The sequence below is a fragment of the Argopecten irradians genome, chromosome 2 (genome assembly GCF_041381155.1).
Source record: "Argopecten irradians isolate NY chromosome 2, Ai_NY, whole genome shotgun sequence".
NCBI lineage: Eukaryota > Metazoa > Mollusca > Bivalvia > Pectinida > Pectinidae > Argopecten > Argopecten irradians.
In genome coordinates, this window is record NC_091135.1 from 29,766,640 (window position 1) to 29,838,728 (window position 72,089).

General features: G+C 34.7%; 3 protein-coding genes across 3 annotated transcripts; 2 read left to right on the forward strand and 1 right to left on the reverse strand.

The window, feature by feature from the left end:
* The first annotated feature begins 919 nt into the window (after positions 1-919).
* LOC138315086 (uncharacterized) lies at positions 920-25,063 on the forward strand. The gene is made up of 5 exons (XM_069255821.1): positions 920-1,043; positions 9,415-9,574; positions 13,859-13,987; positions 14,228-14,349; positions 16,633-25,063. The coding sequence occupies exons 2-5, from the start codon at positions 9,418-9,420 to the stop codon at positions 16,906-16,908; spliced, it is 684 nt and encodes a 227-aa protein (XP_069111922.1). The 5' UTR covers positions 920-1,043; positions 9,415-9,417; the 3' UTR covers positions 16,909-25,063.
* Positions 25,064-28,540: 3,477 nt separating this feature from the next.
* Positions 28,541-43,782, reverse strand: LOC138315087 (suppressor of tumorigenicity 14 protein homolog). Its single transcript, XM_069255822.1, has 5 exons — positions 43,320-43,782; positions 40,652-40,820; positions 34,689-34,933; positions 30,232-30,348; positions 28,541-29,928 (listed from the first exon to the last, which is right to left on the reverse strand). The coding sequence occupies exons 1-5, from the start codon at positions 43,408-43,410 to the stop codon at positions 29,450-29,452; spliced, it is 1,101 nt and encodes a 366-aa protein (XP_069111923.1). The 5' UTR covers positions 43,411-43,782; the 3' UTR covers positions 28,541-29,449.
* Positions 43,783-60,942: 17,160 nt separating this feature from the next.
* Positions 60,943-62,241, forward strand: LOC138316961 (probable G-protein coupled receptor B0563.6). Its single transcript, XM_069258594.1, has one exon. It carries the CDS (start codon positions 61,058-61,060, stop codon positions 62,228-62,230), a length of 1,173 nt encoding a protein of 390 aa, XP_069114695.1. The 5' UTR covers positions 60,943-61,057; the 3' UTR covers positions 62,231-62,241.
* The last annotated feature ends 9,848 nt before the right edge of the window (positions 62,242-72,089 follow it).

A 72,089-nucleotide genomic window follows, 5' to 3' on the forward strand; every position in this document is an offset into this window, starting at 1 on the left:
CTGAATTTTGCAATACATAAATAGATATCTATGTTAGAAAACTTTTGTAAGATCCAAAGTCTCCATAATTGTTTTAGAAACATACTTTTAAATAGTAAACAACCAAGTGTGTTTCTCTCCGTTTCCAAATCAGCCGCCAAAATGTTTACTTCCGGGTCATTCTAATTTCCTGACTATTTCTCGTCCGAGATCCGATATTAGTAATAATAATTTTCTGATCAAGGAAATGGAATCGTGGTCATTAGCATTGTCAGATTTTTTTCAAAACAAAATATAATATCGTAAATACAAAATCAAATTATAGAAATATAACCGTTTCCAGTATTTAAGCATATCCGGACTAAAATATTTCCAACCAGATATTACGCACCCATGTGCGGCTAAATGCCAAATACTACCCAATACAACACATTACCACTTGTGTAATACTAATGAAACACTCTTATTTGCCAAGGCCCATCATCCTTTCTGAAACCTTTGTTTTATCCTAGGCAATCGATATAAATTTGGATATGTTATTATTGTTTTTAGGAAACTTTACAGTAATTTTCGAGGCAAACTTTTATACTAGCCGAGTGCTCTACCGACTGAGCTACCTGCAGCTGGTCACCGATGATCGACCCAGTCCAATCCCGCTACAGATACTGTATATGCCTAATATTTCACTTTTCACGGTGTATTTCAACATAGCTAAGTTACTAAACAATGTATATACGTTGGTCCTAACATTAGGTGTAACTGACTGTAGACTCGTAAAATGTGGTGTAGCTTGTAATTTTTTGTGCAAAATATCCGAAAAAAAACCTGTTATATGTTACCATCAATTAGGCCTACTTGTGGGTATTTAGTCGTGCCAAAAAAAACCTCTGACAAGCGCTCAGCTGAGAAGAATTTATATTACTTTCTAGCGTATGAGTGACCGAGGTTCTTAGAGAAGCGATGAAATATATTAGGGAACATGTTTCGTTTCTGTTCACATAGATCAACCCATGTAAACAATGAACACAAATTAATCCACAAACTCATCACGTAAAAATGTCTTTGTAAGTATTAACTTAACTTAACTTAAGTATCATTAAGAATTGATTTTGTAATATGTCTGCAGCTGATTTTGCCCGTGTGAGAGCTCCGTGTGAGCATCACTTCCTGTCTCCGTGAATTGTTCTCATCTGATGATAGGATTTTGTAATAACCTGTCCAACGTTGAGGAAATATGGACATTTTGTGATAATTTCTTAACGACGATCCATGATTTGGAATCCCGGCTGGATCCCGGTTGAATTTTCTCTTGGATGTCTTATACAGATTGTTGATAATCATATACGTTTTTCTGAAATTGGGTGCTGCAGTAGACTTGTATTATTATTGATGGCCAATCAAGTTTTGAAGCTGACACATTACACATTTATAGGTATCCAGACGTTTCCATCTGAAGTGGAATAGTCCTCGGACGGTAAGCTCCAAAGTTGGTTTGCCCCCAAACGGTTCGTCCCAAAGACACTGAAGTTTCGCACCAAATATTAAATAATATGTTACAGGAAAAAATCCAAATGCAACTGGCTCAAAATGAATAAGAGTAATAAAAAAAGCAAATCTGATTAATATATAAAATATAAGGTTGCAGTCACAGCATGTGCATTAATTATCAAAAAAATGATTAACTGACACATTTCAACTTGCAACTTGGAAATGTCATCTGGACAGGAACATTATAAATCAGGATGACCAAAATAATAATGTTTCATTTTTTCGGTGCAATGATAAAAAATAGTTATTTTTACAGCAGAGTTGATGAGTTGACAGGCTCCCATGGCTGTCCCATTGAACCGGCACGCAAAGTATATAGCTCGATCCTCCCCGGCCCCATGAAATATCTTTGGCTAACAAGCTCTCACCATAAAAGTGTTAAAGAGACAATTCACTCAGGCAAATTCTTTTACATAACCAATAAGCAAAATATAGCATAAATGTATTGTTCTACATTTCTTATGAAACATATAACGTAAAACATTGACAAATTCCACAACATTGTTAAGTATTTTAATTAATATCGTTGAAATATCAAATCGTTGATCAATACGATTAAGCTGGTACAATATTATCTCTGTACCCATACCCGAGCCAAAGTCACGCACGTTAAACAAATGAACTACATAACCACTGAGAAGGTGATAAAATGATTTTTAGGCAAGACAATTCACCTAATAAGGTAAACACACTACTGTCAGAGCGATTTGAGCAGTTCTAGCCAAAAGTTGCATTACTTTACGAGCAAGGGACAGGGTTCGGCATACAAGAAGTTCGACCACAGTGTGTAATGGCGGACAGCGAGCAAGTTTGAATATTTCACACACGTGTCACCACCATAGGCGTTTCAGGCATATCACAGTAAAACTGACTGATGTAATTTCCATTAGAAGTTGTTTTATCTGATATATATACAAATTTTAATGTTCTCTTAGAATGAATTGTCCCTTTAATCAATTTGATTTATTCAGGTTATTGACGAGGTGGCGTTCCTCATGGGTTACTACACAAACAGATCAGTGACAGATTTTAGATAATTCAGACTAACATTTGTATGTTTCTAAAATACCATAATTGGGGAAAATTTGGTGTGTTTGTATCAAAATAGGATGGTTAAATTTTGGTGCATTTAAATTGGCGTTTTCCTAGATGCTATGGAAATTTTTGTTGCATAACTTGATTTCATCAAAAGAAAAAATCAAAAGACATATACATCCTGCAACAATGAAAAAACGACGTGATTGGATTTGAGAGCCTTATTGATACTTTGACAATTGTTTGAAATATTGGTTTTCAATAGAAGTGATTTATAGTCACACATCTAATTATATACATGTTTGCAAAAAAAGAGACTCGCACCAGTAACATTATTTTGTTTTTTTTCGGTTGACAGTACAAAAATGTACATCGTATGTTATGTAATGCGATTGAGTAATTTGTCCGATAGTACAATGTACATGTTCACATACCTAATCAATGGCATGTAGATATATTGATCGTAATGTACACGTACAATATTTTACCAAATTTTGGTGTTAAATCTAACGCCAAATAAGTCAAAATATGACCATATCCAAAATATCCCAATTTACGGTAAATGGCTTAATTCGTGGTTCACTAGAAAAAATTCTACGACTAGAATTTGTGTCCGACTACAGAAAGATAAAGTCATGCAGTATATATATGTTACCTACCACTGATGCCCACGATTATTTGAAGAAATAATTTTGTAATTGTGAAAGTTATCATATATAAATTCATCCATAATTTGTTGAGTGCGAAATGTCGATTAAAATTTTGTCACAGGTTGCCAACCATCAAAAGGTGTGGGGTGGGGGGGGGGGAGACAGTTATAAGGTTATTGTGGACTGGAATTTCAATTTTTAGCTCATCTGGTCCAAAGGGCCAAGGTGAGGTTATGCCATGCTGTGGTGTCCGTCCGTCAACAATTGACTTCTTCTTCAGAACCGCTGGTCGTAATTCAACAAAATTTGACTGGTAGCATCATTATTGGTTACTGACTGCAAATTGTACAAATGATGGGGCTAACCCCCAGGGACTTGAAAGCACCGTGGAGAAGGTTAAAGGAATCTGAGTGCACAGGAGGTGTGTACCTCTGACTTAGGGGGCGCTGAGGCGGCATTGGGGGGAGCTCGAAGCGAGAAAATGGCCAACGGTAGTTGTTTATATTTTTTTTTCGATGCAATCATTAGACATAGACATTGAAAGGAAAATTAAAAACCAACAATTTGGGCCTTTATTGCATGTAGAGTGATTTCCATTCTACCGATAAGATGTGTTGATTGAAGCCAAGGATGCAAGATTCGTTCAAGCTAAGCAACATAAGTCATGCGAGTAGGGGCTTGGAGTGATTTGTTTACATTTTTCGCTGTAAAAATACCCAGCATGCGGTGATTTTACGTAGTTTACAATTCGAGAGCCAGACCAATTAAGATTTTCATTAACATTGAAAGGTGCTGTTAGAAGTAAAATTTCTCCATGGCTTGTAAAATGGTTGAAATTTGGCAAAATTTACTCTACGTTAGCGAGGGACGGGATCGATGGGAGACCCTATTTTAGCTGGGAACAGCACATGGGTGGGCCCTGCAGGGTTAAGTTATGTATATATCCATTAGGCCTACATTAATCTGTAGAATGATCTCCTCACTTAAAATTAATTTAGATGAGGTTAATTTCCATATACATGATTTATAAATCATCTACGTCCCTGTTTTTGGCGATATTTAAACCAGAGACATACTTTATTTCTTTCATGCATATAGTTCTACATTGATATTGTAGACAAATAATATTCAATCATAAGCTTTGAAATAAATTTTGATTCACATATTTTATTTATTGATTTGGTTTGTTTGTTGATATGATCATTTCGGATGGAATACCTATCGACATTATATCTACATTGAAATCACGCTAAAGTTGCAGATAATGTGTCATAATTCATGCTGTCAGAAACATTTTAATAGTCAATCTGTTTTAATGCTTTTACACACAGAATATTAAATTACTGTTTTTTATTTTAACCCAGTAAATTTATATTTTACACTTTTGAATCGTATCATTACTTAATTATGTATATACCCCATGCATAGACATATTAACATACAGACACAGATGGGGATACAGGTATATAGTTGTGTAATAATTCCACATAATATTTAGATAGTGTACCTGTCTCAATCTACAGGAACATACCTGTAGGTCTGTTGTTATGACCACCATGCAGGGCCTTTAATTTTCCACGTTGCCCCCATTCGACTCATTCCCTGGGGCCATTCCTTAGCCAAATACCAAATGTAACACCTTACCTGATATGATGATCAGTCAAGCGTCACAGCATGTAGGTATACCTCGATCATTGTAACCTAATTAATCTCCAGGGGGTCCGTTTTTACGACAGCCTAGCTACATCTGTATGTACCTGTATAATTTTAACTAGTAAAATAAAGTCTAGTATGTGTTCAATCAAGACAATACCCCCTGAGCTAACTAACATCCTGGCTCAGGTACCCGGGTATGTAAAGGTATTTTCCAAAGTTGCAACATATTTACTTAGTATTGTAATTAATTACCTGAATGAAAGAAAGATATCTATAAACATAAAACATACACGTATCGCTCAACGGATTTCATGTGTAGTTGGAATATCGAGTAATTGTTATTTTTCAATGAGATTACATGACACTAGTTTATAATTTATAAGGCTAACAAATTACAATATAGCGGCAAATCCTCATTATGAAATTCATAGACGTGCTCACCCATACCTCCGTCCCCAGTATATTCACTATTTCTTCAAATCACCACTGAATTACAACTAAAATTTTGTTACAAATTAATCTACAAACATCTAACATCAATGATGTATCTTTACAAACAGTTTTAAGTACGTAAAACCACCTTATGCTCCGTATTTTGACAGCGACAAAAATGTAAACAAATCACTCCACGCCCCTACTCATATGATTTATGTGGCTTAGCTTGAACGAATCGTGCATCCTTGGCTTCAATTAACACATTTAATCGGTGGAATGGAAATCACTCTACATGCAAAAATTGTTGGTTTTTAATTTTCCTTTCAATATCTGTGTCTATGATTGCATCGTAAAAATGTTAACAACTACCGTCAGCCATTTTCTCACTTCAAGCTCCCCCATATACGGTCTAAGCGCCCCTTAAGTCAGATGTATGCGCCTCCTGCGCACCTTCTCCATGGTAGAAAGGCGGGGCCAAAAGGGGCCAATTTGGCTATTTCCATATAAACCACTTTAATTTGAACTTCTTTGAAACTATGCATGGGATAGCACCCATAATGCAATGGTAACATCTTTATAGGGTGGGGATTCAAAATTGTTCAAATGATAGGGCTGACCCCCAGGGGGCCTGAGGGGCGGGGTCAAAAGGGGTCAATTTGGCTATTTCCATATAAATGACTTTTTCTCTGCAACTGAGCATTGGAGAGCACTCATAATGCAATGGTAGCATCCTTATAGGGTTGGGATTCAAAATTGTAAAAATGATAAGACTGACCCCCCCAGGAGCCTGATAGGCAATGCCAAAAGGGGTTAATTTGGCTATTTCCATATAAGGGTCATTCTACAGAAATTGACATTTTAAGCATAGCTAAATGGAAATTTCAGACTTGAAGCAAATCAATTGCTTTTGTCACAGTAGCAGGAAAACATTGAATTTAATTAAAAAAAAGACTTGTATCACCATTTTCAAAAATTAATTTGACTATATTACAAATTATGTTATGCAAGGTGAGTGAAAATATCATTCCTGTTAATGCTTTTTAAATGATGAGAGAAATTATTCAGATAATTCAATATATAATCTTTATACTGTTTTCCATGAAATGTCAACATAACTTATCAAAGGATACCAAAAGAGCTCAATTAAAATAGATATTAATGCCAATTTTATCATTCTTATGTTAGAAATTGTTTTTAAATTAAAAATTAGGATGTAACATTTAGGATATTTTTAGCCCACCATCATCAGATACCGATAGATTTCGCTGATTATGTTGAATAGATTTCGTTGAATTCGTTGAATATCTTGTAAAATCATTTTTTTTTTCTATTTGTAATGATATGAAGTAGGAGACATTTTGTATATGATGTTTATCAATATCTAGCTTGATGTTTTAGGAAATCATCATCATTAAATAAATATAGCAATTAAGATTATTTATGTATATATCAATATTAATTTGTATCTACTGTTAATATGTAAGGAGAGGGCGTGTATAGGCATGTTGCCTGTTGCCCAATTCCAATTGTATGTAACATCTGACAATAAAATATTCTGAAATGAAATGGTGGGCTATTTAAATCGCTTTTTGTCCATGGTCCGTCCGTCCGTCCGTCCGTCCGTCCGTCCGTCCGTCCGTCCGTCCGTCCGTCGTCCGTCCGTCAACATTTCCTTTAAATCGCTACTAGTCATAGAGTTCTGCATGGATTGTAACCAAATTTGGCCACAAACATCCTTGGGGGAAGGGGAACAGAACTTGTATAAATTTTGGCTCTGACCACCAGGGGGCAGGAGGGGCGAGGCCTAATAGGGGAAATAAAGGTAAATCCTATAAATCGCTACTTGTCCTAGAGTTCTGCATGGATTGTAACCAAGTTTGGCCACAAACATCCTTTGGGTTACCGGTAAAGGGAACAGAACTTGTATAAATTTTGGCTCTGATCCCCTTGGGGGCAGGAGGGGCGGGGCCCAATAGGGGAAATAGAAATAAATCCTATAAATCGCTATTTGTCCTAGAGTTCTGCATGGATTGTAACCAAATTTGACCAGAAATATCCTTGGGGGAAGGGGAACAGAACTTGTAAAAATTTTGACACTGACCCCCTGGGGCAGGAGGGGCAGGGCCCAATAGGTGAAATAGAGGTAAATCCTATAAATCGCTACTTTTTCCTAGAGTTCTGCATGGATTGTAACCAAATTTGGCCACAAATATTCTTGGAAGGGGAACAGAACTTGTATAAAGTTTAGCTCTGCCCCCCCCCCGGGCAGGAGGGGCGGGGTCCAATGGGGAAATAGAGGTAAATCCTATAAATCGCTACTTGTCCTAGAGTTCTGCATGGATTGTAACCAAATTTGGCCACAAACATCCTTGGGGGAAGGGGAACAGAACTTGTATAAAGTTTAGCTCTGACCCCCCGGGGGCAGGAGGGGCGGGGCCCAATAGGGGAAATAGAGGTAAATCCAATAAATCGCTAATAGTCACATATTTCTGCTTGGATTTTAACCAAATTTGGCCCAGAAACATCCTTGGGGTTAACGGAATTCGTATAAATTTTGGCTTGGACCCCTTGGAGCAGAAAGAGTGGGGCAATAGGGGAATTAGAGGTAAATATTCAAATTCCTTCAGAAAAGAAACAATGAACCTGTATTCAGAACATTCCTATGCATTACAAACCAGGTGAGCGATACAGGCCCTCTGGGCCTCTTGTATTTTATTAAAATCCCTACATCACTTCATTTTATTCAAATGTGTTACCTATTTGTTGATGGTCTTATAAATACTTTTTTTAAAGCTTTAAAAAGTTATATAGCAATACGGAATTGGTCATTTATAGGTGTTAAAATTACTGTAAAATGAAAAAATTCAACAAAAATCACATATGTCTTCATTTACCATTGAAGAAGACTATGATCTTCAGTTATTAAGATCAAACTGCATTGCTCTAGCTGGTCCCTTTCTACAGGGACCACAGCTGACAAGAATATAGCAATTTCTGTAGAATGACCCATAAACGACTTCTTTTCAGAAACCAAGCATGGGAGAGCACTCATAATGCAATGGTAACATCCTTATATGATGGGTATTCAAAATTGTACAAATGATGGGACTGACCCCCCGTTGCCAGAGGGATGGCGTCAAAAGGGATCAATTTAGCTGTTACCATATTAACAAATTCTTCTCTGCAACTAAGCATGGGATAGCACTCATAATGCAATGGTAGCATCCTTATAGGGTGGAGATTCAAAATTGTAAAAATGATAGGGCTGACCCCCGGGGGCCTTAGACGCGGGGCCAAAAAGGTTAATTTGGCAACTATTTTCATATATGACCTCTCTGAAACGACGTATTGGTTAGTATATTCGTATGTTATCCATAGCATCATTATATAGTTGGGATTCAAAATCAAACAAATTATGGGGTCAATTTTGCTATTTTCTCTAATTGTAAGAGTCTCTGTGATTTTTGTATCACTATTTACTAAATTACAGAATTACTCCAAACAAAACCCCCCAAAAAAACAGGTGAGCGATACAGGCCCTCTGGGCCTCTTGTTGTATAACTTGTGTAGTACACAACAGCCAACTACCATATGCACCCATTAGTCCCTTTGTAATTAAACACCATTTGTTGTACAGGTAATAACACAAATATTTAAAAGCTGTCTATATAAAATGGACCGTAGATACCACTGACATCTACCACAAAATTTGTATGAAATGACCAAAGCATGGGAAATAACGCCTTGTTTAATATGAGGTGCATTAATAGGGGCCCCAGAAATACAGTATGATATATATGTTTAAAATATGTGCTTCGCAGAATTGAACCTTTGTGTCACTATGACATCATCAATTTTGATGGCAAATTATTATCTAAAGTTGAAGTTATATGTAAATTAAAACACGAATCAAAGTACTCTTAGTTTGTTTCTAGAACTTTTTACAGTAATATGAATGCAAGAGTTAATTAATATATATAATTAGACTATCAAATTACCAGATACTCTCACACAGATTAACTTATACAATATATGTATTTGCAATATATATATATTACATGTGTCAAGTAGTTAAGTCAATATAGCCATTTATCTGGGTGCTCTTAAATAGATCATGAACATCACGACAGAGGTAAAAGAAACGCTGAAGATGGGGATATCAACGACTTCGGTAAGGCCGGGGATGGAGATCCATAGCAATCCCGCCTGTAGCTTTAACGGAGACCGGCAGTGTGAAGATGGCTCCTGTATAAAGGCAGTAGATCTCTGTCGTATGTATATACCTTGATAATACTCAATATTCTGTCGTATGTATATATCTTGATAATACATAATATTCTGTAGTATGTATATACCTTGATAATACTAAATATTCTGTAGTATGTATATACCTTGATAATACTAAATATTCCGAGTATGTATATACCTTGATAATACTAAATATTCTGTAGTATGTATATACCTTGATAATACTAAATATTCTGTATGTATATACCTTGATAATACTAAATATTCTGTCGTATGTATATACCTTGATAATACTATATATTCCGAGTATGTATATACCTTGATAATACTAAATATTCTGTCGTATGTATATACCTTGATAATACTAAATATTCTGTAGTATGTATATACCTTGATAATACTAAATATTCTGTAGTATGTATATACCTTGATAATACTAAATATTCTGTGTATGTATATACCTTGATAATACTAAATATTCTGTAGGTATATACCTTGATAATACTAAACATTCTGTGGTATGTATATACCTTGATAATACTTAATATTCTGTATGTATATACCTTGATAATACTAAATATTCTGTGGTATGTATATACCTTGATAATACTAAATATTCTGTCGTATGTATATACCTTGATAATACTAAATATTCTGTAGTATGTATATACCTTGATAATACTAAATATTCTGTAGTATGTATATACCTTGATAATACTAAATATTCTGTCGTATGTATATACCTTGATAATACTAAATATTCTGTAGTATGTATATACCTTGATAATACTAAATATTCTGTGTATGTATATACCTTGATAATACTAAATATTCTGTCGTATGTATATACCTTGATAATACTAAATATTCTGTAGTATGTATATACCTTGATAATACTAAATATTCTGTCGTATGTATATACCTTGATAATACTAAATATTCTGTATGTATATACCTTGATAATACTAAATATTCTGTCGTATGTATATACCTTGATAATACTAAATATTCTGTCGTATGTATATACCTTGATAATACTAAATATTCTGTATGTATATACCTTGATAATACTAAATATTCTGTAGTATGTATATACCTTGATAATACTAAATATTCTGTATGTATATACCTTGATAATACTAAATATTCTGTCGTATGTATATACCTTGATAATACTTAATATTCTGTATGTATATACCTTGATAATACTAAATATTCTGTTGTATGTATATACCTTGATAATACTAAATATTCTGTATGTATATACCTTGATAATACTAAATATTCTGTAGTATGTATATACCTTGATAATACTAAATATTCTGTATGTATATACCTTGATAATACTAAATATTCTGTCGTATGTATATACCTTGATAATACTAAATATTCTGTGGTATGTATATACCTTGATAATACTAAATATTCTGTATGTATATACCTTGATAATACTAAATATTCTGTGGTATGTATATACCTTGATAATACTTAATATTCTGTATGTATATACCTTGATAATACTAAATATTCTGTAGTATGTATATACCTTGATAATACTAAATATTCTGTGGTATGTATATACCTTGATAATACTAAATATTCTGTATGTATATACCTTGATAATACTAAATATTCTGTCGTATGTATATACCTTGATAATACTAAATATTCTGTATGTATATACCTTGATAATACTAAATATTCTGTAGTATGTATATACCTTGATAATACTAAATATTCTGTCGTATGTATATACCTTGATAATACTAAATATTCTGTAGGTATATACCTTGATAATACTAAATATTCCGAGTATGTATATACCTTGATAATACTAAATATTCTGTCGTATGTATATACCTTGATAATACTAAATATTCTGTAGTATGTATATACCTTGATAATACTAAATATTCTGTAGGTATATACCTTGATAATACTAAATATTCTGTCGTATGTATATACCTTGATAATACTAAATATTCTGTAGTATGTATATACCTTGATAATACTAAATATTCTGTAGGTATTATACCTTGATAATACTAAATATTCTGTATGTATATACCTTGATAATACTAAATATTCTGTAGTATGTATATACCTTGATAATACTAAATATTCTGTAGTATGTATATACCTTGATAATACTAAATATTCTGTAGTATGTATATACCTTGATAATACTAAATATTCTGTATGTATATACCTTGATAATACTAAATATTCTGTGTATGTATATACCTTGATAATACTAAATATTCTGTATGTATATACCTTGATAATACTAAATATTCTGTGGTATGTATATACCTTGATAATACTAAATATTCTGTAGGTATATACCTTGATAATACTAAATATTCTGTGGTATGTATATACCTTGATAATACTTAATATTCTGTAGTATGTATATACCTTGATAATACTAAATATTCTGTATGTATATACCTTGATAATACTAAATATTCTGTTGTATGTATATACCTTGATAATACTAAGTATTCTGTCGTATGTATATACCTTGATAATACTAAATATTCTGTAGTATGTATATACCTTGATAATACTAAATATTCTGTCGTATGTATATACCTTGATAATACTAAATATTCTGTAGTATGTATATACCTTGATAATACTAAATATTTTGTCGTATGTATATACCTTGATAATACTAAATATTCTGTAGTATGTATATACCTTGATAATACTAAATATTCTGTCGTATGTATATATCTTGATAATACTAAATATTCTGTAGTATGTATATACCTCGATAATACTATATATTCCGAGTATGTATATACCTTGATAATACTTGATATTCTGTAGTATGTATATACCTTGATAATACTAAATATTCTGTAGTATGTATATACCTTGATAATACTAAATATTCTGTAGTATGTATATACCTTGATAATACTAAATATTCTGTCGTATGTATATACCTTGATAATACTAAATATTCTGTAGGTATATACCTTGAATACTAAATATTCTTGTATATACCTTGATAATACTAAATATTCTGTAGTATGTATATACCTTGATAATACTAAATATTCTGTAGTATGTATATACCTTGATAATACTAAATATTCTGTAGTATGTATATACCTTGATAATACTAAATATTCTGTAGTATGTATATATACCTTGATAATACTAAATATTCTGTCGTATGTATATACCTTGATAATACTAAATATTCTGTGTATGTATATACCTTGATAATACTAAATATTCTGTAGTATGTATATACCTTGATAATACTAAATATTCTGTAGTATGTATATACCTTGATAATACTAAATATTCTGTCGTATGTATATACCTTGATAATACTAAATATTCTGTCGTATGTATATACATGTACCTTGATAATACTTAATATTCTGTGGTATGTATATACCTTGATAATACTAAATATTCTGTATGTATATACCTTGATAATACTAAATATTCTGTATGTATATAGCTTGATAATACTAAATATTCTGTATGTATATAGCTTGATAATACTAAATATTCTGTCGTATGTATATACCTTGATAATACTAAATATTCTGTAGTATGTATATACCTTGATAATACTAAATATTCTGTAGGTATATACCTTGATAATACTAAATATTCTGTCGTATGTATATACATGTACCTTGATAATACTAAATATTCTGTCGTATGTATATACCTTGATAATACTAGATATTCTGTAGGTATATACCTTGATAATACTAAATATTCTGTGGTATGTATATACCTTGATAATACTAAATATTCTGTGGTATGTATATACCTTGATAATACTAAATATTCTGTCGTATGTATATACCTTGATAATACTAAATATTCTGTTGTATGTATATACCTTGATAATACTAAATATTCTGTAGTATGTATAACCTTGATAATACTTAATATTCTGCTATCACTCATACATGCAACTATAGACCTCTATCGAAGTATTATACCCTCTATCCATCATCTACAGGTGTTACTAAAACTAGGTCACTGTGACATTTGACCTCTGTAAAAAAAGCCTGTCTTTATTGGCTTTATATCCTTTGTTATTAGGCATTGAGAGTTCATACTTGACATGTGGGTCTATCTACGTGTGTTATTTATTAAAACTAGACCACTGTGACCTATACTTTGACATTTGAACTCAGTTAAAGAAAAAGCTTGTCCATCTATATTATATAAAGAATTTCATCTTAACTGGGTCAATCAATAACTACTGGTTAAGAGTTACTTTTAGTGGATGATAAAGTTTTACATTGTTTGCTTGTGTTTTGTAGCGGAGGAACAGTTGATGAACCAGAACACTATCCTCATAATGATTGTTGTTGGATTGGCTGTTGTTATCTTCCTCATTGTCTTATACTGTTTCCAGCAGCGCCAAAGAGTAGGCACCCGGCGTAACGGCTGTAGGTATCTTAGCCTCATGATCGATTTGGGGATAAGGTCTAGGCAGATTGTATAGGTATAGGCACATAAAATACAAGAAGATAAAGTTGCAGACATAATTATTTTGATGTGGAGTGAACAAAAATTTTAATTGGTTTGATATGCAAAATACAAATTTAAAAAGGGCAAAAGATAAATTTTGTAATTTGGTTAAAAGATATTGTATTATTGTGTAATTGATCTGTGTTTTCTTTTTGAAGCTTTTACAGATGGTAATCGGGATGATGAGGATCATGCATCTTTATACATGCCACCTCCGACATATGAAGAGGTAGTTACAACAGATCTTTATCCGCCTACACCTCAAATGAGGCTCGCTCGGGTAAGTCACACACCTCAAATGAGGCTCGCTCGGGTAAGTCACACACCTCAAATGAGGCTCGCTCGGGTAAGTTACACATCTCAAATGAGGCTTGCTCGGGTAAGTCACACACCTCAAATGAGGCTCAATTGTATAAGTCACATACCTCAAATGAAGCTCGCTCGTGTAAGTCACACACTTCAAATGAGGCTTGCTCGAGTAAGTCACACACCTCAAATGAGACTCATTTAGATAAGTCACACACCTAAAACGAGACTCACACGGGTAAGTCATACACCTCAAATGAGGCTCGCTCGGGTAAGTCATACACCTCAAATGAGGCTCAGTTGTAAAAGTCACATACCATAAGTGGGGCTCTCTAGTGCAAGACACACACCTAAAGCGGGACTCTCTAGGGTAAGTTTCACACCTTAAGTGGGGCTCTCTAGGGTTGTTATCGCGATTTCTCATAAAGTTCTGAAGGGATCATTTTCAAATTTCATATTTAGGTTCCACTAGGGCCCTAGTTGTGCATATTGAGATTTGAGACCAAAGCGGTTTACAAGATGGCCGCCAGGCAGCAATCTTGGATTTTGATAGTTAAAGTTTGTTATCACTATTTTTCAGAAAGTACTAAAGGGATCCTTCTCAAATTTCATATGTAGGTTCTTCTAGGGCCTTAGGTGTGCATATTGCGATTTCGGACCAATCGGTAAACAAGATGGCTTCCGCTATTTCTCAGAAAGTACTGAAGAGATCTGTCTCAAATCGACATAGCGTTGTTATTTTTCGGGTCGATCTGAAATCCAAGATGGCCACCACAGCTGCCATCTTGAAAACACATTTTTAACTTCTTCTCAAGTTCTAACGGTGCGATTTAGCTGAAACTTGAATGAAATAATCCTGACATGGTCCCGATAAAGTGTTATTATTATGAGGGTTGATCCGAAATCCAAGATGGCCACCACAGTCGCCATCTTGAAAACACATTTTGAACTTCTTCTCAAGTTCTACTGGTGCAATTTTGCTGAAACTTGCATGAAATGATCCTGACATGGTCCCGACAAAGTGTTGTTATTTTTCAGGTCACTCTGAAATCCAAGATGGCCGCCACAGCCGTCATCTTGAAAATACATTTTTAACTTCTTCTCAAGTTCTCCCAGAGCGATTTGGCTGAAACTTGCATGAAATGATCATGACATGGTTCCAAATCGGCCGCCAGGCAGCAATCTTGGATTTTGATAGTTAAAGTTTGTTATCACTATTTTTCAGAAAGTACTAAAGGGATCCTTCTCAAATTTCATATGTAGGTTCCTCTAGGGCCTTAGGTGTGCATATTGCGATTTCGGACCAATCGGTAAACAAGATGGCTTCCGCTATTTCTCAGAAAGTACTGAAGAGATCTGTCTCAAATCGACAAAGCGTTGTTATTTTTTTGGTCGATCCGAAATCCAAGATGGCCACCACAGCTGCCATCTTGAAAACACATTTTGAACATCTTCTCAAGTTCTACCATTACTATTTCGCTGAAACTTGCATGAAATGATCCTGACATGGTCCTGACAAAGAGTTGTTACATCTCTGGTTGATCCCAAATCGAAGATGGTTACCATGACACTATATCTAATTAATTTCCTATATGATTATTGCCAAGGTAGTCAGATGACGGTTAAGGCCCTTGGGCCTCTTGTTATATTTGAAGTTTGTTACCGCTATTTCTCATAAGTACTTAAGTGATCTGTCTCAAATTTTATATATACTTGTAGTATGTTTGAAAAAGTTTGAAAAGCAGCGAAAAATTCCTCTTTCCATTATCAGACATAGACATTCTTTGGTGGGTGCCAAGATCCCTCTGGGATCTTTTGTTAGTGTATAACTGTCTACAAGTACAGTATAATGCTAGTCTTGTTGTAATTGAAGTAAATAAATTTATATTTTTATCATGTTGACCATGTTTTGTATTTTTGTAAGAGTTGTTGCCCTTGATACAGAAACCGCTTGAAGCTCTATTTTAGTCTGGTATTTGATTATTCGATAATTAAGCCAAAACAAAATTGTTTTGTGTAATTCAACAAACATTATGTTTTTACTTGTGATTGTTCGCATACAGGTTAATAAATCGTCAATCAGTGTCGAAGCTCTGGATATATTCTCATATGATGTTATATTTTTTTACCTCATTTTTGATTATTTGCCATTAAAACATTTTCCGTTGTCACAATTTATCTCTTGTTATATTCAGATACAAAAATATTTTCAGTGTGAAAAAAAAAATTTGTTTTAATATTTTGAATTTATTTTTAGGGGAGAATGACGTCTTCTGAGGAGCCCCCTATGACCCCACCTCCAAATTACGATGCAGCTTTAACCATCCTTGCCAGGAGTCATGAATCTGTGTTTGGAAAAACACCATTCATGAGACGAAATTCATCATGTGTATCTCGTCGAAGTTTCTCTGTGGATAATGTAAACAATGTAGAGGTGGCTCCCCCAACACCTGTCAATGTGAATGTGACTACCATTGTTGAACAAGACAGTGATAGTTGTGATAAAACTACAATAGTTATCACTGACCGGTGACCCCAGTTTACAAGTCATCACTGACCGGTGACCCCAGTTTACAAGTCATCACTGACCGGTGACCCCAGTTTACAAGTCATCACTGACCGGTGACCCCAGTTTACAAGTCATCACTGACCGGTGACCCCAGTTTACAAGTCATCATTGACCGGTGACCCCAGGTCATCATTCACAGGTTTGGTGACTCCAGAGGAAGCCATATTGGTATGGTTTAAGAAACTAAAGTTGTGTCCAGATGACAAGAGGCTTGATATGTTGTCCTGTATCAGTCACACAGTGTCATTCCTCAGTTAAACAAATGTCCTCACTTTTATGCCCTGTCCATAAAATGGAGGCCATATTGTGACAGTATTACCAATGTCCTGTCTCGTGTCATGTCACATCCCATCCCGTCTTGCCTCGCTTATATAAATGGAGATGGAGAGATTTACAGTCAAACCTGTCAATAACAACTGCTGAAGGAGAGACAGAACAAAGGACACTATAGACAGGTTGTCTTTATAAACATATTGGTTTGAAATGTAACAGAAATGGCAGACCTGCTATTACATATCTATAACATGTACTGTGTGTTTTTAGGATTTATTATGTCTGTACATGTATATATATATGTTTATACATATATATATATAAAGATTGTCTGTCTTTCTGACATTACTACATGTAGTTTATTAGGTCAATCGCCTCAGTGGAAGTCTTTTAAAAAGTGACCCATTCTAATCGTCTTTTGTCTCTATCGTCGTCCATCTTCTCGTGCCTCATCTGACTTGTGTCAGTAATTAATTTAGATTTTCTTCTTTTTCTCCAAAACTGGTGAAGCAAATTCAGTGAAATTTTGCTCAAACTTTACAAGACATAAGACCAATCAAAATTGTAAATTATATGACCACACCCCCAGTGGGCTGTGGGAGGGTTAAGTGATAAAATTGACTGAAATTTCAAAAATCATTTTCTCCATTCACAGATGTATGTAGTACTGTAGTAGAATCAAATTCTCTTCATAGATTGAAAGGTCTTACGGCCCTCTACTGTTAATTTCATGGCCCTGGGGTCTCAGATTTTCCCCTTGGGAGGGAGTCAAATTTACTATTTTTTATATATTTATAGGTAAAACACATTTATGAGCATTATTTGCTCAATTGTCATAGGAAATGAGTCAAACTGGATTAGAATTATTAGCCTGGATAGCATTTATACATCACATTCAGATTTGATTGAACTAAATACTCTTCATAGTTTGAAAGGTCTTACGGCCCTCTACTGTTAATTTCATGGCCCTGGGGTCTCAGATTTTCCCCTTGGGAGGGAGTCAAATTTACTATTTTTTATATATTTATAGGTAAAACACATTTATGAGCATTATTTGCTCAATTGTCATAGGAAATGAGTCAAGCTGGATTAGAATTATTAGCCTGAGATAGCATTTATACATCACATTCAGATTTGATTGAACTAAATACTCTTCATAGTTTGAAAGGTCTTACAGCTCTCTACAAAATTGTTAATTTCACTGTCATGGGGTCTCAGATTTCTCTCTAGGGAGGGTGTCAGATTACTTTTAGATTGTAAAGGTAAAACACATTTATAAACATTATTTGCTCAATTTTCATAGGAAAATAATAAAACTCATATTATTATTAGTGAAAGATAGCATTGTAACATCATGCTGACTGACCTCCAGGGGACCAGAGGGATAGGGCCAAAAGGGGGCAAAAATGACTGAAATTTGAAAAAACCTTCTGAATTCACAGATTTGATGGAACCAAATACTCTTCATAGATTAAAAGATCAAATTGATAATATCACCAACTGACTTCATGAGCCTGATGGGCCAATTGAATGATGTTTGCATCGATCAGTATGATTTTGTTTCATTCTGAACTCAGGTGACTGTTAAGGCCCCTGGGCCTTTGTCTATGTTACCATAGATTGCATAATCAATAGGTTTTTTTCTTGTGCCAAAGAAATTGTTTCTGTGGGAATTTGGGGCTCACACTATCTGCAGAGTTAATAGTGGATATAATGAAAAAGTATAATTGTAGGTCATGAAAGACTAGTACTGTAAATCAACCAGAGAGGTGTTACATTATGTTAAAAATCATGGTGAGTTTTTCAAGTCACCAACTTTAATAAATTATCATATTGCGCTTTTTATCGAGTGTGTAGCTATACACAGAACAGGGAATAAGAAAGAAGTCTCAAAACACAATAGGGTTGTAAATGTGTGAGAGCTGACAGGATTTATTGACTATCTCATTGGAGAACCTTGTTGTTGTTCCATGTTAGAAATATAATGCTTGATAGATAAAGCTTTACTTGTGTATTACGGTAATTGATAATTTATTGATGTGACATTTTTTTCCTTGTCCATTTATTGATAAAGAAATTCTTTCATACTTTGGTTGATTGACAAAGCGTACAGACCTGATTAGTTATGGCTTCATGAATATATGTTTTCTTTGGTCATTTAATATGTGTGGCCGATACAAAGAAAATGTTTATACATGAATTCTGTAAATATGTTTCTACCACACTGCATGCCATGCAGTGATGTGTGATGTTCAAACCTCTGACCATCATTGCTACAGCTGTTGATTAACAAGAACTACTTTTTCCTCAAGGTCATGTCACCATTTGTCAACATCATCAATAACTGAGTGACGTCATACTGCTGTACTCTGACCAGCACTTTCACGGTACAAACTACTGTTGAAATGAGATATGTTGTGGTGTCAAAATCTTTCACATTTGCCAACTGTTGTATACAATTGAACTGAAATTCTTCTAGATGTTCAATGTCATGTCTTGTTGTACAAGGATTTTACCGACGGATTTGGTAGATTTACCAAACTAGGTTCAGACTTTAAAACACTGATTTGAATATTATTTAGCGGAAAGTAGATGTCACCATTCCCTGAGAATGCTTGTACATATACTAGTCTAACAATAAGTTTTAAGTTCAAAAAGACATTAAGTAAGCAATATGATTAAAAACTAAATATTAATGGAGTCTATATTTATGAGTGCCTTTTTACTGATGGAAATATCACTACACCTTAACTATTTGCATAATATTATGTCGGCATATACATGTTAACCTTATCCTTGCAATATTTCTATCTGACTTGTGGTTGTTGAATATTTTTTATACCACACTATTCAGTACTAGTTATTTTTTAAAAGTTATAAAAGCACTTGTTAAAAGCTTGTGTCTTAATTTGTAACTTTTAATAAATAATTAGCTTATATGGAATAAATTCCATACCCAACAATTAATCATTCTGTATCCCCTATTTATACATAAATAATAATAAATATAGAGTGACAGCTGGACTAGTGTAATAAGGTTTGAGTGCAATATGGATTTTTTGGTAATTTTGGTGCTGGTATAATGTGGTATCTGGAGTTGCACTGTTCCCTAATTATAACCCCATATATGGATCCACTGTAAAGCCAGAAATTTCCTTTTGTGTATGATGTCATACATTGTATATGTCCCAGGTTTTGTCCTCTATTTTTAGCTCACCTGGCCCAAAGGGCCGGTGAGCTTATGTCAGGGCGCGGCGTTCGTCGTCCATCCGTCTGTCAACATTTCCTTTAAATCGCTACAAGTGATAGAGTTCTGCATGGAATGTAACCAAACTTGGCCACAAACATCCTTGAAGGAAGGAAGGGGAACAGAACTTGTATAAATTTTGACTCTGACCCCCCGGGGGCAGGAGGGACGAGGCCCAATAGGGGAAATAGAGGTAAATCCTATAAATCGCTACTTGTCCTAGAGTTCTGCATGGATTATAACCAAATTTGGCCACAAACATCCATGGGGGAAGGGGAACAGAACTTGTAAAAATTTTGGCTTTGACCCCCCAGGGGCAGGAGGGGCGGGGCCCAATAGGGGAAATAGAAGTAAATCCTATAGATTGCTACTTTTCCTAGAGTTCTGCATGGATTGTAACCAAATTTGGCCACAAATATCTCTGGGAGAAGGGGAACAGAACTTGTATAAATTTTGGCTCTGACCCCTTGGGGGCAGGAGGGGTGGGGTCCAATGGGGGAATTAGAGGTAAATATTTGAATTTCTTCAGAAAAGAAACAATGAAGCTGTATTTAGAACATTACTTTGCATTACAAACCAGGTGAGCAATACAGGCCCTTTGGGCCTCTTGTTTATAGTGAGTTATGTCCCTGGCTTATGAAGAGTTGTAGTTATGTCCCTTTCCCATGAAGAGTTGTGCCCTTGTAATGCTATCCTCTATTCGACCCTAACATAATGATCATGTTAAAGGTCATTGGTAAATAAACGTATCATTATCAGACAAAGATTAAAAAGAAATGTTAAAATTTCATTTTCAATTTCAGACAAGGATTTACAATATTTGTGCTTCAGTTTGACTTATTTGCTATCGATGTGAAACCTACCTATAACAGTGTTGTACATGGCACACTAAGTCTGCGCGATGAACACACTGTTTTTGGTATGTAGTTGTACTTGTCATCATACAACTGTCAACAATGTACAAGTAAATCTAAGAACATTTTATAACCATGCAAATATGCTTGTTTTGTATTCACTGTACTTTGTATCTTATGTGTTTGTGATTTGGTGCTATACTGTCAAACAGTAATGATTTAATGCCTTTGTATTTTTTAAATAGGCCGTATTATAATGTAGGTCCCAGTAAAACAAAACTAGTCTTATCTGCTTATCAGCACAAGCAGATTTTATTTACTAAGGAATTATTTTGATTAAGAATCAAATTTTCCATATATATATATACGTACATGCAGCCATTGAAATATATTTCTCTACATTCATTTTGGCAGTCAGATTATAGGCTTTTCCTCTCCAGTCATCATGTTTGCTTCATTGGTTAAACCTTTCATTCAAACACCTCATTAAACATGGGCTCATATTTAACATGTAGGTTACCTGAAGAAGGGCTACCAATTTTTCTCATGAAGACCCCTAGAGATCTTATACTGGCTCTATAGCTTGCTGGGATGAAGGACTATCAAGTTTGTTCTAATGATGACCTTGACCTTCAGCACACTTTTGACTTCTGATATCTTTTTATTTGTTATTTTCCAAAAGGTCCATGATATTTATTTTTAATGAACGAGTTTGTGTATAATTTAGTAAGATGACTATTTAGGCTCTTAGCCTCTGATACATCTATACAGTTGAACCTCATGATTATCCATAATCCTTTAAAATGCTACTAGTCTAGAGCTCTGCATGGATTGTAACAAAATTTTGCTAGAAACATCTTTGGGGAAGGGGAAGTTTGTATAAATTGTGGCTCTGACACACACACACACTTACTTAGAGGTAAATATTTTAAAATCCTACAGAAAAGAAACAATGATCCTGTTTTCAGAACATTGCCTAGCATAAACCAGTGAGCAATACAGGCCCTCTGCGCTTATAGTTAATCAAAAACCGAATTGAAAGTAATTTGTTGTTTATAACCTTTCTCACTATGTGTTCAGACTTTCTAAAGCAGTGGGATGTTACTGCCATCAGTAAAAATTTTACATTTTACACTTCTGTAGCATTAAGCTCCAGTTCTACCGCTGCGATTCAGCTTGAACTTGCCTGAAATTATCCTGACATGGTCCTTACCAAGTTTTGATGATTTTTAGTTTGAACCGAAATCCAAGATGGCCACCACATTTGCCATTTTGAGTTAAGTTTTACTGGTGTCATTTAGCTAAAACTTGCTTGGAATAATCCTGACATGGACCTCCCAATCAAGTGATGTTATTTTTCGTGTTAGACAGGGCAGCCATCTTGAAACGTATTTTGAACTAACCCTTTGCTGAAACTTGCCTGACATGATCCTGAAATGATCCCCTCCATGTTTTGTTACTTTTTGGGTTGTTCACAAATCAAGATGGCCACCATGACACCATGTCTAATTAAATTAATTTCCTATTTGACTGTGACTGATTTGACCGTTAAGGCCCATGCTCATATTAATTTAATTATATTGGACTCGGAGGTATAAAGTAAATTAAAATTAAATAGGTTAATTAGCAGTGATACCATTTCCATGTAGACAGCTGTATTCAGTCTAAGACCATGTTCATAATGTAACAAAATTGTTGTACATGTATAAATACATATTTTACATGTTAATATGATCTAAAAACATTTTTATTATTTTTGTTTGTTTGTTTGTAAGCAAGAATTAACACCAGAGTGTGAGATATAATAACTAAATTATATATCACACTCATTTTTCAAAATTTGGTGGTCTTACATTATACATGTATTTATGTACAGTGCTAACTTTTGTAGATTTAAGGTGTAAAATTTTGCATTTAGGTATACATATTTCTGTGGTAAGTCTGTGGTAAGTCTGTGGTAAGTCTGAATTTTTTTTTAAGTAATGATGTTCAGTTTGTTATTGTTATATATTTATGGTACAAGAACATGGTATTTTCTTACTGAGCTGACACACAGCCATCTTGTGATACAGTGTATATATATATATATATAGTTATTAATGTGGTTCTTTTGATCGTTGAGCAATTTTAACAATCCCTAACTTTCTATACTGCATAGATTACACATAATGATATGTTTATTTGTTGTACTTATGACACCTTTTTTGTTTATAGAGATGTGTAACATATTTCTGCATGTACATATATCTTTGTTTATATATTTAAAATACAGTAAATTATTTGTTGAGCCAGTAAGTTAAAGAAATATGATTAAAGATGCTCCACTGCAGACAGAACATTAATGATACTTTTGATACATTTGAACCCTAACTGATGTTACATATAAAATAAATACATATAAAACATTTTATTTTGCTTTTGTTACATGCCCAATCAGTGCTTCATTTCATAAAGGACATAGTGGATAGTGCCATAGATTTTTTTCGGAATACAAGAAAAAAAATTCTGGATACAATTAATTATTTTTTGATATTTTTTGTTGAAGTAAAATAAGAAGCTCAAAGTTTTCAAAGGTGGTAATGGTTTGAAGTAAGTATTCATTGGAACTGAAGATAAATACTAATTTGTCTGCTCCTTTTTTTTGATAAAGAAAACAATACCATCCGTCAGCAATGTTGCATCTTTAAGCATTGGTTGTCATATTTTTTACACGCATGATAGATTTTGTACATGTCACAAACATAGAGTGTTCTAGAATATCCAATAGTTCGTATTAAGCATACCATGCTAGAACATAGAGAATATGGACAAATCTAGATAGATCAAGTATTCCTTAACCTTTTATACGTCTTTAGTTCCTTTTTCATTTTATAGACTTATTTACATATATGTGCATGTCATCATGAAACAAACAAATCCATGTATACATGTACAATGTATGTATGGTATTGCACATCCTCGGTACTCCAGGGATTACTATCTTTCTCGTCATATCCATCCCAGGAATATGTCATAGCAAAACTGAAGGCAGTAGAGCCTACCCAGGCAGGTTGGTCCTTTGAAGTACATGAAAAGAATTGAATAATGGCACACAGTGGTTGAATGCTATTCAAATTGCCGTTCGTTCATTGTCCGTCCATTCTTCCGTCCCTTTCTTAACAATTCTTGTTAATGGTGAGATCTATCTTTTGGTTCTACTAGGACTCTAGTTGTGCATATTGCATTTTGGGACTGATCGGACAACAAGATGGCAGACAGGTAGTTATCTTGGAACTTGAAATGAAGAAAAAAATTGGTGGGCCCAAAGATTCCTCTGGAATCTTTTGTTTAGTCCTAAAGTCTGAACTGCCTCCATGTTTACTATGAGATAGTCCCAGGGTGGATATTACATCGGTGATAGTAACCTCTGAAGAATCAAGGATGGGTATTGTATCATGAGATGTATACAAACATCATAAAGACACCTTATCATTTCATATGCTACATGTAAATAGGATTATTTTCATTTTGCAATTTAACAACAAAATAATGATATTGGCTGAGGATGATGTTCACACCTTTTGTATATTTAAAACTATATGAGTATGAAACTTCATTAGTACGTTCAAAAGCCGTAATTTGTGTATCTGAAATGACCTATCTGAGAGTAGTCAGTATACTTCAGTATGACAGCGATAATGTCCTTTATATGGCTTTGACTACCTTTTAAGGAGATGTTGGACAATAAACCAAAGATTTGTCTTTTTACTTGTTTGTTTGTTATTTTTAGTAAATAAATTATACATCTACTATTGGTAAAATTGTTATCATACACTTCGTCTGGGTGATACTGGTCGATATGAAGGATACTAATTTTTTTTTTTTATTCTTCATCGATATAACAGTATCAGTAAAGAGCCCTATTTTTTTCCCTTTTATTTGGTCATCTGATCCGAAGGGTCAGGATGACCTATTGTCATCATGCACAGTCCGTCTTCATTCCAGGTCACAGGAGTCAAATAGGCTAAAATCTTTAAACAACTTCTTCTCAAGAACCGAAAGGCCCAGGATACTCATATTGGGCCTGCAGCATGCTGGGATAAAGTGCTACCAAGTGTGTTCAAATAAATGACCTTGACCTTCATTCAAATATGCTTAAATTCCTTTAAACAATTTCTTGTGAATAACTAAGAGGCCTAGAGACCTGATATTAGGCCCGTAACATGCTTGGATGAAGGGCTATCAAGTTTGTTCAAATGAATGACCTTGATCTTCATTCAAGGTCACAGGGGTCAAAAAGGCTAAAATCTTTAAACAACTTCTTCTCAAGAACTAGAATGCCCAGGGTACTGATATTGGGCATGTAGTATGCTGGGATGAATGGCTACCAAGCTTGTTCAAATAAATGACCTTGACCTTCATTCAAGGTTACAGGGGTCAAATTGGCTAAAATATTTTAAACGACTTCATGAGATTAAGTAGGAGGTCTAGAGACCTGATATTGGGCCTCTGACATGCTGGGATGAAGGGCTACCAAGTTTGTTCAAATGAATGACCTTGATCTTCATTGAAGGTCACAGGGGTCCAATAGGCTTAAATCTTTAAACAACTTCCCAAGAACCGAAATGCACGGGATACTCGTATTGGGCCTGCAGCATGCTGAGATGAAGGACTACCAAGTTTGTTCAAATGAATGACCTTGACCTTCATTCAAGGTCACAGGGGTCAAATAGGTTAAAATCTTTAAATGACTTCTTGAGAATAACTAGGAGGCCTAGAGACCTGATATTGGGCCTGTGACATGCTGGGATGAAGGGCTACCAAGTGTGTTCAAATGAATGACCTTGATCTTCATTCAAGGTCACAGGGGTCAAATATGCTAAAATCTTTTAACGACTACATTGTATTGTGCTAATAGTCAGATGACCGTTAAGGCCCACGGGCCTCTTGTTTACCAATATTTTCTGGGTTACTGAATGCAAATATAAACATGAGTAATTGGTAAAAGCTTTCGGCCACTTGTTTTGGGTATATTTTGGGATTTAGCTGATAACGCATTCATGTATTACTTCAAAGAAACCTTGTGAGGTGAGTGCAATGTTTATTTTCAGTTTGACATTGTTATTTGCAATATCGAGGCATGTGTATCCGAGACAAGCAATGTTTAAAAATTGATTGATGTAAAATCATATTTTTTGCGTCTATACCTTTTTTTCTAAGTTTACTGAATGCGGAAAATGAAAGTTTACAATTCTAAGTGAAAAAATAAGTAAAACTATCAGCCATCCTTTTCCCCCCAAAATGACCTTGGCAATTAAGGTTGTTTGTGACGTACCAAAACCAAATTACTGTAACCTATTTTTGACCTCAGTTTATCAACCTAAACCTTGTTTGGCTATATTTCCTTTTTCATATGGCACTGGAATTTCATACCTGGTTCATGGGTTTGGGGAGTTGGTGGACCTCATTTCATCCGCTGCCATCCACTAAAAAAAATGTTTCAATGGTATCTTCTAGATCTTAATATATAGATAATTAGTATTATAACAGCTACAAATTGTAATGTCATTGAAAAATGACCACCCCTTTGCAATGTATGTAATCTGTTGTCTATGTGTGAACATCTGAATGTTTTGGGATACTTAAGATTGATAAGCGTATATCCAAAAGACTCAGAAAACACATCTAACAAGAAAAAAACCCAACATACTGACAACAGCCAAGCCAGTCGTTTCGCTTCCTTTATACAAAGCGCTAAGTACGAATATAGACTACAACTTTTACAGATTATGACGTGTCTCGGCCAGGAGACAGAATCAGAGCCTTCCTCATATTCCTAACTCAGGACCAAAAGTGTGGCGATGTCAAGCGAGACTTTAGGAAGAAAAAACAACGTAAGGTCCCAAATTTATTGGCATGAGACGACAATGCAATATCGGCAACAAATACCACATATTAAATCAGGGAGTGACAAAGTAGCCAAACTAGACATCAAAGGTAGCACCTTAACCGACAGATTCAAGTTCATTCAATAAGGGATCGGTATGAGACTCCAAGATGACGAACAAACCTGCACTATGAAGTCGGACTTGAGAAGTGGCAACTATGCTACCTCAGGTCTTCATGGTGAACATATCACAATTAACATTCATATGGATTCAGAGAGCTTCGGATCATGCTGAAAGAACTTATCCTGATTCAGGACAGTCTATCTATGTGTTAGATCTGATGAGTGGAACTATTTTACTTCAGAAAATTGGATCGATCACATGTCACAAACCCATTCATGGCAGAAACGATTGAGGATGAAAAATGTGATGAAGGGAACATTCTCGGGAGGGTGAGGTCGAACCAACAATCATCTTTTCTCAAGTCACAGATATCAGCAATCACGATCCGGAATAGGAAACAAGTTTTATTCTTAACAATTTCTACATCTTAATATATTCACAAGATCACTTTAAAGTACTATATAGCAATGTAGACTCACTCCTTAAAAAGAAAGGAATTGGAATCAATCATAGATTATACAAACCCAGGAATAATTGTTCGAACAGAGACATTATCCAAAAATAATCCAGGGAATTCGGAGCTACATGTATGTGAATTTGAAATGAAAGATTACGATATATTTACCACTTCATAAGATAATGAAAGGAGTTATAATTCATATCAAATCTGATAAGTGTAAAAAAGAGATTGCGTATTCATTGTTGGCGACGTTAAAGAATAAAACCGCTATTTAGAAAGTAACACCGATGTAGAAGGTTCTATGACATCAAAATTCCTTGATGGTGTTGAGGAGAATTACCTTATTCAGCATTTGCAGGATTATACAAGATATCAACAGGGAGATGACACATTTATTCTTGATTTGGTATTCACAAAGAAGAGGATGATGTTAAGGATCTACAAATCTACACAAGGATCATGCAACTTTAACATTTAATATAATAGCAAATGCTTGATAAAAAGGTACACCAACCAATAAGTATTGCTTTTACCGAGAAAATTAAGAAAACATGAATGATGAACTCGGTCCGTGGATCAAAATGAAATACAAGATCTGGACACTCTAAATTCTTGGAACTATTATGTCGAAAAAATGAATATACATTTTGTATGTATGGAAAAATGTAAACCAATGTGGCAAGAAGAGGTCCAGAAATCAGATGTCACAAAGATGTAAACCTAGAAGCAATTAAATCACCGAAGGAAAAAAAAGAAAGGCATGACATAACTACAAATTTTGAAAAATACAGACAAGCCAGAAACTCCACAAAATCCTCCTTAAAGAAAGGATTAGTTAAATATTACGTTTATAGAGGTACGAAGAAAAAGAATAGACCAATCATAAGTCGTGGAGTCTAATTAGAGTTAGTATGAAAAAAATATAAATGTATATCCGATTTTGTATAATTAAAGGTGCTTCACCGCCGACAGAGCATAAACGATATGCATTAATTGAACATTATTTTTTAATGGTGTATAAATATGTCTTATTATGAAATAGTTTATTTTGCATTTGGTGCAAGCGCAATCAATAATTCATTCCATATAGGACATAATGCCACAGAGGTTTTTTTCGGGATGCAATTAATTATTTTTTAAATATTTGTCTTGGAGTAAAATTGGAAGCTCCTAATTTTTCAATGATGGTAATGGTATAAATTAAGTTACTTTTGTGACTGAAGAAAAATACTTACTCGCCTGCTCCTGTTTTGATGGCGAAAAAATGTTATTTGTCAGCGGTGGAGCATCTTTAACTATTTTTATGACGATAACAGTAAGAAAAACAGACTTATCTTTAAAAATTAAAAAAAGTTTTATTTCCTAACAACAATTCCCGTGCGTGGCCAAACTTTCAGACCAAGCTTCATAGAAAGACATGTAAACTTCATGAAACAAATAGTAACATGTATATCACTCGATTGCAGAATAGATTATTAGATTTCAGTTATTTGCGTAGATAGGTAGGTTATGTAGAGCCAACAAAATGTATCTAGTACTGACACTTAGAGCTTCAAATATAGTGTATCGTATTAATTAGCGTCTTTTGGCGAAATTTTATATGCTAAAATAAATATTTTAAATGGTCCAATCCATTTTCTGTTGTAGAGGGTATATGTACTGGCTATGACGTCCGAGCTCTCTAAACGACTTGCGTGAGTCCCTCTTCTTTGGTTGTTCCCACACCAGACATGGAAGTGTAACGTCCACCGTCGACTGCTACAGATTCGTTCACATCCTCGATTGTTTCCACTGCTTCCTCTCCTGCTTCCTCTCCTAGATTACTTTCACTTTTCACCTCGTTTTCGTTGCTGAGGTCGGCGTCCTCGTCCACTATTGCTATATCGTCTTCCATGGCTGGTTTATTACAATCGTCGCCCCAGTCCGCTCCTTCCTCCTGCGGACCTACCTTGGAGTTAGCTGGAGGGTTGCCACATCGTCCTTTACAGCAAGGCCACCAGCAGCAGCATTTGAAGCAGCAAGTCTTACAGCATTTCTTACAGCAGGTGAACGCTCCAACCACAACCCAGATAGCTACACATCCTCCGATACAGCCTATACCGACACCCACCAAACCACCCATTCCCAGGGCGAGGAAGGCGCCTATAAACTCCTCAGTGACTGTTTAAAGACAATATACATAATGAGTTATTCTTGCTGCATCTTTAAAAAGAATTATTGTGTTTATTGAAGGAAGGATTAACTTGTTGATTTCTTTCATGAAAGTATATACTTCGCCGTTTTTCGATCCACCGGTCAAAAGCCACATTACACACGCTTAAGTTATCTTTTTCATCATTCTGCTTAGATAGCTTCATCTAAGACAAAATTTAGCTGAAGTTTCACTAGAATGACTATTAGGTATGTTTCCAATTAAGAAGTGGACAGCGTCCTAATGATATTTTAAGTGATTTATTTACTTACATGTACAGTCGTTCTCGTCCGTCAGATCAGCGCATTGATAGGTTCCGTCACACTTCAGCCGACCATCGATACAGATGTTCTCACTTGGGCATAGATATTCATCATCCTGACATGGAGCTGAACGGGCAAAGATTGAAATACCATTTTTGTTAATTACTTAAGACTCTTTCATATGAGGATATGAAGGATATGGATGTTCTATCGGAGGATTACACAACATGGAGTTTGTGGTGGGTTTTACAACATTTTGTGATCAATTCAATTCAAAGTCTCTCTTACCTCAACCTTGTAATTATAATTCTCCATCTACAAATCTCACTATCTTCGAAAGCTGTACTGTGAAAAAGTTCGAGAAAACTTTAAGGATGCACACCTTTGAGGTTTCAGTCTTATTGAAATCTCGTTTCAACCTAGATCAAAGAGGTTTTGAGGTTTACAAAGAAAATTCATTAATATCTGACATAGTACAGTTTGCAGATTTTATATAAAAAGAGAGAGAGAGTTATGTTGTTTGTAGATTTCTTATTCTGGGATTTTAAGTAATGGCCTATTTCATCTCCATTTTGAAAATGTGCCTTTCTTCGCGTTGAGAAGACCCAAAATTTCACTATTTGATTACGGCTTCACTTTAATCTACGTTTACACGGACACAACGACAGAATTCCTATAAGGTCCAATATTTTGTCAAAGTGTTTCCTTTGAGTAGCAATAGTCCAAAAACGAGCACATGGGGATTGTTTTTTTCTTTTATTTTCTTCTATGGTATGAACTCCTGTTTTCAAAAATCTACATGACGTGTACCTCCTTAATTAGAACTGTAAACCACGATATTTTCGCGTATACACTATTTCGCGATCAAGGACTCTTACTACCAACCGTGTATTTATGTGTTGGAGCGGCGGTGGCCGAGTGCTTCAGATATTCCGACATATTATAAGCCCTCCACCTGTAAGTTTCGAGTTCGAATCCCATGTTGGGCAGCTGCGTGGTACTGGCCGCTAATCGGTGGTATTTCTCAGGGTACTCCGGCTTTCCTCTACCAACAAACCTGGCACGTCCTTAAATGACCCTGGTTGTTAATAGGACGTTAAACTAATCAAGTATTCATGTTTTATAGAATTATTAGAATAATAATAGAATTATTTTAAAATTTTTTATAGAATTTATGTATTTAGCACGACTGGTAAATCAAAGGCTTACTATTGAATAATACATTTTGTATTTCAGTCTATAATGGGCGCAGACTTATAATTACCACCGTGTTAAATAGAGAAATGTACTTATGTCTAACCCGTACATGTAAGTGAGAAGAAATAGTCCTAACAAAATCAGCCTATAACGCGTTGGTTTATATAGAACGCGATGGCGACTTCCACTTCGGAAGATTCGATTTGTTAAGATTCTGGTGAACAATTGTTGAAATCCGACAATTGTGTTCTACTTTAGGCTTACAAATCACTCTACATAGATGCTGAGAAAGAAAATCCAAAGCAGAAATGGCTCTTATATGTCAAGCACAATTTAATTAAACCTGGATTTGGTTATATATGGCTGCGTCAGTTATATTGTTTATTAAACTTTAATAGTAAAAGAAAGGGTTAATGGTCTGGCATGTCGGACAGTTTTTAACTCATTACAACTATCGAGTAAATGTGAGTTATACAAGCATTTGGTAATAAAGTTACGTTGCAACTTTACCTCATTTTCCAAACCTTTATGAAGTCAATCGAGAACAATAGTAACAAAATTGAGACTTTCAGCACACAATTTAGCTATAGAATCACGAAGATATAAAAATATTCCTGTAAGATATTGTACTAACTGTAAAACATTTAAAGTTGAAGATGTTTACTCGTATGAATATTCAAATACTACACAAAATATTTTTGAAAAAAACCTTCTGTCTGCAAAGTAATAAAATTATTTAACACAAATAGTCAAGCAAAATTGAATTAACTAAGAAGATCTATCAAAGACGCTCTTAGTTACAGAATTATATGAATGCGTTTGGTTTGGTTTTAATTTGTTTTTGTTATTTGTTAAGGCGTAAATGCTCAAACTGATTTGCAAAAAGTGCACTTATGATTTCATAACCTTACGTGTCCTCCTATCGTGTTTTACGAAATGTACTATCTTTTAATTTTTCTTTGTTTCTCTGACTATTGATTATCGGAATCTACTAGAATCCGTATACTAAGTATCTTTGTATCAGTCTTGGGAGTGGACGCACCACATGTAAGCTTGTAGTAATGTATTTTAGTAATCAGGAATGATGGTAGATCAACATTTAATTACAAGTTAGTACATATGTTGATGAATCACATTCTGTACTTATTTATAATAAGTCAACTACGTCATTTTTTATAATATATGCTGACAGTAAATCTATATCAACTTCTGTTCTGATGGGACATTGACCCATGGTCAATAAGAGGTTAAGGTCATACATGTATCAATTTAGCAAACCACCCTAGAAAGGAGCTGAAAGGTCAAATATTGTAACTTAAGTAAGTCCTGCCAAGGTAGCGTGTACGACTCAAATCAATAACATGTGACCTAAATCTTTATATTAAGCGTTTAATCTCTAGACAGCGGGCTAAGTCGGACTTAAGAAGGCCAATCCTGATTGCAGTATTTAAAAGTCTTCATGTGTTATTTACCGATATAGGACCTGACCTAAAATACAACGTTAATAGATGAGAAAGAGCCAATGTATTGTTATAAACACATAGAGACGATAGAAATATTGGAAACCTACATTTGTAGGAGTTACATCATCTTACTGCACCATTACTTCGTATGCCTGACTTACTAATGGTCTCAGAGAAACTTACTATAATTCTACTAGTAGGCTTTTCAATGCTGTGTTAAATATCATCTTAGTAAGTTACACCAACATCCCTGGTGTTGCGATGGGGACACTTAAATTTACCGCTCTATACAATACATGTATGTACAACTGTCTGTTTATTGGATAGAGAAGAGACAGCATTCATGATAGTAAAGCTCAGTAGATGGAAATGTTTTAAAATCTTACCGTTGTCCCGACCAACTAAGTTATCTATCCAATAAGGACCTTTGATGAAGTTACATTTATCAAAAATAACTATGATAAAAGACATGCATTGAAAACGTGTTTTTGGTATAGAAATGTATAATTACGTTTGATCACAACACTAAAACATTAGACGTATTACAATGTATTAGAGAATCGTTTGTATAGAAGTCGTTGACATATAGAATGTATGATATTATAGAGACGTGTAAGACTTCATACACTTAAAGGAACCCATAGACAAAACGTACTGAAATCACACTTCAAAATATCAGCAGTTATTTAATTTATTGACAGGTGTCGCGTGGCAACGCAAACGAGAATATGCTAGTCGAATAAACGGTAAACAACACAGTTTAATCCCGCCGAAACCTTGTATGTGTTACATATCGCATCTATCAATCATTATTTCTGTCTACCTCGTAACACCGATTTTTATTCTGTGACCCGACGTTGTTAGTCTTCTGACTATCACAATCATCGACTGAAGAGTAAACAATATTACATAAAAAGAAGAGGTAGACCTAGAACCCAATAACCCGTAACACAGAAACTCACCTAAGCATTTTTAACCGACGCTATGCTTTCATTAGAGATCAGAACACATAGTGACAATGATTCCATATAATTCAATAGTTTGTATGGGTTTGAAGCATGGGAAGTTAACAAACGGGTATGCAAAAAAATATTGAAGAGAAAGTGCCGTATCTTGCCAGTGATGTGGAGGTATTGGAGAGACCCGAGGTGATGGACAGTAAATTAGACACATACGAGCTTGAGTGTGACACCAGTCTCACAGCTCTTACCAGAAAAAATAAGCCTGGTTGACCAAAGGCAACATGAAGACGTACCGCTTAGAAAGATTCAGAACACAGCTGCATAAAACAGGGAGGCATATAACAGAGACATGAATATCATACTCATAGCTAATTGTATGGGCTTGTTTGGTTGGTATTCAAAATCGCCAAAATCAGACCAAAAATATCAAACGGCAAAAGGGATTGTTTTAAATATAGGAAAACATCAATTTAACCTTGAAATGAGTTTTGGTTAATGCTTGTTATAGTCGAACTATGACTAAAGTAAAATGTAGGAACAAACAGAAAATCCCTTAACTATAGGGATATTTATCACTTTTACCATTTAATTGATGTTACTACAATCCACCTTAATATCGTGGCGACTTAGGATCACCTTTTCATTTTAAAGAACTTCATTTCAAAGCGATATTTTGCAAGTTTAAGTTATTTGGTACTTGGGGTGATTGGTTTTTGCAATCTCTTAAGTTCTGACTGCACATGAAAACAATTTGATTTATAGTACATCACTACGCTGTACAGTTGGTGCATGTCTGATGTAACCTGACAAATATTAAACTTGTAAACATATTGGAGACGCTTACGTGACTCGTAACGTGTTGCTCTGAGTCTCCAGCCGATGTCATTGCCTGAGCCATCAGTGTGGAACTGTAGTGTGAGATAGCGTTGTGTGGGGTACCCGGTGATATTTACCACTCCTCCACAGAATTTACCAATCAGAGCGGAACTATTGGAGATATCGGTCATGTCGGCATCATAGATGGACAGGTAGTCAGCGGTACAGGAGGTGGAGTGCTGTACATTGAAATGGTGCCATTCCACCTTAAACCTGCGACAAGGATAACACAAATACAGACATACCAACAAACATACCCAAATGAATTAGCCCACCGAATCTGTTACTTCCCTTCTCTACTTATACTAGGATTTGAAATACACTTTCAATGATATTGAGAAGGTATGTACTTGCATAAATTAGAATCGGAACTTAAGGATACTATCTTCTCATATCTGCAATAGAACAATATACAACAAATTTCTGAAACGACTTTGAAGGACAAAAAAAAAATATGTAAAATTGAACGCTTCATTTCTGAGCGTTACGTAAACTTACGAAGTTGACACATAATAATTGCGTCAATGGGCAGATAATCTTTTGCCGAGATTCGCAATAACAATATTGAGCTCAATTAAGGAACTTTGCGTATTGACGATGACAAAATAACATGGCTATTTTTGTGGTCTAAGATGCAGAATATAACCAGATAATTGGCATTGCCTTACGTTCTAATAGGATAATCAATGAAAAGAGACATCATTACGACTTTTACGACTTAATGTTTTCTTTTCTTTTTCAAAGTATACCATGAGGTATCCTAAACAACACAGATGATTAAAAATAATAAAAAATAAAATAAAAATAAAGTATCTGTAAACAATTTTTAAGGTATAATTATTGTGATTGTGTTACACGACCTGTGCATATAATTTGTGTACAACTATACAAATATATCAATGAAATGTCTTATACAAGCCAAAAAATGACCTTAGGTGGGAAAAACTGTTCTGTAGGAAGAGCCAGAAATTGTGAGTATACATTTGTTATACGTAAATGGGACATTTGTAATTTGTGTATAGTTGTATGGAGAGTAAGACAATGCAAATCTATTTAGGCGCAGTACTTAAACAAAAAATTACACATGAAAATAAAATCGAACACAAAGAAACAAGTAAGGCAAAAACAGAAACAAAACATTCTTAATTTCTTATCTACTTGCTCTGAATATGTTGATGGTTAAGAGAGGGGAAGAAAGGAAAGAAATAATATGAGGTGATTACAATATTCTGTAGAAGGAGATGGAACAAAGGTTTCATTCAATTTCTAATCCTTTTCAGAACTATAACCATCCTTTTATTTAAGTAGCTTACTGAAATATATATCTGTAGTCAGTTGTGAAATAGGACATTATAACTGCTCCTAGTTTAAATTAAGGATGTTTGCGTTTTTCACTGGTGAGTTTAAGATCAATATAAAATTGTTGCTTGTTTATATATAACGGCTTATTGTTTACATATAATGGTTTATTGTCAGTAGAACTGCATTGTGTATGTGAAACTTTTGGAGACTTTTAATGTTTACCAAATTGAATGGTGTTTTCTCAAATCTAAGGTCAAGATTCTTTGATATGAAATATTGAATTAAGTTAGATACTTTTTCACAATTCCATAAAATATGTGTTATTTTTTCAGGTTGTATTTTACGGAAGAAACAGAGATTATTGTTAGACTTATCCATTTAAAAGAGGAAATAGAGATTCTATATATACATTATACATCCTAGGAACACACCCACCCTATCGCGAGCACAAACAACCAAAACAAGATAAACATGAGAGAATCGAGAGAAAGTGGATTAGAAAGAAAATGGAGAGGGTGATCGGGGTGTAAATAATATAATGATTTAGAATCCTTTAGGGTCGATGATATATTAAAAAAGCAGATTCAAAAATAATTTGGTTGATGAAACGGTGGTATTTTAAGATTACTTATAAAGTCAGGATTGTCATTTTGAGCCAACTCTTTGTATTTTTAATCAGTTTTATATGAAGGATGCTATCTCTTGGACATAACTAAATGAAATGCAATTCTTTCTCAGGGGAATCTGTATGCAAATCCCAATAATCATTTGGTGTCAATTTGTAAAAATATCCATGTTTGTTGAGGGCACTGTGGACCATGCGTAATCTACAGTGATTAAGCTTCCAATTTCCGTGACTATGTGCATTTAATGGATTCGACTTTTGGAGTCGAAAGTTTTTATAGTGTTGGAGAAAAAGAGGTAATAGTAGGTTTATTTCTAATGTGTTCGAGGATATTATTCAAGTCTCTTATAGTTTTTGTAAAGAAGGATTGGTGAAAAAAATTTTTGGGAGGAATTGGATGTAAAAAAGTACATGTATTTGAATTTCTGAAATTGTAGTTTGGGATGCGATGTGAAAGAAATGGACAGAGCGATTACAAGTATGGAGGGACGAGATCATTTTTAATTTCAAATAACATTTTAAGTCAAAGGTTTCTTCTATCACTTAGTAGCTCCCAACCAAGCTCAGTTAAAAGTTTTGTATATTTAGTTACCTAATACCCACTGCGCAGGTTAGAGCAGCCGTTCGTTGGACACTTTCAATAAGGTCGGTTTTCACATGTTCTTGACAAGGACAGCTACAACGGGACTTTATAACCTTAATGGTGTATGTTGTTTTGTTTAGGATACTGCGTTTCCTTCACATTAAGTAGGATTATCATTGTACATCTATACCAGGAACAGGCACGCAAATAACGTTTTTGTACTTTTCCTCCAAAATGTTTCTAAAATTTATAATATTGACGAATCAAACTGACAACATTGTTTGCTCGCTAACGTAGTTGGCTACAACAGCGAATGAACTGGTGTATATGTCTCGCGGTGATCTGTTTAGATGTGTTTTAAAACAAGATCGCGGAGATTAACTTTCGCGGACCACACTACATATAGTTCAACTTTCATTTGATACTATCATACTAAGTCATATCGATAATAATTCGCGGAGATTAGCTTTCGCAAATTTTAGTCGATCGCGAAATTCGCGAAAGGCGAAAGGAAATCGCACGCGAATAAAAGTTGGTTTACAGTATATGTCAATGGACAATATACCGATCTTGTAAATAAAAAAAATCTGACTCGAGTAAAAATTCGGTCTATTAGCAATTTGGTTAGAATACCTGCTTTATTTTGGACGGTCATTTGCTTTTGATTATGTTTATCATTTGAATTCAACGTGAAAAAGTTCCGTCATGTAAAAATTGTATCAACCATGTAATACGGCCATGTAATTGTAAGAATTGTAGGTAATATATATTTATAAATATTTCTTCAGACCTCTTTTCCACTCGTGTCTGTTCTTAAAGTTACTTTATCATTTAGCGGCAAGATAACGTTAATAAAACTATTGAACCCGTTTGATGTCACATAGCCATTTACGTAAGTCCCATTAATTAGCAGTAGCTACCAGCTACATTATGTTGGAATTATACAACCGTAAGTTTAAATCAGATCATTATATAATTTTCTCTCATACCGACACGTGTAATACTGGCTGGTCCAGGGCAATACGCTCATGTCGCCTGAGGCTGTATTGCATGGCTACCTATGCAATAAAGCTTCGTGACGTCAACCATTAATAACATTACAATTTTATGGGTACAAATTTAACACTTTTTTTTTTGCAGAAAATAGACTGGCTTTACTTCAACAACGAGAATTGAGCTGAAAATATCATGCAATTTTCATGTATGGATAATTAAATCGCAGTCCCGTTTTCTTTCGAATGGATTTTAAAATGGCGGAAAATCATAGTAATAAAATTGCAATAAAACGTCGTGGTATGAGAGAAAAAAACCTCTTTTATACGTGGATATGAAGGATAGGGATACTCTACCCTCGGGATCACAAAATGTTATGAGACCCTCGGCAAGCCTCGGGTTTCACAACATTTTGTGACCCTCGGGTAAAATATCCCTATCCTTCATATATACATATGAAAGAGTCTTATAATATTACACGCCACGAAAGAAGACCGTGATGCTGAAACTATTATCCGTGTGACAATTGCAGCAGTGAAGTGGCCCCTGGAGGAAAATCGAAGGACGATGTCCCTACGTTACATTTGGAGAAGTTGTAGTGATTATATAGATTGTATATTCCACATCCTGATTAGTAAAAGCTAATGGCTAAATCCTTTTATTTTCCTGGAAACATTCTCACCGTAGGACAACTTATGAAGAGACGATGAGGTGGAAATAAACGACGGAAAATAGTGGGTCATAGGGAAATTATATCAGGTCACAGCTAAGATCCGAGACAAAGGGAAGTTATATCAGATCACAGCTAAGATCCGAAACAAAGGGAAGTTATATCAGGTCACAGATTCTATATGTATAATGATGATTATCCGTTTGACAAACGCATTGGGTGAGGTAAGGAAGTATATGATTCCACTGTGTGGGATGATTAAGTGAATTTTTGCCAATGATAATGCCCGTTAAGATTGTATTATTATATTTTATATATAATGGTAACATTACATTGTTTAAAGTTACGTCAGTTGTCACAATATTATTTTGGGTTAAAGGTAAGGGTGAAATATCATTGTCACTATAATAGGCCTCAATGAAGGACTGATTCTACGTTTTAATGTGAGTTATGATCTACATTTATTAATGATAAAAAACAAAACAAACTGAATATTTATACAATGTAGTTAAAGGCAAATATATCCTCAGATAGATTCAGGTTAAGTTGAACATTTATTTGAAAATATTTTATTAGATTTAATGATACGGTGTATACATAAAGTACAACATATAACCTACCACACGATTACAGAAGTAGAACCGGCCACTTTCTCAATTGAACATAAGTGTATGTCACTAAAACAACGATGCAAGTGATAACTAAAACGTTGAAAGGTCATATTAATTCAGACTCTATCTGTTTAAAAGACAGTTTTAACTTGTAGTACATTGCTATTGACATTCTAAAACTGACACAACGTATAAAGCCTTCAATGTGTTTGCAGATGAAACACATGTGAGTAGGTGGATATTTTGTCAAGGCGCAGCTGCGGAACAATATCAATATCAATAATTATGATACCGTCAGTGCCTTGACAACTGTTTGGTGAAACGACCATCTCCATCACTGGCAATATGTGTCAGTTCATTGTGTTTTTGTCTCTAGAGTGTATTAATGTTTTAATATTGGTTTTTCTAGAAAATCAAAATAACTCGTACGTTTAAACCTGAACATGTAACAAAGTGTATATTGTATAATCAGCTGTCATGTGGAATAGATGTGAACACTGGAGAAGAAATTCTCTGTTCTAATTTTTTTGCTTTGGTTTTAGTTTCACGTCCTATTACGCCTAACAATCAAGACCATTTAAGGAAAACCGGAGTACTCTGAGAAATACCACCGACCAGCGCTCAGTACCACTCGGCAACTGCGACCTAGAGGTGGATGCATGGCTGGTGGTAGTACATGTGTGTTGGGGGATTTTAACTGCTTGGCCACCGCGGCCTCAAGGAAAAAGGTCCAGTTCTCAGTAATAGTACATTAATTAAGTGCCCAAACAACAACATTCGACTTATAAGACAGTATTGCTTCGTCGTCTGCCTCACATGCTAAACAATGGCTTCTGAATTTATACAAACAATTCTTTTTCGAAAGGACTTGTTGAAAGGTGTTTTCCTCAACCAAAACCGCTTTAATTCTTTTAGATATTCTACTTTGTGAATGTTATTTTACGTAGTTGTTACACATTGACACATCGGCTTGACTATGGAGACTAATTTTAATTAGATTGGAGTATGGAGTAACTTAGACTGGATTGCCTGCCTTAGTACTAATTCTCTTCGCTAGGCTGTGCTAAATATACTAATGCATTGTTGGAGCGAAGCCTAGCGGAGAGTCGAAAAACTACGTCCGGCAATCCAGCCAAAGCGAACTTACTTTGCACTTGCCATACTACCCGCGTCCAGCGTCATTATACAATCTACGTTGTCATCATAGTCCCACATGTAAAGGGGATTGATGTGGCTGTTTACGTAAGCACATGCGTCCTCTACATGTTTGTTGCATATTCCGCCGAAAGCATTGCTTACACCTGGATCCATATAATCTGCAAAATACAAAACAAACTTATACAAAATGGCGCATTGGTGTTACATGTATTAAAGGTACATACCTTAACCGTTTTTATTTCTAAAATGTGAATTTATAGGTTTGTATGCCGTTTTCTTTCATATCAATTTATCAAGGTTTGTATGCCGTTTTCTTTCATATCAATTTATCAAGAGATGTTATTCACCACCAACAGTTACTAACATTTAAAGAATAACAATACTTCATATACATAGGTTTTAATTTACAAAGTCAAATAAAAAGTCAAAATGAATTTTGGTGGAACTGTCAAACATAATGATATTTATGTCCACAGTACAATTATATGGGTAAAGAAATCAAATCAAGAAGCCAAGCAATGGTCTACATGTTCATTTCTTATCTTTCATTGATAATAATTATTATTAAGTGACTTCTTCATATATGTTTTCATCTAAACATACATGTACATAAAGTATAAAAATAACTATTACAATGTAATATCATTATTATATGTACTTTATACACTATGTGTTTTTGCCAATGCTTCTAGAGCATCATGCATTTTTTTTCGTGTCTTGGAATAATTTTCGCAGCTTAATTCATCAAAATTTACGGTTTTTGAAAGATTTTTGAAAGAACATATAGCATGTAAAATCTTTTCAAGCAGTTAACACAAATATAATTTTAAAATAATTTTGATCATTTTGTAGAATCACAAAAGTTAATGCATACCGTTAATACTACACTTACCATCGCGTCCAGAACAATATTCTTATTCATTGCATGGCAAAGTCCATATCACATGTCATTTCATCCCGGGGACTGATATTGGTCGAGGGTTGATATGACATGTGATTTGCCATGTTTTATTCTGTTTATTATATACTTTAGATTAAACAAAAACTTTATTTAACTTTTTAATTTGCATAAACACTTGGTTGAAATGGTGATATATCTTTAGTTCATTCAGAATCAGATTCTATGGCACATACTCTTCTCCTCTTGTTGCTATCAATTCTATTGATTAATTCTTTCACATGGGTGTCATTTAACTCCCAGACCAATGCCATCACACACTGTAGCAACACTGTACGCAGTTGAAATGGTGACTGAACTTTTTCTCAGTGTCACATCATCATTTGACAACGTCATCAACAATCGAGTGACGTCATATTGCTGTTTTACTTTTTGTGTCATGGTGTCAAAATCTGTCACATTTGCCATACGTGATATAAAAATCGACACAAAATAACAATAAGCAGTGTTATGACTTGTCGTTCAGTTCAGGGAATCGATGAGTATGGTAGATTTAACGAACACGACAAAATGGTTCGATTATTTATTGGCGGGAGGAAGATGAAACCAGGCGTATCCTGTTTGTATAACAGTCCGAGAATGAGTAGTCCAAGCAATTATAGAGTTTAAGCAAACATGATAAATTATAGTTACGGGTTGGGGAACTTGTTAAAACAATTCCTTTAAGTCTATATTTAAATGTTGGTGATCAGCTATTTCTCGTCTACATACAAATAATTAATTGTGTCTCGAAAAATAAATCCTTTGCACTATGTCCTGTATGGAATGTAATATTGATTGCGCATGCACCAAAAGCAAGATAATTTTGTTGTGTGTGTTGATTAGACAAATATTTTGTATATATACCTGACACACCACTTATTGTTCAGATGATGAGCAGTTATGCTCTGTCGGCGCTGAAGCATCTTTATTCGTAATTAAAATAATTTATTTCGATGATTTTTTTTATCAAAATATGACTTTTGAATAAAAAGAGACTTTTTGCTCATGAAAATATTATTACACCTTATTTGCATATGTTGGCAAATACATATACATATTCATTTTATCATGGGAACATTTATATCTGCTAAAGGCGATTTTTTTTGTGACACGATTCGTGGTTGTTGAATTAAAACATTTTCCTACCTTTTTTTAAAGATAAAACTTATAAGTAATACAAAACATCCACCTCTCTCGTGTGGAATACATTTTATATCCAGCATTCGCTGCGTAAACTCTAGTTTCTGCGTTTTCTTTTTTTTTCGGGAAGATGGTATGTACCTATTAAGATATATTTTTCTGTTAATATATCAGTACGAGATTACATTTTCAGACAACGTAATGTCATATAGAGCCCAGGACACCTTTATCTCAGACGTAAACACTCCCTTATAACATTATAAAACAGCCAATATCTTCCTAGTAAATCATTTTACATTCGTAATGGTTATTTCTTTGTATCGCGTTTATGAACGTACATCGACGCTTGCTAACGTTCCGCTTCAATATACAGCACAGATGGCTGTCTGGTCTACTGTAAATGATATACGGGCACTGTACCCCGGGCGAATTCTCTATTTTGAAGAATGTCGAAAGGGTCATTTTAAGAACGATTGGTGTGATATCATGACAAACGCGACTAGTTGGTAAATAGGTTACCTCTGTACAGATCTTCGACTATTAAGGCGCCATCAGACGATATCTATTTCATACTCACAATCGGCGATGAGGTAGAAAGCCAGCGTGGTTCCTACCGAGAAGGCGAGAACCCAGAACTGTAGGCATCGGACCTCAGTTTTGTATTCCATCCTGTCGTCGGTAAAGGCAGCAAATTGACTTTGGTAGAGGCTAGGCCACCAGGTATACACGGGAACGATCACTTATGATAGAGTCCTCTACCACCAGACTTGGTATTCTGACTGAAATTTGAATATCGGGACGCAGGAAAGGATATTAATATTAAAATACCATTTACCTAACTAATGTCTGCCTAATTCTATTGTTAATTACATTGTTAAGTTTGTCTCTTGGTCATCGAGTATTGTACTTATAATATGTTGTAACAATAATGGTTTAGAATTAGAACGACTCATAATGTGATCAATGTCTATAATCCGATTACTCCAGAGAAACACAATAAGTGGCCTAAATACCCGTAACACGTTCATAAGTTTGTATACTTACCCGCTCACCTTTGATCAACCACGAGTAAGAAAAATAAGGACCCTATAATAAAAATGTTGATTGTAAAGCTTATTGCTACAGTTTCAGATCAACAAAACCTTGTTTATTGAAACAGATGTTACATTGCATAGTGTGAATGCTGTTGTTGTAGACGTTAATGCTTTATGTTTACACTATGGCGAAGGGACCAGACAAGGACGATTGGTTTAGATATACAGTTATTAATATTTTTTTCATAAATACAGCGTATTATTATTAGATGTTTTTTTTTCAGGTTTTCACAAATATGAATTGTTTTACATGTACAGTCTAAAAAAGATATTAAGTACGTCATTTTCAAAATGATATATTAACAGAAGATATTGTATGCTATCATCCTGAGTATGTAATATACATTTAAAAACATATTTACACATCATACGCTAAAGAAAATGTTATTCATTGTAGAAATAACTTTATTTACACTTAGTGTTGTGTTAATCTGACGACATCATTTGTCATTTGATAACTTTGAACATACCAATATTTTAAAGTGATAAAATGACTTAATTTAAAACATTCTTTAAACTTTTAACCAACAATTTAGATTGCAATGATGGCTGGCCATTCAAGTATCCCTATATAGCGCGTAATTTATATTATTGTAGTGTACATGATACATGTACCATGTATACTGTTATAGATTTACAGTCTACCAAGATTGGTTTTGTAAATTTATAGTTTACCAAGGTTATTATTGAAAATTAATGGTTTATCAAATGGTTGTTTTGTTATTTTACAGTTTACCAAGGTTATTTTTTTATAAAAATATAGTTTACCACGGTTATTTTTTATGAAAATATATTTTAACAAGGTTATTTTTGTGAATTTACAGAATTCCAAGGATATTTTTGTAAATGTACAGTTTACCAAGGTTATTTTTGTAAATTTACGTTTAACACGGTTATTTTTAAAAATGATAGTTTGTCACGGTTAATTTTGTAAATTTATAGTTTACCAAGGTTATTTTTGTAAGTTTATGACAATTATGTTTGTAAATTTTAGTTTACCAAGGTTAATTTTGTAAATTTATAGTTTACCAAGGTTAATTTTGTAAATTTATAGTTTACCAAGGTTATTTTTGTAAGTTTATGACAATTATGTTTGTAAATTTTAGTTTACCAAGGTTAATTTTGTAAATTTATAGTTTACCAAGGTTATTTTTGTAAATTTACCGTTTATCACGGTTATTTTTAAAAATGATAGTTTGTCACGGTTAATTTTGTAAATTTATAGTTTACCAAGGTTATTTTTGTAAGTTTATGACAATTATGTTGGTAAATTTTAGTTTACCAAGGTTAATTTTGTAAATTTATAGTTTACCAAGGTTAATTTTGTAAATTTATAGTTTACCAAGGTTATTTTTGTAAGTTTATGACAATTATGTTTGTAAATTTTAGTTTACCAAGGTTAATTTTGTAAATTTATAGTTTACCAAGGTTAATTTTGTAAATTTATAGTTTACCGAGGCAATTTCTTAACTTTACTGTTTACCAATTATACTGATAAATTCATATTACTGATACATATCAGTTGTTGACGCTTTTTCCGATTTTTAATGATGTCATGAAAGCCATACATTGACCGTAAGGCGTCTGTTACATATGTTACATATTGTAATACATATATATGGCGTAATTATGGCTTCTATCTCGACATTCACCTTAAAGTAAAGGGTATCCTCTCAATGATTTAATGTCAAACAGGACAGATATTCGGCTTCTATCTCCTTTTCCTGTGAAACAAATTTCCTGTAGATACACAAAAGTCTCAGATCAATCTTTATTCGCATGCTATAATGGAGAGCCACAAGTCATAATCTGTTCATGGATTGGGGTACAATGCCGTTAGCATATCACCTTTTGCATTAAAACAGTAATCACGTTTATAGTTATGTTTTCGTTAGTTAACAGTGTGTCTTACTTATAATTAGTCTAACATGTGACAGTAGTTCATTAAAACATACTTCACAGTATAAGCAGGAATACTACACAGTGTCTAGATTGTGCGCGGACGCTCGTTGTTTAGCATCGTTGTGGACGATTTTGTATATCTAAATAGAAAACATCTTGGATTTCGAAGAACTAAGGTTTCACACACTTATTGATATATCTTCCTTCAGGCAACAATGACAAACTATTCAGACCACTAAGGAATCCTTTCATTCACTTATAAACGTCCAATGATGGGAGTGTATAGACGGAGGAGTACACGTCACGTACGCACCTATATATACCGCTGTTTGGCTTCACGACTACTACGTATTCAATTGATTTTGCAAATGTTTTATTTGTCGAAATGTTTACTGCATGGGAAAAGCAATATTATTTTATGTGTCTGTATGTGAAAGGAAATTTTATTAATACACAAGCTATATGGGGATTTTAGTGCCATCCGTTCTTTAAAAAATAGAGTCTGGTATATATAGACAGAACACCAAGTCTTTCCGTGGAGAATGGATGAAAGAAATCACAACGAAGAAACCAACCAGGAGTTTGACAGCACGTACAGTGTGTATAATTTGTATTCAGAATATGTTATATACAGACGTTAACAAACATATTACTTATCTATTACATAAAGTCTTTATTCGGCATACTATTTTATACCATAAGTACCTGTCCGAATACAACAATATGAAGTTAATGTTGTAGTGTTAGGAGTGAATTTCTTTTTATCTTTTATCTTTCTTTCACGGTGATTTTGTTTGTGAAATGTGTCATTCAGCTACATAATCACTGAATACTATATTTCAATTGTCCATGTAAATGAAACATATTTTGGTAACTGAATAATTTATTATTTAATTAATTGGAATGTATAGATATTTACAGTGCTTTGATAAGCAATATACATATATTGATATTGATATTTTTTGTAAATTGATTAAGTAACTCATGATACACGATGTAGCATAAAACTAAAACGATATCACGAACTACATGTTTTATATTTTTATGCATAATTCGATATTTGAATGATATTTACTGTGTTAACTTGTGACTTATTAATGCGGCATATATGACAATAAAAATGCTTAAAGTTCCATAGACGTTTCTTTTTCAATTAACACTATCGACTTTCAGTTCTCTTCGTTATAATCGCGACAACGGCCCTCACTAAACAAGAAAGAGTGTGTCAATTGCGTAGCTGGTATTTAAAGTCCGCTTGTACGAATTATGAAAATGAGAGTACTCGAAGAGTCGAATTAAGGTCATGTCTTTATTTGACCTGCATACTGAGGCTAGAATAAGCTATGTGGTGTACTATGTCTATTTAAGTGATCATCCGTATTAGTAGTAAGTATAGGGATTCGGTCATTGCGAATTCTATCACAATAGATACATTCAATCTTTGTATTAGAACAGATTATGTTTATATACAAGTGTCTGCATTCTTTTGATTAACACGGATGTAGATGAATTCAGTCAATTTTAATGTAATAATTGAAAAGTATATCTCTGATGTGTAGCCTTACACGTACTAATAATAACTTATAACTTAAAATGTGGAAAGAAGTTAGAAAGGGAAATAGCAAATTAAACATAAATTGCAAGTCTATATTTAGTCCTCGGTAAATCCAACTGAATGACATATTTTCGTGACATCATTTACCACCGGCACCTGAGCCTGACCTACTTATTTTTTCCCCTGAAAAGTACCGTGTTAAGTCAAATCTTACAGGCTGTACAACAAATGACATGTTAAAAGTAAATAAGACCTGTAATTGTGATGTTGGCCCTGGCTGTTAATAGGACGTTAAAATAATCAATCAAACAAAAAACAAAACCCCAAACAAATTATCCATGATGCATAATGATTTTCTTGTCAAATGTTTTTGGTTCAGCTGCACCGAAGAAATCATTTTCTTAACCTTCATCCCTCCCACACACCACATGCACAAAACAAAATTCAGCAATACATTATAGCAAGTGCTAGAACGATCAACTTCAAAATTCAATATTGATTAAGGTTTATATCTTATGTACTGTAGCAAAAATTACAACATTAAAATTTAAAACACATCTTATTTTTTATATTTGCAGTTACCTTTGTATTTGACTCTATAACCTTGGTAATGCTCATTATCATTTTACACCGATAATGCTAGTTTATCTCGTGCATGTATTTACATTACAATAGTCCACACCATTTTGACCGACATTTACATCTTAGATCTAATGTAACCTTATCAAACAAAGAATATACATTACGCTTTAATCTACATTAGTCTCAACCATTTAATTTGAAATTCAAAGCTAAGTTTTAGACATATCTTTCTTATTGTGTTCAAAATATACATTTGCAAGAACGCAGCACGTGCTGAAAGTATTGATTTATATATTGTCTATGACCTCTTATTAGCCGTCTGACCAGCTGTAGAAAGCATCCCTTTGTGTGAAATACAGGATGACCTTATACGCGACTCACGTCGTTAGAGGATTTTTTCTGTAGATCAAGCTTCTTTAGGATGAGAAAATAAATGTTCTAATAAATAGCTTATATGATGCAATATCAGACAGAAGAACAAAACTGTTTTACATGTAATTTACGAGATACAGAATTTTTGAACACGTCAAAATGTATGCCCACCTCGCCATTGAACATTGAAACGTGCTTTAGCAGTTTTAATTTTTTGATGTTTTTGCGTTAATTATGGTGCAAATTTCATTTTGCGTCAACGCACTTAGAAATAAATACAAATGAAACAACTGTCATCACTGTAATCAAGGATTTATAAGTGAGAAGGATTTGCGACTCTCTCTTTACATTACTAAACACCACGCGAGACGCCTATGAACCGGGAATAAATATTACTTGCTTTAAGAACGGAATATTTAGAGGATATGTCTTAAATTTGCGTTAAAAAAATGATAGCTCATGAAATAACGGCCCGCTTCAGAAAGTAAGACGGTAACCCTCGCACCCGCAAGCTACATAAAAGGCTGCGCAGGCGGATTTCAAAGGAAAATCAGTCGTCGCCCAACGTCATGGTCTGTGCACGAACACAAAAGATGCCTTGTATTTCCCCAAAAACTAGTGTGACCTATCCTTCTCATAAACGTCTTGTCTGTAATACAGTGTAAAATTTAAAGACTCGTACTAAGATAACTGATGATTTTTACAATTGCCTTTTATGGTTTTAGTGTAACACACACAGATGTGTGCATTAGTAAACAATTATCGGCCTTTGTTGATATGACACTATTTTGTCCTTGAATTTTGTAATCTCTCTGAAGTTGAATAAATGATCAGGGAATAAAATAAGTAATCAGAGTCTCGAACAAGTTATCAGGAAAACAAATTAGTAATGGGCCCTTAATGAGTAATTAAAAGTCAAATTAATAATTGTGATGCATAATAATGCATTTTGAACAATTCCTGGTGATAATTAATAGCTAGAACTCGAATAAGTAATGAAATAAGGATCTAGGAACTAGGAATCGACTTCACTGAGGTGTTCAGAAATTCATTTGTCTCATCTGGAGATCGATTTATATCACTCGGAATACGATTTGCGTCACTGATAGAAAATCCGTCATTTTCCATCATTAGATTGGTGATACATTGCTAGTTACGGCATTCACGACTGTCACATGTCATAACTTCACCGTTATAATTTCGAATCAAAGACGACATCATTTTCACTGAAGCTTACACGCGACCTAAACAGTCCTTTGAAGACAGACTTATTTTATACAGAGGTCAATTGTATAGAAAATTGGATTGATGGGTCTGTCCGTTATAGACAGGTGTCCTTTCTATAGAGGTGTCCTGTATAGCAGGTTTGACTGTAAACTGGAAAGAGGTGAATTACGATTTTTAACTTATATTGTGGTTATCCTAGCTGATAATATCTAGGATAAAACCATACGATAAAAATGTTCCTAACAATCACAATATCTGATTCTACAAGAGTCTCTTTAGTCAGAACTAGTATGGGTTCCTAGTGTTGTGTGCTTGATAGTGGTTGGTAATAAGATTTACCATTCAGTTGTCAGCGCCCTAAATCATGACGCCTTGCATATAAAATACATTAACTGATGTCGGAGAACAAATCTGATAACAACTTCATATTCGGGAATATATTTGGAATCATAACTTGATTAAGCTATCATGTCCAACGTTATTTTCTTTCTCTGATCTCCACTACGCTGGGAAATAATGTTTGATTTTAGAATATAATATGCGTTAGCAGTGATCAACTTTCAGTTAATCGCAGGTGGTTTATCTGAATGTAGGGACCGCCAAAATCCCTGGGAAAGTTAGTTTTCTACCGCATTGGACAGAGATACATGTATCCGTACTTCTCATTATGGTAAAATTTCACTGTTTTACCACAGTCGATTGACTGTAAAGACTGATAGGATATTTACATACCTAGTGAGTAGGAGGAGATTCACGACCTTCTAACCCTCGACATGCCTCGGGTTGGACAGACGTGAATATCCTCCTCGGGTAGAGATTTTCCAGTCGTACTCTCTAGGTAGGGAATGGTCCCTTTTCTGCCCCAGCACTTTACCAAAAAAATGTTAAAACTACAAATTACGCGATTAGAAAAACCCAAGAATAATCAATAAATCAACTTTGTGCTTTCTATTTTACTTTGTGAAAAACTTTGTTTAACTTGTTTAATCTAAATCATACTAACTTACATTGTATGAAAACCAGTCAAATAAGTCATTTTATTGAGTAAACATGATAATCATTAGGTCAAAGTTCAGCACGCGCTTGACGTACGAGCTCGAGTTCGAATTATTGATTGTCCAATTGGAATACACAAGTTTATTTGCTTGTGACGTTCTATATCTTCCGGTTTATCACGCGAATAAGTTCTACGCGTGCAGGGTGTCTTGCACTGGGTAAGACAGAGAAATCTTACCCTCACCGGAAGTGCAGATATCTCTGTTCGATGGGGTAGAAATTGGTATTTCCGGAAGAGATTGTATTGTCCGGGAGAGATTGTTTTCCCTGGATAAATTGTTACCTGAAGTGTGCCTAGGAATTATATCAGGCGTGATGTATCGATTTTAGTAAATGTACCATATTCGGGAGAATGTGTTTATATTATTCTATGAAATAATCATACAATTAATTGTATTTCCACGCTATGTATAAAATATTATTCAAACACAATATCTGCTTGTGTTTTGTTAAAGGGTTGAAGGTTTTGATAATATTTTGCTTACAATATGCGTTTGCCGTTTGGCATGTTTTTGTCGTAAATCAATCTGATTAAAATATCGTGATTTGCACGCCGGTAAACCTATTCTCAGGAGCGTAGAGTATTAGAGAGTAATCGAAGATTTGTTGTTGATCAGAGTGGTCGTAAACGATACAAAAGTTGGAGTGATACGGATTGGTTTGTTTGCCAACACTAAAACACTTGATTAACCAGACATTATTTTTGAGGACATACCGACACAGGAACGGATGCTTAGAACGAGACAAGCTACATCTGTTTCCCCAATGTAAATTCAACGTATTCCTGAGAGGTTTAACAATAAATGACTTCTGTCAGTACGAAATAATCTTTATTTAAATGGCCTGTCTAAACGTTGCTTTTCTATGAATGAGCGGAAAACGAGTAAGCATTATGTGTGACTTTCCTTCTTGTTTAACAGCAGATCCAAAGTAGCTGTCATGTTCATGATGCATACGTCATGTCGACTGTATAGACAGGGGTACCTGTAGTAGGGATACAACTACCAATACTAAAACGTCACACATTACCGCAGAATGGAAGCAAGTCTGGCTGACAACATTCTAATCGGAACATAGTTTTTCAAAAGATTACTGGTGGGATCCGAGTAATAAATGGTGACAACAGGTCAGAATAGGAACTTAAATGTACATTATCGAAGTTGTCAAAACGACCTCTTTAAATCAATGGATGACTTCTACCTGGAATATACGCATATACATATTATTTACCTCCTGTCCCAGGGGCATGTGTTTTGGAAGTGCAAAATCAAAATAATAAAAAAAAACAAAAACTAAAACAAATGAGTCCCGATATGACGGAGTTAATGCCATGGGACACATAACTGTGCGTGAGTCTTGATAAAGAGCACAGTTTCGCACAAATAATTAGTATACAAAGCACGTAGTAATGAAGAACAAACGTACACAAATAATCATGACATAAAGTAGTAAAGAGCTCTCCAGTTCCACCAAAAACTCAGTATGTGAAGTTCAAAATCACTTTATCACTACAGGTGGTTGACAAATGTGTATGCCGTCGTCCTAGTCTTTGGGGCCTACAGCAATTCTTCTGGCTGGCTGGACTGTGTAGCTAAGGACGTGCAAGGCCACGTGGTAATTTTAGAGTCGATACAAATATCGAGATATGGGTGGGTTGATTATGAGGTTCCTCAATTGGTGAAGAGATCTGACTCAGAGAATGAGGTTTGAGCGTTCAAATGCTAGTTTCTTCATCATCAGGCTGCATGGATGGAAGGGGTGGCGGTAAGACTGGAACGTCTGCGATGATGATTTAAAGGTAAAGGTGGGTCGGACTTTGGGGAACAAAAGACAGATTTGGTGATCAATGACATGTATACCTACTAGGTTAGTGGGGATCTGTGTAAACTTCATTAGATGCGGTTTTGTGATGGTGACAGGCCCTGTGACATCCACACGAACAACATACTGGTGGTATTGTCTCACCTCAACTCTCACGCCCCATCATTTAGTGTGGTTCCCGAACGTTCCTCTTAAAGTCAGTATGAACTTTTTCTTGGAAGTGGATAGGAATAAGGTGAAAGTGAAAGGTCTCACAGTTCATTAGTGATAGTGGTTGGTGTTCACATGCATTGAAAGTTGTCGCATCACATTAATTAAGTTGTCACTCTTTCAATTCCTCCTCTTTCTCTTCTATTGTTCTTTATCCTGGTGGTAAGGTTCGACAGGAGCAAACTTGTTCATCTGACTCCTGTATTGAGGTTGTACTATTTCCAACCGCACTCTTTGTTTGATCCATACAATTTGATATTATATCTTCAGGATGTTGATTTAGGAATATCGTGTTAGGAAGTAATAGGTCCATACAACGTTATTTCATTGCCTGATATCACAGTTGCTTCCTGCTATCTAATTTATAAGATACTTGTGATACACTACACACACACTAGAGTATACAACCACCCACAGGACACCACAACATGGATATATTTTTACAGAATGTATTGAAGTAGACTGTGAAGTTTAATGTAATTCCCGTCGGAATGTATAGGACTATAGGACTAAACAGTCCTTTATCTAATGTATTAAGGATGTATTTAACTAAATAAAAGCAATGCAATGGAACAAAGTCAACACCATTATTCATCACTCACCAAACAACATTCAACGAACAGACAAACACACTTTGAAGACTAAAAAGATAAAAAGAAAACATGAAAATATTATAGGATCCGGGTATAGTTGTTATGGTCACCTGCAACGCCCCTCAGAAGGTTGTCCTGATCATTTCATAATAAAAAAAACCATGAGTACAATTCGGTTCTTTACAGGCAGGCTTGCACCGGCATAATGCAGATAACCTCTCAGACAAACCAGCAATATCCTTATGCAGGTTCTATGTGACTGGGTTACTCTGGTTAGTTTCATACGTTGACCAGGGGGTGGGGGGCTATCATCTTTGACAGCCAAACGCTTGATAACTGCTAATAGATCAAATTCTGTCATGTTCGCCACGTCACGCTGAATATTTCAAATTATGTGCGTGCGCAAATCATTATCGTAGCAAAAAAGTTAAAGCAGTAGGTAAAATGTGAGCATATATTTCCATGCCGAGTTTATACATGGTCCGTTGTCTGGTGGAGGCAGACCATTGGTCTGGGTCACATCAGCAGAGACAGTAGGTACTTCTGACTTCAGACGGCATGGTTGCTAAGGCTGTGCAGAAGGCGTGGCATGATACCCCATGTCATAAATTTGGAGGGCTAAAGAAAGGCCTGCAAACTCAGCGCCAAGACCATTGGACAGAGTATCAGAGGCATGACAAGAGGTTGACGGAGACGACTCCATTAATGATCATGAACATTTTCTTTTGTCATTTGTCTTCGTCGACAAAGGATTTAATACACTTATTAATTATCATTCATGGGCGTAAATACATTTCCTCGAAAACATATATAGTAGAATGTGGTCGTGGATGTGATACATGATCTTGTGACGTAAACGTATGATTTTCGCATACTTTCCCTACATTTGGATTTCTCCTAATACAATATGTATATATGTAATAGAGCGGATGATACAGTTGCAAGTAAAAACCATACTAGATCTGTTTACATGCGTGAAGCTCTCCTTCTTTTCATAAGTGTAGATATATTGGCGACAAAAATATTGTTATTCGGAATCCAATGAATTTCACAGCAGTCGTGGTCAGTATAAAAACAGACATTTAGGAAAAAATAACCAAACAAACTGAAAATAAAATGTAAGGATTATCTAACATTTTGTAAAAAAAAACACAGATATGTGGACTTGTTTTAAAATCTGTTTTAATTCTTTGGATTGTTTGTGTCAGTAAATCGATTACGAAAATCGTTGCCTAGGTTACAGAAACGGAAAAGATGGCAAATTATTGACAGTTCCTATTTATAATGGGTGTCTATGAAATTGTCAACAACATATAATTGAAAATCTTATTTATTGGATGCTGTATGGAATTAATGAAATGAAATTATGACATTCCAATGCGTGGAAGATAATTTGTTTGGTTTGTTGGAATCTTTTATTCTTTTTGCCACCACTGTAGAATCAACACGCGCTGTATAATGCACTATTAATACATAACGCAATATTAAGATTATCCGGAACATTGTTGTAAGATAACTTGCATTCCAAGTATATCAGCGTCAATTCCTTGTTAGCGGAAGCTGAATTTAGCGGAAATCCAATTTTAACGATAACCATGTTTAAACCGTTATCTTGTTAATCATTTTTGAGCGGGATAATATTTTAGCTATTTTTGAGATATTTTTCATCATACGTTGTTGTTTTCATCGTTCATCGTTCGCGTTAGAAAGGCATGCTTTCAAAATACGATGTCAGGGCAATGGCTACGTTCTCGTATGAAGTTACACGTGCTGCGCGCATACGGTGTTTTTTTACAAACAAGTCGCATAGTCATACAAATTATGCGTTCAGGAAACCCTTCTTATAACATTAAATAATATTGTTACAAATAATGAAGTGGATACCTGATATTTGTGAAGTTTATGGAGGACACAATAGTTTTATTTGTGAAGATACTGTGTGGGGGCAGATGTTGTGGTTTCTTTATTCCATAGCAGTTTGATTTGTGAAGATACTGTGTTGGGGCGGATGTTTTTTTTTTTTATTTCTTTATTTTAAAGGTTAGATTATGTCTGAGGATTCGTGGTGTATCCGTAATTACGTTAATAGGACAATGACCTCAGAATGTGAAGTGGGAAATGTACGAACCCTGAGAAGATGGAGATTCGCTTATGATTTTATCGTGCCATGCTAACAATAGTGCCTTTTTGTATACCGTATACCACACATGACTTGATGGTTGCCTCAACCTTTCGTTAACTAGTCTCAGGCCTGTCTCGCCATTCATCACGCCTCCACGCGCACGGAATGTCATCTATATATGTAGATATCTGATAAGGCAGAGATGGTATTCTTCATGAGTTATATTGTAATGATCAGGTTCACTAGGGCTAATCACATTTATCACCGTAACACAAGTATTGCATATTTCCCGGTTATATTAGTGATTTGTAATGAATGCACAATACGGACACAAAATCAAAATCAGCGCATTCATTGTTTTAAATGCCAATTAGGATCGATGAAGTGTTGCATTTTCAACCACATTAAAATGAAAAAAGTTTGATTATTGGTTATTTTCTTTAGATCGAAATTAGAATAAATATTTCATTGTAGATAGTGATCTTAACCTAAGGATAACCATTGTCGGTTATCCATATAGCCTACACTACGTTGCGGTCTGATACCATGGGTTACTTGATACGATCTGTGTTGTTTTCCGAAGAAAGTCTCTAAGGGAAATTTCGACCAATCTGAATGAAGCTTTCTCTTCTCTTGTGACCCAGGGTATAAATGTGGCGTAGTGAAGTTTAAGCACTGTGGTTTCAGCCACACACTATATACAAACACAGAAACATACCATTTTCAAGGTTGACTTGTTTTTGTGATAATTATGTCCCAGAAGATGAAAAATCACTTACTATCAGAACCATACAGGCCTTCAATGATATTCATTAATTGAAATTATGGATACTATTATATATTGATCGTGAAGCATCATATTGGGAACTGTGGTCGATTGACTTATATACGGATGTTTGACATAAAATTCATACTCATAGAATAGAAGAAAAAAACTGAAATGAAATGCACAAAATAGTCCAAGAGATTATTTGGGTGTACGTGCACCACCCTTCAAAATGATGGCCCAAGAGACTATTTGGGTGTACGTGCATCACCCTTCAAAATAATAGCCCAAGAGACTATTTGGGTGTACGTGCACCCCTCTTCCACAAAATAGTCCAAGAGATTATTTGGGTGTACGTGCACCACCCTTCAAAATAATAGCCCAAGAGACTATTTGGGTGAACGTGCACCCCTCTTCCACAAAATAGTCCGAGAGACTATTTGGGTGTACGTGCACCACCCTTCAAAATAATAGCCCAAGAGATTATTTGGGTGTACGTACACCATCCTTCAAAATAATAGTCCAAGAGACTATTTGGGTGTACGTGCATAACCCTTCAAAATAATAGCCCAAGAGACTATTTGGGTGTACGTGCACTGCTCTTCCACAAAATAGTCCAAGAGACTATTTGGGTGTACGTGCACCACCCTTCAAAATAATAGCCCAAGAGATCATTTGGGTGTACGTGCACCACTCTTCCACAAAACAGCCCAAGAGACTATTTGGAGTACGTTCACTCCTACCCCATACAATTGTCGAGATACAATTAGACTTTACGTGCACACATTCTCTACACAATAGTCCGAGAGACAAATAGTATGCAATTGCATACCCCACTCAATAATCCAAGAGACAATTAAGGTGTTAATGCATACCCCCGCACAATGGTCCCAGAGACAATTAAGGTGTAAATGCATACCCCCACACAATGGTCCCAGAGACAATTAAGGTGTAAATGCATATCCCCACACAATGGTCCCAGAGACAATTAAGGTGTAAATGCATACCCCCACACAATGGTCCCAGAGACAATTAAGGTGTAAATACATACCCCCGCACAATGGTCCCAGAGGCAATTAAGGTGTAAATGCATACCCCGACACAATGGTCCCAGAGACAATTAAGGTGTAAATGCCTACCCCACACATTGGTCCCAGAGACAATTAAGGTGTAAATGCATACCCTACAGAATGGTCCCAGAGACAATTAAGGTGTAAATGCATACCCCCACACAATGGTCCCAGAGACAATTAAGGTGTAAATGCATACCCTACAGAATAGTCCCAGTGACAATTAAGGTGTAAATGCATACCCCCACACAATGGTCCCAGAGACAATTAAGGTGTAAATGCATATCCCCACACAATGGTCCCAGAGACAATTAAGGTGTAAATGCATACCCCCACACAATGGTCCCAGAGACAATTAAGGTGTAAATGCATACCCCCACACAATGGTCCCAGAGATAATTAAGGTGTAAATACATACCCCCACACAATGGTCCAAAAGACAATAGGGTGTAGGTGCATTCTTCCACGCAATAGTCCGATAAACAATTAGGGTTACTTGCACCACTTCCCTACACATATTCAAAGAATACAGAAATAGAGGTTTTTGTTGAAACGTTAAACTGGCATAACAGTTTTATCTATCAATTCTGTTCAATTGTAGCAAATGAGGTACTACGTACTAAAATCATGGGAAAGACAAACATAATGCATGCATATGAAAAGCATGTGAAAAAATGACACAATTAAATCTAAGATGGCCGTAAAACGGCAAAGGTAAAGTATAATTATTCAAGTATAATTACAACAATAATTAAAAAAATAACTGCCTCAATCATGTTGGTTGACATATCTCTAATGGTTCTCACAGAATTGAAAAAAACAACTGGTCAAACAATGCACAGTTTACATTACATTACTTTCTGTCATAATATCATGCTCATGGCCGCCATATTGAATTGAAAAAATGAAAAACTTACGTAGAAATTTATTTGTAGATCAATGTACCTACAGGTAGGGCATTAGAATTTTACCTGCTGCCCTTGTTGCATGATCGTAAAAGGCGTCTAAATTTAGGATATTCTTTCTTCTTCTAAACGTCTCCCTTGACACCTCCTCACTGTTTCCTTCGGTTGAGCACTCGCCCCTGTCAGGAAGGCTCTTGGTTCTGTCCCCTTTCCGAGACACACCAAATAGTCTATAAAGTGGCGGTTTCTGCTCCTGCTTACCGCCCAGCATTAAAGGAGTGGTTCGCCCGTTGTCAGTATAACGTGACCGGGTTGGGTGTGTTGCTTGGTGTCTTATGTGGCATGCTTCAGTTCTTACATGACCCTGACTGTTAATATGACGTTAATTTATTCAAACAAACAAGCAAACAAGGTCTGACATGAGGTGTGCACATAAATCCTGTGGGGCTCCCGATCTAAACAGCCATTTTTTTAACCACGCGCATGGACGTCCCCAGGGTTAAAACGATGTGAACGTATTGACATTAATTACGTTATTCCGTTTTTATCATTAAACGTAACCGGAATTTATTCTAAATTGAACAGGGAATGGTCTGGAGTCTATGTCACATGTATCCACTGATAACGAGGTTAACCTGAATGACAGCTGTTCAGAATCTTTTGTCAGATCATTCCAGGAGAGCAGAATAATTTGAGTGGACAGGACTACAAAATCTATTGGAATTAGAAGATACCTACATGTGTTGATGATTGCTAGGCTATTCTACCAACCACAGGTCTATCTCGCGATCGTATAGGTCCTAAATTATACTATGACAAGTACTATATGTGTTCCCTATCGTGTAAGGGTAAGTAATGACCCTGAAAATTTACAAATACCGTACTTCAATCGTTAATGCGGTATCGATTAAAAAGTAAAATATCATCTTAAATAGTGCTGCTGCTGACAAAACCATCAATTGATTGAAATAGTACTGGCGAATCGTGATGGCTTCTGATTCAACGTGGTGTTTGGAACATCACATTTTACGAAACTCACATAAATAATAATGTACAAGTGTAAATGGCGCCTCCAAAGAATTGCATCACTATGAACTATGACTGGGTGTTAGGCTATCTCTGTGAAATGGCCCACTTAATTTTAGAGTATGGCCTGGTTGTATCAATTACGCTCGTCATACAAATGTCTAATACAGTTCAAGTGACAATCAGGAAAGTTCATTAAACCACAAAGCCTATTACACTGACTAATTGTATCTTTTTGATCCTTCAGTTTGTTTTGAAGGTTAGTTTGGAGAGTTATTTTATTGACCAAGTTGTCGTAATTAGAATATCCCTACTACAATTGAACGACAATTGATGTCCATTGTGCACTCCTCACTCCTAAATTTATCACCAAAGCAAGGTTTCCATTTATCGAAAACGTGTCCGGTTTTTAAACATTGTCCTTCGATATCTTTTATGGTTCTAACTCTCGCTAAGGGCGACGGGTAATGTTAGTTTTACAATTCTAATGTAACGCATTTTTTGCGGAGATCACGCGTAAACACACTATAAACGTTTTTTTAAATGCATCCTTTGCCATTGATTTTAATACCCACTAGTCGTTAAAAGTTAAGGCATTTTTATTGAACCCAAACATCCATTATTTGCATAAACTTATTTGATGTCCAAAAAATGCACACACTGAAATGCATGATATCCACAAAACTACAAACATGGACTAACTATATAAATATATAATCTAAAATATAAATTTCTAACGAATTTGAGTTATACGTGCCGCATTTTTCATACTCACAAATCAAGATGAGCTTTTAATATGTTATCCATCACCAAAAGTGACCAACATTTTGAGAATTACTTACTTTCAATGTATAGGTTTTAATTTAACAGGTAGAAATAATAGCTGAAAATGATTTTTTCAGTACTGTTAAAATCATTTAATTACATCTTCGGTGAAGTGAAATGAGTACATAGGATCAAACCATGGAGCCAAATGGTGGTCAACAAGTTCATTTAACCTTTTAATAATGTTATTACTTATTGTAAATTGATTTCTGCAGATATATTTCCAGCTAAACATACATAAGGCATAAACAACAACGATTTTACAGTACATAATTTTTGTTTTGTAACTAACGTTTATAAGGCATCTGAAGCCATTTAAATGATTTTCACAGCTTAATTCATGAAATCTTAGGGTTTTCAATAGATTAATGAAGAAAAAAATAGCATGTCAGTTTTTTCGCAAGGTTACGGCACATATAACTTACAACAACTACGACATAAAATAAACATCTTTTTGAGATATTTGCCCACTAGCGTAACTAACAGCTACTTTTTTTGCAAATAGTTTTCAAAGTTCAAAAATCATGCAATTCTTAAATCGATTTCGACATCATGTCATTTTTATATCATGGAATGGGACTGATCATTTCACAAAAGCGACATATCCCAACAATGTTAAATGACTACAGATTAATTTTAAATGTTAAGTGATCAAGTATGTGGTGGAGGAAATCCGCATCACAGACAACAGATATACGGGGAGTAGACAGTGCATTGATAAAGTAGTCGTATACTATGTGGTGTTATGTGCCAACGAAAAATGTTTTCAATTGAATCACAAAAACACAGCAAAACACGTTAATGGATACATCACATTTAGTATTAATTGTTTATTTTAGTCGACAAAAATGACAATACAGCCAGCCAATAGTGAGCGAGTTAGTGTATTGATTTGGATGTCTGCAGCGTTGTGGGTGCTAGGTTTACCGTACTGTGTTCTGCCCTGACACATCCTAGCCCCAATCAGCGCCTCGACTCCAGTAATGTTAGCAAGCATTTCGCTCCAACGACTATGCGACTTATTACTGCGATAAGGATTCTCTTTAAGATGCCCAGAAGTTGTCTAAGTGATCACGTACAGTCCGCGATTGTCGGCTGTCATCAGTGCTTCATCGTTACCTCTATTGACAAGATAAGGGTTAACACTGTGTAATTTTGCCTAACTTGCAAGAGTGTCTTTTACATACCAATGTACGAATTAGTGAGCATACGTATGTCAAACAAAAGCATGTTCGTTCATACCTATGAAGTGCCTTTAATGGACTATCATGTCTACAGAGTCAACAAAACGTTACTTTTATATATACCACCGATATTGCTGCTTGTAGGTACGGTCGGGAATCTCTTTTCCTTTTTTGTCCTCCGGCAGTCTATGACCCGGGTATCTACATACTTCTATCTAGCAGTGTTAGCACTGACTGACCTTTTGGTGCTGTATATCGGACTTTTGAGACGCTGGACAGGTGAGCTGACAGGAACGGACATTAAAGATCACGCAGCCTGGTTATGTAAGATAACTGTGACAGTAACGTACCTGTTCAGTGACTTTTCGGTGTGGCTCATTGTGGCGGTGACGGTGGAACGTTACATTGCAGTATGCCACCCTCTTCAGGCCACAGTCCTGTGTAGCGTCCAGAAAGCCAGGACAGTGAGTATCATCATGTTTCTAACTATCGTCGCCATCAATGTCCACTTCATGTGGACAGTGGACTTATCTATAACGAAGACCAACGGTTCGGACATCGCCACCTGTGAAGCAAACGAACGTTACGCATACGCTCTAACGGAGGTATGGCCATGGGTGGACGCAGCTATCTACTCGTTCGTACCCTGTTTTATTCTGGCCATTCTAAACTTTCTCATTATCAGGCAAGTGTTATTAGCAAGACGTTTTCGTTGTCAGTTACAAAATTGCAAATCAGGCAGGAATAACCAGTTACAGAAAAGACTGCCGACAGAGGGTAGTATTAAATTGACTCTGATGCTATTAGCGGTATCATTCACATTTATGATTACAACTCTACCGAACAATGTGTCTCTCATAGTGACTGCTCTCATGGATAGTCATCTAAACAATCTGCAACAGATAGCCAGATTTGCTCTCGCTAAAACTATCACAGAGCTTCTAATGTACACAAATCATTCATTAAATTTCTTTCTTTATTGTGCCACAGGAAAAAAATTCCGGAGAAATATCGAGAAACTAATATGTAAAGTAAAGGAGTACCGGCGGTCATTTGACCATAACAGTAGCCCGAACAGTATGCTGATGTCTCGTGTGAGTTTTAGTGGCAATCCACGCATTAATCTGCTCAACTCTACCAATCATGGGTTAGGTAGTCACAAGGCTACACAACTCTAACTTATCTTCTCTTACCCTAATAAGCCGTATGTTTTTATTAAAATGAAAAGTCCCCCAAATTTTGTTAATGTTCTGGTTTGGTGACTGTTGCAGTTTTTGCAAAAGGAAATTGGTGTTATGTCGTAAAGTAACATTGTCAATAGCTCCGCCGTCATTGTAATCAAATGTCTGCCTAATGTTTAAGTTTTCCTGGATACTCCGGACATTCTTTTGAATGGATGTTTATAGGGTAAGTACGCATCTACTAATAGTATTTATGTCAATACATAGACAATGCTTGGACACTGTCTTAAAATATAAGTTGTATTTTGGCGAGGCTTACGATAGGCGGAAATGGCGGACCTCCGAGGATATGCTTTTTATCTTGCAACATTACAAAGAAAATGCATTTTATTATTAATATTTTTTTTAAATGTTTAGCAGTGTCAAATTTATTAACATATTCGTTTTACAATAATCAACGAACATGTCCGTCGACTTTCAAACAATGTATCAGCTAATAGGAGATCGATGGAATCGGCGCACGTGCTAAAATACAGCTATTTTCCATCAGTGCCAAATAGAATATATGTGGTCGCTATTTTCCGAAAATGCAAATGCTGGTTGCAGGATAAAACAATATATGGAGTTACAATACAATCATTGTCCCCTTAAATCCCTTGTTCAGTCCTAGGCGAACATGTGTCATGGCGCCCCAATTCTATCATACATATAGTAGTAGGATTACGATGGTATTTACAGCTACATGATACGTTAGGTCTCCGTGATAGCACAAATGCAAACTCTTTCAGTAACATTTATTGATTGCACTTGACTAATGTAACCTTTAAATGACTTAAAGACTCGATCTACAAATCTATATTTTCTAAAGATTTAACTAAATATTAAGACAAACATCTATTTCTTAACACTATAGAAATACTACATAAACATATAGAATGATATTTTATTGTAAACGCAAAAAGATCGGACACAAGTTAATTTAACTTATATATATGTTCCACCGCTGACAAATGTTATTTTACTCGGTAAAAACCACGAACATACGAATTAGTATTTTTCTTAAGTTACAAAAGTTACTTACTTTACACCATTACCACCATTGAAAAGTTTGAGCTTTTCATTTACCTTGAAGATGAAAATATTTCGAAATAACTTATTCCATATATTTCATTCCATATAATATTTCCTATATTATATGGAATGGAGTATTGATTACACTTGCACCAGAAGCAAAATGAATTAGTTTGTATGTATTTTTGTGTTAATTAGACATATAAACACCATTAAACATTAGTTATTGTTCAAATGATGAGTATCGTTTATTCTCTGTCGGCGGGGGAGCATCTTTAAACAGCCGTCTCCTGACATTATAATACAATTAACATATTCATGATGACTTAGATATTGAACACAAATTAAGCAATTCAAATAAGTTCAATTTAATTAATTGTGCATTGCAACAATAATTCTATAATAAAAGCTTTTGTATTTTTAATTTCAAAATCTTCCACCGGGCTTAATATAGCATTGCACATCATCAAAAATTTTAGTTTATTATCAAAGCCAAATTTACATCGCTAAGTAGCAGCAAATTAAGGCGTATTTCCAGATTATGGTCATTTATTTCATTTATTAACTTTGCTCGGGCAGCTAAAGAATTTGGACAATAAAAGAAATAATGATACGTATTTTCACAATGACGATTTCACATTGAATATTTCATATTATGTATATTGAAACTTTGAAGATTGTTATTTAGAGTGCTACATTTTCTCAAGATTTAGAAATATTAAGATCAATATATTTATTAATAATACTTCATAAAAATTATATGTATTTAAGATAAGATATACTAAATCAAGCACAATGAATGAATCTAGAAGACATTTTGAAGGCGGTCCTGCGCTTCAACTCAAATTCAAAGTAACATTTGCATGATCGGATATATACACATGTACAGTACCTGAAATACGGTAAGCTTACCTGTCATCTTGGCATAATCCAAAGATGGGCGATGAACACAAATATTTGTTTAATTCAATATACCATTTATTATTTAGGCAATTGATCACACATCATCACGCGTATTGTACACTTTTCCAGAAAAAAACCTTAAATACTGATAAATGTTTAGGGATTCACTGAAAATTACGAACATGTGCTAGTATATTGAATATTTAAATTCTTTTCTTGTCTGATAACAATGAAATGTCATTTAAGAATACTTGTTGGGTTTTTTTTGTTGGCTGGTGTATGAACGACATTTTAAACAAATATTTTAAATGTTGAAATATCTAAAAAAAAGGACGCTCATACAACAGTGAACAACAAAAAATAACAATCATTTTTAACATTTGCATTTCGACAGGTTTTCATAACAATTGTTTAAATCCCAGTGATATATTTATTATTTGTTTTCTCAGGAAGTCATTGAGTAGTGTAACAGCATATTCGGATTTCCCGAGGGAGGTAACTGCGGTGGCAACCAGTCTATCTTTTTAACCGGTGTCTATAGAATATTCTAATATTTAAATTATCTAAATATTTGGTATTTTCAAAAACAAAAACGTCAAAATCGTTGGTAACGTGATATACCACATTTTGAATCATCTACAGCCTAATGGCCCCACAGATTACTTTATATTATACCATAGATCAACAAGTTCAAGTTTCAAGGCACTGAAATTAACTGAAATTAAGTCAAAGCAATATAGGGACTAATGTGGCAAACATATATGTGTTGTTATCAAGATTTCTACCACAATAGGCGGTGTTATTCAACTCTCAGGGTATCAAAGAAACGATGCAGCTGTTGATAAACAATTTGTTTATACCACACGTGGTATAAAATTTGTACGTGTTCTAATTGGCTGACACGATGAACTTTGACGGAACCACGTCTTTCTCAGTGTTGTGTCATCATTTGTCAAGGTCATCAATAATCGAGTGACGTCATGCTATGCTGTGATCGCCGCTGGATACAAAAACCGCTGTTAGATTTCATACTTATTTCTATCGGATAAAAGCGGATATAATTGTGGCAGAAACAGGTCACACGACTCAATAGTTAGTTTGAAATTGTCCTTGACACTTGTGTTCTATTTGTATGACTACTCTCAATCCACGCTTTAATTCTTCCCAATTGACCTCAGGCATTTTATTTTCCATAAATGGGCATGCATGACGAAAATGGGGATGAACACCACGATTCCCCCACATTATTCATTCTGTACACATATTAGTGTACCATCAGTAACTTTTTGTTTATTCCATAAAGTTCTATGCATAAATTTCAATGGCAAAATCATGTGATAAACTGCATAGCAGTTGGTTATCGTTTATGTTTACGTACAAACACCTCAATATGTAAACACCTACAACGACTCTCGTTAGTGATCCCCAACCTCTTTTAATTCCGATTGGCTTTCATTCAACTTTCAGGACTACTTTTAATAGTGCATTTTCTTTTAAATTGTATTGAATTTACCTTATAACAGGATAAACCTGTTAAACGACAGTGACTTGTTGTAGAACGTCTATTTAAATCAGGATTTTACCTTATGACACGTTCACTACTAACTTTCTGATTGACCGATTCATTGTTTTGCCTGTTTGATAATTGTTTTTCTTTGTTTTCATGCAGTTACTTATCCTGTTTACCGCTTGGCCAATTTGATTTCATACATCTAGGAACAACATCAGAGAATGGCGTAAAACAAGACGTTACCGTCATGCGACAATGGCGATGTACATTGACGTTAACAAATCATTCCCATGAAAAGTCAATGGAATCGTACGTTTAAACAAATATTACTTATAAAGTTAATTGTAAAATTGATTATAAGCATCCATGTCACTATTTATTTAAATTACGTCAGGTAATGGAAAAATGTTTGCAATCTTATGAGAATCCACAACGTGAATTTACAGTTTGCAAATAGTTATTTTCATATCTTTAACAATTAAAGGGAATTGAATTGAATTTAACCCGTTAAGTTTAAGTAAAATATATTTATATTAAGTGTCACATTGGTTACTAACTAATATATAGTAATTATTGTGTAAATATGTCGAATAAATTAATTAAAAAAGAGAAAAATCCATCTTTCGGTATTTTTCATCATAGCCTCACTTACGATCTGTTTTCGTATTGTGTTCCAAAATGATGACGGCCTATTTCAAGATGTCTAGGGATAGTACTTGGGTCGTTTTTGTGACGTTTGAGTTAATCGATTATTATAATGAAATCATCTATTAACATCTGAAAGTTATATCTAAACTGGACCCTATTTCACGAGAATTCCTTAAATTTAAGTAATCCCTTAACTTAAAATTTTCCAAAGGAAAGCATTACAGATTTTAAGGAAGGTTTTCCCCTTAATTTTTGTAATGTTTTTCTATGGGAATTCCTTAAAGGTAAGGAATGTTCATGAAACTGGGCCCAGAACAACTTATTTTGCGTCATGTCCCGTTAAAACGTAATGATATCATTCAAATTACGAAAAATATGGAATGGAGTGCAACATCGAATATAGTGTTACGTCACAATAAGAAATTTAACGTTGTGTAATAAATATTAATATAATAAAAGTTTATGTCACGTGGATCATATATTAAGTACTGTACTTATCTTACATATAGTTCTCACAACATCACAAATAATACATTCATTTTGACGGAAATCAACATTAAATATGGTAAGTCTTCACCCAAATACGTATTCATTCAAACACAAAAAATCTTTAAAAACCCGGTATATCTTTTGCACATGCGTAACAATAATTTGTTAATAATTTACAAAAATGTAACAAGATAGTGCGTCAACTAGGGGGACAGTAGTTTGTGTGCAATGAGAATATATGATTCACTCGATAATGCAAAGAAAAATATCAGGTGCATTAATACAAAATGATGTTTAACATTCTTTTTGAAGATAATAAGTGATGATACAGGTTTTAAATAACTATAAAAGTTATTCCAGTGCTTACGTCTTTTGTAATGAAGGTAACTTTTGAACGTGTAGTTTCAACCAATCAGGAGCAAGTAAAACATATAATAAATTATTAGAACATCAGGTGGACGAATATTGACTTTTGATTGGCTACACAGATGGATACTATTTTCAATAGTTCCCGCTGACACGGACTGAAAAGGCGAGACTTTAGTAACTCAATGATTTATTCAAATCAGAGGATAAGCATTATTCTGAAAATAGTTTGGATTTATGTAGTCATATCGTGAGTTCCCTTTGCAGATTCGTACCAGTTGTGCTAAGTTGATACGGCGCCGCCTAATGGAACGCGTTTATTTTTTCCAATATGATAGATACGCTTCAAATTCAAAAATTAGTTATTTTCAATCTCAATTGCATTACGGATCTATAAATAATACACAAACATTTTAAAATAGATTCAAATGCATGATAAATAAAAATTCAACGAATATAGATCTATTACGTCTTGATGCCATAAAAAAGGAAATTTCGATGACATATTGAATATATCTGGTCCCCATCTTGGATCAAAGTGGTACGCTTCAAGAAATGAACCACTTGTACCGGTTCAGTTCGGCTGGTGCAGCGCGTTCCATTACAGATAAAGCAGATCCGTACCTGTGTAACTGGTACGAACCCGGAAAAGGAATGAAAAAAAATGACGAACGTTCTTTGCATTCAGTTTCTGTCTTTGATTTTATAATCCCACACGATATGTGGCAGATTGATTGATTTATTAAAAAAACGAAATATAATGGCAAACTGTCAAAATCTTAATTATCTTGTAAGATACGAAGTGAATCGAAAATTCTGATGTAACCGCTGCGAGATAACCTAAATGTTAAAATAAAAGGAAATAAGAACTATTACAAAATGTCGCTTAAATGTATAGCAATGGAAATACAGGACAACATATCACGCGGCTCCTATAAAGGTAACGGTTGGTACAATTTCGAAGTCATTAATTCGAAATAAAAGCAAATCCTCCACATTTCATTTCACAAATGGGATTTGTTAGTGAAAGAGAATCCCATCCTCGCCGTAATTTCATTTTTTCAAATTGCTTTCACTCTACTTGACATTGATTTGCTTGTCGATTGTCACTTAAAGATCAGAGGATGATACTGGGTTTGCTCTTGGTAATTTCATTGATATCCTTGCTACGATGACCTTTATATATTTAAAAGGAAAGCTGGCTGAAATATCAATAAATTCGAGTTGTGTTAAACACATTGAGATGTGTGCGATTTGATTGATTATATTATATTTTTTATTGGGGAAACTTCTTCGTCGCAACTCTTAATTTTGCATATTGAAGACTTTTTATCACCTTTTAAACTGCACATTAAAGAGTAAGCTATGGGATATAGTTACTTAGGTCTTAAACCAATCCGTTGTGTTAGATGTTACATATTGCTAAGTGAGCAAGACACCCGCATATTTATCATGGCGATATACCCTGACACCTAGTAAATACAAACATGACTGTATCATACTCGTATGTGTGCAGACTTGGTCCACTTTTAGTAGGAACAAATCTAGATATAGTACAGTATTGACAGTACTGTCCTCTTTATTTTCTCCATATTTGTAGATACGTTCTTATTGAAATTCAACATGAAAACAGTTTCAACGCAGTATTTCTATTTTGTAAGCAGTGAAACGTTGCATTTGGATGTCTCAACATTTATAGGACCGATTTCCGCCGGTACTGGACGGTATGTGTTCACTTGCCGATCAGTATACACACCTTCAATGAAGCATATTTGACGATCTTCTAATTTAAAATTAGTTTAGAACTTTAGTCATATTAAGCAAGGTTAAGTATGTAAAATATGTGATTGAATAGCCTTGGGTCTTATCTACCGTTCTCTCCCTTCGACTAGGAACTATATGCGGATTCGTTCCTATACATTGTGGACAATAATCTCTCTGTTCCCTAAGTGAAGATGTCTAATGTCATTTTCTCAAAGGCTCAATTTCATATAAACATTTTCTCTAACTGAGATCTTAATAACTCAATAATATGCCCAACCTTATTTACATGGTATAACATTATTTGGTTAAATTTAATGGCTTCTATCGCTCAGCACATATCTAGATGCTAGAGTACGTCGACATTCGGATATTTATGTCAATGTCTCCGATCTTGCAATCAGAATTCAGACGATGCAAATGTTGTGCAAAGCAAGATTCTCTCTGATCACGTCATCTCGATAATTGGCGACTCGTTCTTTTTATACCTGGTTTTGTCAATATATACTGTTCGTCCATTACCTGTTAAGGATATCGTACCGTTCGACGTTCTTTGACCTTTACTGTTCTATTGACTGAGTTTCCATGAAATCAAAACAGATTTACAGTATTACCTATCCCCATCAACCTAGCGTAACCTAAATGATCAGAACTCTATGTTACGTACCATACATTTTACAGCGTCTTTTAAATTATATGTAAATGGCCAAAACAATTGACATGTTATTTTTTCTTCAGTAATATATTGAACGGCATAGGCTTTAATGAAACAAATGTGAAAATCACTCAAACGAACAGGTTATATCATGCCTTATAAACGTTGGTTACAAAACAGACATTATGCACTGTCAAATTCTTGTTTTTTATGTCTTATATCTATGTGTAAACGGAATCATGCATGCATATTTCACTTTCTAATTACTAATAACATTGTAAAATAAATATGAAATTGTAGACCGCAATTGGACTTCAAAGTTTGACGCTAATACATTTCACAACACTGCAGATGCAAATGTAATGATTTTGGATAGTACTTTTACAGCTTTAATTTGTACTTAATAAATTAATACCAATGCATTGAAAGTATTGTAATTCTCAAATTGTTGGTAACTTTTGTTGGTGCAAATTAATTACATTAAAAGCTCATTTTGATTGATTTGTGAGTATGAAAAATACGGCACATATAACTTATACCTGGAGTGTTAAACTCGGTGAGAAAATGTTTGCCGACGATAATAAGCTGATGAAGGTATCGGGTGTATCAGAGACTGACTAGACCTACAGGACGACGTCGACAATATCATTAAATGGTCTGAGGCATGGGATATTAAATTAAACACCAAAAAGTGCAAACACATGTCTATTGGAATTAAAAAATCAACAGGACAACTTCTGCTACAAAATAAAATGGACACAAATAATCAAATGTAGTTCGGAAAGAAAGAGCTTGGCGTTACATTTGATCCCCATCTCAAACTTAGGCAGGATGTGAATAATTTAGTCTCTAAAGCCAACCGAATTATAGGATTGATATTCAGAACATAAAACAAAGATGTTTTGAACATTTACAAAATTTTCGTTAGGCTTCATCACGAATACGCATCACGCGTATGGAACCAAATTCTCATTAAGGACCAGATTGAAAATGTCCATAGACGAGCTACAAAAAAGAGAGTGAAATGTTTAAACAACCATTCTCAGATCACGTCACGAGGAATACCAAGTCTTCAGTATCGGCGAACTCGGCAGATATTGTCCAGGTCTACAAATAATCAACGATATTGATGTTGTGGATAAAGAAAAACTCTTCACGATGTCATATAACTTCTACCAGAGAGCACTTCAAAAAGATTCTGAAACGCAGGGCTAGATTGATGTCACAAAAAAACCTGATGATGCCTACTTATGTATTCTAATAAAGAGATAGGCCTTACAAAAATAATGTATATTTTCTGTAAACAAAACTGGAAAATGATATTATATTACTCTAAATTTATAGAGTAGATTTTCATAAAAATTAACCCTTTTTAGCAGTTGTTTTTATTCATCATGTTTCCTACATATAAATGTACTCTACTTCGCTAACCCACAGGAGTTTGGCCTTATAGACATTTTTCTCTCTATATGTATATGTATTACTGTGTCACAGTATTACATACGTATAGAGAGAAAAATGTCTTTAGAGCCAAACGCCTGTGGCTAGCCAAGGATACAGTAGTCTACAATACAGAACCTCAGTACTCATGTCAAAAGTAACGTTCACGCACTACGCCACCTGCTGGATCATCGCAGTTGCCCTCTTGTATTTACGTAATAAGCAATCAATGGAAAAACTCCTATCTTTCTTGTATGGACGGAAAAGGACAACGGTTTTTGTGCTTCATGCTTCAGTGTCCAATTTTGTCAGGAGATCGCAGTTTATCTTTGCATAATTTGTTTAACTTTGAGAAACAGAAACCACGCACGTATTTCCATTACAAATCTGTTTGAAGAGCAACGTATCCACGTTCTTCACTAACATCAATTAGAGCTGGTTTAAAACATCTAATCATTGACTAAATAGTAAATATGACTCCGCCAGGAGCTATTATTGACAGTCATGGTACGCTTCAATTTACAAATGTAGATCACTGCTATTAATTCGTTTCAGTTTGTTGACATATAAAAACTGCATTTTTCTCTGTGGCCTGAACCTAGCCGTATCCAATCTTCAATTCTAAAACGACATCCACTAAGGGTTGTAGGTATAGTATCGGACTGAATACCCTTGGCTAGCGAAGCTGACATGTATTAAGATTTCTTTTAAGTTTCATATGTACTACGATCCCCCACCCCCATTTCTTTGTGGTCTCTTTGCTTTCTATTTTACCAGGTTTTCAAAATCTGGCCGCAAGATTGGCACCACAGATGACTAATTTAATGATAATGAGTGTCCAAAATAATCATTTGCGGGATGTAAATGTATTACATATGTGCAGTTAAATAAAACGTGTGAAGTATAATGTTCATATAGTGAAGATAGAAGCAAATGAAAGTAGCTATACGTAAATAATATGTAGGATTATTACTACATTTTACAAACATATTTATCCCTTTTCTTGATCAGAT

Excerpts from the sequence above, each read along its gene's own strand:
- LOC138315086 (XM_069255821.1), top strand. The coding sequence starts at position 9,418 with ATGAACATCACGACAGAGGTAAAAGAAACGCTGAAGATGGGGATATCA. Across the intron at positions 13,988-14,227 it reads AGGCACCCGGCGTAACGGCT|CTTTTACAGATGGTAATCGG; the intron begins GTAGGTATCTTA and ends TTCTTTTTGAAG. Across the intron at positions 14,350-16,632 it reads CTCAAATGAGGCTCGCTCGG|GGGAGAATGACGTCTTCTGA; the intron begins GTAAGTCACACA and ends ATTTATTTTTAG.
- LOC138315087 (XM_069255822.1), bottom strand. The coding sequence starts at position 43,410 with ATGGAATACAAAACTGAGGTCCGATGCCTACAGTTCTGGGTTCTCGCC. Across the intron at positions 34,934-40,651 it reads GGTAGTATGGCAAGTGCAAA|GTTTAAGGTGGAATGGCACC; the intron begins GTAAGTTCGCTT and ends TCCTTGTCGCAG. Across the intron at positions 29,929-30,231 it reads GGACGAGAACGACTGTACAT|TCACTGAGGAGTTTATAGGC; the intron begins GTAAGTAAATAA and ends GTCTTTAAACAG.
- LOC138316961 (XM_069258594.1), top strand. The coding sequence starts at position 61,058 with ATGTACGAATTAGTGAGCATACGTATGTCAAACAAAAGCATGTTCGTT.